Raw genomic sequence first — 72,089 nt, 5'->3', positions numbered from 1 at the left:
CCCGAAGTGACAATAATCGGGATATTTACCGGTGATGACTGTAGTTTGAGGAGTTCATGTATTCACTATGTGTTAATGCTTTGTTCCGGTTCTCTATTAAAAGGAGGCCTTAATATCCCTTAGTTTCCGTAAGGACCCCGCTGCCACGGGAGGGTAGGACAAAAGATGTCATGCAAGTTCTTTTCCATAAGCACGTATGACTATGTTCGGAATACATGCCTACATTATATCAATGAACTGGAGCTAGTTCCGTGTCACCCTAGGTTATGACTGTTACATGATGAACCGCATCCGGCATAATTTTCCATCACTGATCCATTGCCTACGAGCTTTCCATATATTGTTCTTCGCTTATTTACTTTTCCGTTGCTATTGCTATCATCACTACAAAATACCAAAAACATTGCGTTTACTACTATTACCTTTTGCTACCGTTATCACTACTATCATATTACTTTGCTACTAAACACTTTGCTGCAGATATTATGTTTCCAGGTGTGGTGGAATTGACAACTCAGCTGCTAATACTTGAGAATATTCTTTGGCTCCCCTTGTGTCGAATCAATAAATTTGGGTTGAATACTTTACCCTCGAAAACTGTTGCGATCCCCTATACTTGTGGGTTATCAAGACTATTTTCTGGCATCGTTGTCGGGGAGCATAGCTCTATTCTTTGAGTCACTTGGGATATATATCTGCTTATCATTATGAAGAACTTAAGAGATTCAAAAACCAAGATCTATCCCTCAACTACAAGGGGAGGTAAGGAACTGCCATCTAGCTCTGCACTGATTCACCTTCTGTTATGAGTAAATTTGCGACACCTACACCTGCTTCTGCTATTCGTTCTGATATGTCGCATGTTATTGATGATGCCACTTCTGCTATGCATGATACTTATGATGAAACTACCTCTATGCCTGATACTACTGTGCCACTTAGTGATTTCCTTGATGAACAAATTGCTAGGGCTAGAGAAATTGAAAATATGGAATCTAATGATACTGATGAAAGTGATGATGAAGAATCACTTGTTATTCCTAACGGTTATGTTTTTGATCAAGAAGCTTATTTCGCTATCTTAGCTTGCGAAAATAGAAATGAACTCAAAAGGTTATTAGCCAAATGGAGTAAGCAATCTCTAAGTGCTAGAATGAAACCTGACCCTGCTTTTGCTACTTCACCTATCTGTGTTACTGATAAGGATTATTAATTCTCTGTTGATCCTGATATAATTACTTTACTTGAATCTGATCCTTTTCATGGTTAAGAATCTGAAACTGTTCTGGCACATCTTACTAAATTAAATGATATAGCCACCCTATTCACTAAAGATGAGAGAACTCGTTACTTTTACATCCTTAAAATATTCCCATTCTCATTAAAGGGTGATGCTAAGATATGGTTTAATTCTCTTGATCCTGGTTGTGTGCGTAGTCCCAAGGATATGATTTATTACTTCTCTGCTAAATATTTCCCTGCTCATAAGAAACAAGCTGCTTTAAGGGATATATATAATTTTGTGCAAATTGAAGAAGAGAGTCTCCCACAAGCTTGGGGGAGGCTTCTCCAATTACTTAATGCTTTGCTTGATCATCCTCTTAAGAAAAATGAAATACTTGATATCTTTTATAATGGACTAACCGATGCCTCCAGAGATTACCTGGATTGTTGTGCTGGTTCTGTTTTTAGGGAAAGAACACCGGATGAAGCTGAAATTCTATTGAATAGTATGTTGACAAATGAAAATAATTGGACACCTCCGGAGCCAATTCCCAAGCCTATTCCTAAACCAACTATGAAGAAGAGGGGTATTCCATTTCTCAGTCCTGAAGATATGCAAGAGGCAAAGAAATCTATGAAAGAAAAAGGTATTAAAGCTGAAGATGTTAAGAATTTACCTCCTATTGAAGAAATACATGGTCTTAATTTACCGCCTGTTGAAGAAACATATAATCTTAATCCATTACCTATTGAAGAAACTCATGGTCTTGATAACCCGACACAGGTAGTAAAGGTAAATTCTCTCTATAGATATGATAAACCTGAAATCCCATTTACTAAATTTTCTAGCCCATGCTTAGATGAATTTGATAAATTTATGGTTAAGCAAGAAGACTTCAATGCTTATTTTGGGTAGACAATTGAAATACAATTCAAATATGCTTGAACACTTGGGTGATTATATGGCTAATGTTAAAGGTGAACTTAAACTTATTAGTAAACATACTTCTATTGTTACCACTCAATTAGAACAAGTACTTAAAGCTCAAAATGATTTGCTCTATGAATTGAGTAGTAAAGATAATGATTATGCTGTTAGAGTGGCTACTAGAACTGGTAGAATGACTCGGGAACCTTTGTATCCTGAAGGCCATCCTAAGAGAATTGAGCAAGATTCTCAGAGAAATAAAATAGATGCACCTAGTTCTTCTAAAAGGAAGAAAAAGAAAAATGATACGACTTTGCATGCTTCTAGTGATCCTATTGTTGAAACACCTGAGAATCCAATGATATTTCTATTTCTGATGCTGAAACCCAATCTGGTAATGAACCTGAAACTAGTGATAATGCTAATAATAATGTTCATGATGATGCTCAACCTAGTAATGATAATGATATAGAAATTGAACCTGCTGTTGATCTTGATAACCCACAATCAAAGAATCAACGTTATGATAAAAATACTTTGTTGCTAGGAAACATGGTAAAGAAAGAGAGCCTTGGGTTCAGAAACCCATGCCTTTTCCTCCCAAACCATCCAAGAAAAAGGATGATGAGGATTTTGAGCGCTTTGCTGAAATGATCAGGCCTATCCTTTTGTGTATGCGACTAACTGATATGCTCAAAACCAATCCTTATGCTAAGTATATGAAAGATATCATTACAAATAAAAGAAAGATACCGGAAGCTGAAATTTCCACTATGATTGCTAATTATACTTTTAAGGGTGGAATACCAAAGAAACTCGGAGATCCCGGTGTACCCACTATACCATGCTCTATTAAAAGAAATTATGTTAAAACTGCTTTATGTGATCTTGGAGCCGGTGTTAGTGTTATGCCTCTGTCTTTATATCGTAGAGTTGATTTGAATAAGTTGACACCTACTGAAATATCTTTGCAAATGGCTGATAAATCAACTGCTATACCTATCGGTATTTGTGAGGATGTGCCTGTTGTAGCTGCAAAGGTTACTATTTTAACAGACTTTGTTATCCTTGATATTCCCGAGGATGATAGTATGTCTATTATTCTTGGAAGACCCTTTTTGAATACTGCAGGGGCTGTTATTGATTGCACTAAAGGCAATGTCACTTTTCATGTTAATGATAATGAGCATACGGTACACTTTCCGAGGAAACAACCTCAAGTTCATAGTATCAACTCTATTGGAAAAATTACATCGATTATATTTGGAGGTTTTGAATTTCCTCTTCCTACTGTCGAGAAGAAATATGATATTCTTATTATTGGGGATGTGCATATCCCCGTTGAGGTAACATAGTGTTATTCGAAATTTCTCCGGTTCCATGTTATTCGGAATGAGTTCGTTAACAAGACTTGATCAACCTTGTTAGAGGATTCCTTTTGATGATCATGAGATGGATGAAACTAGAAGGCACAACCTTCTGTACCCCACTTTAATTTCTGTTACTTATATTAAATAAAATAAAAATAAATTTTTTTCTATTTGTTATCTGATTATCCGTGCAATATAAAAATACCTCGAAAATAAAAGTTCTCCAAATGCCCTGAAATTTAAATATGATTTTTTCTAGAATATTTGAGAATATTAGGCACTGAGAACACAACTGGGGGGCCAACCACCTGCCCACAAGGGTGGAGGGCGCGCCCTACCCTCTGGGCGCGCCCCCTGCCTCATGGGCCCACGGTGGCCCTCCTCCACTTATTCTTTCACCCATACACTTCTTCTTCCTTGCACAAACACGAATATCCAGCTCAAACCCGAGTCCAAGCTCTTTTTGCTGCCATTTTCAATCTCCTTGCTCAAAGCACCTCTCATGAAACTGCTTGGGGAGATTGTTCCTTGGTATGTGACTCCTCCATTGGTCCAATTAGTTTTTGTTCTAGTGCTTTATTCATTGCAAATTTTTGCTGCTTAGGTGACCCTGTTCTTGAGCTTGCATGTCAAATCTATATGGTCAAAAGTAGTTTTGATGCATGATATAGGCCCTAGGCACTTGTAGGAGTAGTTGCTATCAATATTATTGAGTTTGGTTTACTTTTACTTTGAAGTTAGTAAAAAATTTCAAAATTTTTCAGAGGAAGAAATATGCTTAGGAAAATGTTCCAAGGTGGTTCTTCAAGGAAGCAAGGACCCAGGCTTGCAATGCGTGATGCTGATGACGAGCTGCCAAGAAACGCTCCAGTGCGTCCTTGTGAATGGCCTTCTGAGAAGTTTATGGATTGAGCGGGAATTAAAGAAGAATTCAACGCATATTTGTGTAACACTGATCTCATGAGCTTCGAGGAAGAGAAGTGCAGCCAGTATCACAACCTCACCAGTACCTTTGTGAGGAGGTTTGAATTTTCAACTTCACGTAATTCTCCAACTATCCTGTTTGATCTTTATGATAAATCTTACACTATGGACTTAGAGGATTTCACCACTGCATGCAAACTTCCACAATGGGGTAGTATAAGGGATCCTCGCAAATCTGAATTTAGAGAATTTCTTGCTAGCATAACTGTGGGAGAATCTAGAGATATTACACAAGCTACCATAGGGAGCATTCAATTTCCTGCTATACATTATTTTGCTCTCTTCATAGGTAGATGCATCAATGGTAAGGATGAGGCATGTCACATGTGTGTCCCCGACCTCAATATTCTTAGGAGTGCTGTGTTAGGAGACCAATCTTATAATTTGGGAGCCATTGTTGCACGTAGGTTGCACCTTAACAGATATAATGGAGATTTCTTTGGAGGAATTTATGCAACCCGCATAGCTAATTTTCTTGGTATAGACATACACGAAGATGATATTGAATTACCACCTGCTTATCTAGATTTTAATGCCATGGTTCACCACCAGTTTGTTGAGAGGAATGAATCACCTCTCCAGTATGAACTAATCTTTGACAGACACCGTGTTGTCCGTATTACTCTCCCTGCTCCTGCCTTCTTTGATTATCAGGAAAGGGGAAGATATACTATTACTAGAGAGGAGGCAGATGAGTAAGAGATGAGAGAGGAGGCCGCTCATCGCCACGCTGCAGCTCAACAGGCGATAGCCTCTGCATCGCAGTACGACCCCAACTACTATTATGGATATCCGCCAGACCAGCCGTGGCCATAGACACCTCGGTCCCCGAAGGCAGGCAGTCAAGGAGGAGCTGCCATACAAAAATCTTAGTATTCAAGGGCAATGGTGCCTTTCACAATAGGGATAACCACTATAGAACTGGCATACGACATAATGCCTGATAGGCCGAACTAACGGAGAATTCTCCTGAAGGAGAAAGGCTGCAAGAAACGGTGTCAGGGTCCTGGGACAGATGAAGAGGGACTACTTCCCTCAGGTCTGTCCATTCCCATACCTCATCTGGTCTGAATGAGCGGCAGAACGCAATGTTCCATCCCTCCTCCAAAGCAGCCGCAGATACAAGAATGCCCGGGTCATCACAAATCGCAAAGAGCCTGGGGAACCGCAAGCGGAGAGGCTCACCCTCAAGCCATGGGTCCAACCAGAATTGGATCCCAGACCCATTGCCAACCGAGAAACGCAAACCGAGCCTAATCTCTTCCTTGATGGCCAGAATAGATTTTCAAAACTAGGACCCAGTCGAGTGTGAGCAAGCCATGAGGGGTTGGCCCTGCAAGTACTTGGACTCAACCAGCTGCAGCCACAACCCCTATCTCCCGCAAGATCCGCCAAACCCAACGTAGCATAAGCGCAACGTTCATCCGACCAGATGCAGGGATGTCCAACCCACCTCGGTCCTTCGGCAAGCAAATGTCAGCCCACTTCACCATATGGTACTTGGGCCGACCATCCCCTGCCTGCCATAAGAACCTAGCCAGCTCCTTGTCAAAGGAGCTATGCACACCTTTGGGTAAGATGTACGTCCCGATCATATACATGGGGAGGCTGGCAAGGTTAGAGCTAATGAGGACAGTTTTGCTACCTTTAGAAGTGAACCTACGGATACGTCTCCAATGTATCTATAAATTTTTATTGCTCCACGCTATTATATTATCTATTTTGGATGTTAATGGGCTTATTTTTACACTTTTATATTATTTTTGGGACTAACCTATTAACTGGAGGCCCAGCCCAAATTGCTGTTTTTTGCCTATTTTGGAGTTTCGCCGATAAGGAATATCTCCAAACGGAATGAAACCTTCAGGAACATTATTTTTGGAACAAACGTGATCCAGGAGACTTGGAGTGGACGTCAAGAATCAATCGAGGAGGCCACGAGGCAGGGGGCGCCCCCCCTCCACCGACCTACTTCTTCCTCCTATATATATATCCATGTACCCCGCAAACATCTAGGAGCACCACGAAAACCTAATTCCACCGCCGCAACCTTCTGTACCCAAGAGATCCCATCTTGGGGCCTTTTCCGGAGCTCCACCGGAGGGGGCATTGATCACTGAGGGCCTCTACATCAACTCCATGGCCTCTCCGATGATGTGTGAGTAGTTTACTTCAGACATTCGGGTCCATAGCTAGTAGCTAGATGGCTTCTTCTCTCTATTTGGATCTCAATACAAAGTTCTCCTCGATTCTCTTGGAGATCTATTCGATGTAATCTTGTTTTGCAGTGTGTTTGTCGAGATCCGATGAATTGTGGGTTTATGATCAAGTTTATCTATGAACAATATTTGAATCTTGTCTAAATTCTTTTATGTATGATTGGTTTATCTTTGCAAGTCTCTTCGAATTATCAGTTTGGTTTGGCCTACTAGATTGATCTTTCTTGCCATGGGAGAGGTGCTTAGCTTTGGGTTCAATCTTGCGGTGCTCGATCCCAGTGATAGAAAGGGAAATGACACGTATTGTATTGTTGCCATCGAGGATAAAAAGATGGGGTTTATATCATATTGCGTGAGTTTATCCGTCTACATCATGTCATCTTGCTTAAGGCGTTACTCTGTTTTTATGAACTTAATACTCTAGATGCATGCTGGATAGTGGTCGATGTGCGGAGTGATAGTAGTAGATGTAGGCAGGAGTCGGTCTATTTGTCGCGTACGTGATGCCTATGTACATGATCATGCCTAGATATTCTCATAATTATTCGCTTTTCTATCAATTGATCGACAGTAATTTGTTCACCCACCGTAATACTCATGCTATCTTGAGATAAGCCACTAGTGAAACCTATTGCCCCCGGTTCTATTTTCCATCATACAAGTTTCCAATCTACTTTATTTTGTTATCTTTTACTTTCAATCTATATCATAAAAATACCAAAAATATTTATCTTATTATTATCATCTCTATCAGATCTCACTCTTGCAAGTGGCCGTGTAGGGATTGACAACCCCTTTATCGCGTTGGTTGCGAGGTTCTTATTTGTTTGTGTAAGTACGAGGCGACTCGCGTGTGGTCTCCTACTGGATTGATACCTTGGTTCTCAAAAACCGAGGGAAATACTTACGCTGCTTTACTGCATCACCCTTTCCTCTTGAAGGGAAAACCAACACAGTGCTCAAGAGGTAGCAAGAAGGATTTCTTGCGCTGTTGCCGGGGAGATCTACGCCAAGTCAAGACATACCAAGTACCCATCACAACTCTTATCCTTCGCATTACATTATTTGCCATTTGCCTCTCGTTTTCCTCTCCCCCACTTCACGCTTGCCGTTTTATTCACCCTCTTTTCCTTTCGCCCTCTCTTTCCGTTCGCCTCTTTTTCTCCCCGCCTTCTGTGTGCACTACTAGGAAAAGGCATGCTAGTGGCGCACCGAATTTGCCTTCTAATGGCGCACTACCGGTGCGCCACTGGCATCACGCCATTAGAATTAAATTCTAATGGCGCACCACCGGTGCGCCATTAGTATAGCATGCAGTGCGCCATTAGAATGCCTCCCAGGGGGCCATATGTACCCATGTGCTTTGGCATTCTAATGGCGCACCAGCAGTTAATGCGCCATTAGTGTGATGATCACAGTGCACCATTAGTGTCTTGTGTGGTGCGCCATTAGTATGAATATTAGGTTTTATTTTTTTTGCTTTTCTGATTTTTGCACATGTTACAAAATATATTATTGGACAGAATATAGACAGCAGCACACAGCAACATCAGATTCATCGAATACAATAGAAGATTAGTCTCTGAATACAATTCATCATATTAGTCTCTGAATTCAAAAGATCGAACAAAGATAAAACATTACAAGTCTCAAGACCGCGAGTATAGAGTTTGCCTTCACATTACAAGTCGATATCGATCATCTAAACTACCATCACATAGAAGAGAGCTGTGGTCATCATGATGAGCATCATCGCGATCAAACTGGTCTTCATCCGGTTCCTCCAACGCTCCCTCCTCTCTCCCGCTAGATAGCAGGCGTATCTACATTCGGCCTCCGCCCTAGTGGTGTACCCTTTGTAACTGTTACCGCTGAAACGGTGAACCTGTCTCCGACACTCCTCCCAGTCGTCGTAGACTCCGGGAACCTTACCCTTGTACATGACATACGACGGCATCTCTATGCACAAGCCAAACAACAGACAATACATAAGCAATATGTAAGTATGCAACAAAAGGATCAGAAGAGAAAAGCAAGACATTAATAGCATGATTCATGGTCCTACTAATAAATAGCATCGATTACATCTAAGTTGAACGACTGTCCAAACCAAAGAGACATACGAATTCATTAAAGTATAATTACAACATGAGCCAATCAATGTTTCAGAACTACACATCACTACTTTCGACTCGACTCATCGGACAGGAACGTGGATGAAGCCGCCGTCTGTCGTGATGGTCATGAAATCGCAGTCATTGTCACCCTGCATTTGTAGCGTTTCATCTATCTCACTGTTGGATGGTTGATATCTGAGGAAGAACTGCCCCGAGGTATGAAGGACATCTTGATGGATGATGTCCGCAAAATCCGACTGGATGCGAAAGAATTCTTGTCTGAGGTCCGCGTCCTGGATTGCCGACAAGCTCGCGGCCCAATCTTTGAGATTATCTGGTAGCAGAAGTTGATGATGGTCCCTTACGATCGCCCGCATGTGATGGAGGGCGTAGTAGGCATCCTTCTGACCGCCAGGCGGCTGCTTGACGCACCAGAACTTCATATTGTGTGAGAACATGTGCTTGCCGTACTTACGAACTACCCTGGTGAAGGTGCCTCCAGATTTGGTGTAGCTGGGGAGAACATCATCACGAACTTTCTTGACATTTGTGTAGTCTATGTTGGAGTTACGGTTCGGGTCGAAATACGTGGCCATGGAATATTTCGGGCTTAAGAGGATGAGTGTGCAATGTGTGTCACTGCACAGAACACGGAATGTTAGAAAAAAAAGAACGATCGAAATCTAAGAAATCATATGTTACGGGGCGGTTAAGGGATGACTTACTTGGGAAAGTAAGCCACAAGGAAGTTATCCTTATTTGGGTTTGCCAGAATGACGCCTTCGAGGTGTGAACTCGCAACTTGGCGGTCCCCAGCGCTGCTCAAGTGCTTGGCACGCATGTAGAAGGGGTCGACTATCACGATGTCCGGGGTCTTGTCTCTAATGATCCGCATCTCCATACTCAGCGAAAACAACCGAACGAAGGTGTAGTGCCGCGGATGAAGGTTAAACTTAGCAAAGATGTCATCAAACCGCAGGACGATAGTACCCCCGATGTCGCCATCCACAAAGCCCTTGCCCTCTGGCACCTTGGCCACGAAAACCGGGTATGCCACATCCTTCTCTCTGAGACGACGCTTCTCCAAAGAAAGAACACTATCGTGCAGACTCCGCATAGCACCGATTGCAGCATTCAGCATATTTGGCGGTAGCATCGCCCTACCCGCCACATGCACCCTCCTCGAGATATCCTTAGGTGAAGGTGGCCCGTCCCGAGCACGGATCAAACTCGGTGCCGGCTGGCTCGCACCGGCGCCCTTGTTAGTCTTTCGTTTCCATCCCTTCTTCTTGATCTCCTATAATGGGACCGAGTTCTGCTCACAGATCGCCTTCTTGAGCGTGTTGGGGCTGATAATATTTCGCACCTCAGCTATCTGATGCTCGGTGAAGGCGGGTGCTAGAGGCGTGTCCTGAGAACTGAACGCCAGACGACGCCTGTTGCAATTGGATTTCTCCGCCGTACCAGCTAGATTGCGGTGGTCTTGGTTGGGTTCTTGAGAAAGAGGCCCGCAGAACTCGTCAGCGTACCCATGTTCGGCAAAGTACTTATCAACGTTGGTAAATGTACCGTCGTCGTTGTCGTCGCTGTCCGGATCCTGTGCCATAGGGCTGTCCGGATCCTGTGCCATAGGGCTGTCCGGATCCTGTGCCATAGGGATGTCCGGCAGGTCCGGTAGCGTTGCGGCGTTCTTGCCATGGCTTGGCGCCGGCACAACTGGCGGTCTTGTCTGTGAGGTGGTGTCCCCCGCCCCCAAACGAATCTGGCTCTTCGGCCAAAGCAGGGGCCAGTTTACGCAGGCGCCGAGGGTCATCTCATCTTCTTTGTCGGCCCCAGCGGGTCGAATTGGAGGTAACAGCTCGTCGCAGCCTGGCAGCACCCGAACCACTTCAACCCTATACATTGTGGGTGGCATCGGATTACCGTGGAACATGGGGTTGCCCGGTTGAACGATTCTGCCCTTGGCGACATCGACCAACTCGGCGCCCACGAAGTGCAGAAGAGTGCAAGGAACGTCGGCGGTGCCCTGCGAAAACATGTACAGGGAGTCAGGGATGCCCAGTCAAAGGCAAGGAGATGAAGTCATCGGCCGAGAGGCTTAGTTACCGTGATGCCGTCGAGCTTGGCTAATGTCGAGGCACCGCCAACGGCGGGCGTGCAACTGACGGAGGGGGCGCTTGTTGGCGAGGTGCCGGCCGGTGTACTCCCGGGTGCGTTAAGCTCCAATGCCCGTGCCGGTGCCAGAGACACGAATACCGCCTCCGCCGGAGACACTAATGGCGCCGCCGCCGGAGACACCAATGGCGCCGCCGGAGACACCAATGGCGCCGCCTGCGCGCTGTGCGAGTTACTGGCCCTGAAGCTAGGAACCGGGGGAGGCCCCTGTTGGCCGCCCGCAATCCATGTCGTCAGCCCATGAATCAACGTAGGCACCATGGCGTTGAGCGTCGTTCCAAGTTGTTGTTGCACTTGCTCTTGGACAAGCTCCGGAATCCGCGCCACTTGTGCCTTGAGTTCTTCAACCTCGCGCGTCTGGCTTTCCGAGCTGGTCTTTTTCTCCTTCCGCACACCAGCGGTATAGTATGACCCCCATTTTGTGGACAAGCCTTTGCCGGCCACACGACCAACTGACGTCGGCTTAGTGAGCTTATCCTTGTTTTTCATTACATTCAACGCCCTATTTAAAGGGGTGTCGAAAGGGAGCTCTTAGGCGACCCCGCGCTACTGCTTTCAATGTCCTGCGAAGGAACGTGAACCATTTAGAAATATTGGGGATTAATTAGAGTGCAACCATATGGAGCTAATTACGCGGGGGTGTATTCCTTACCAGAAGAAGCTCAAGCGCCTTGGTCTTCGGATCCGTGGTAAGCTCCTTTGTTATCGGGTCCTCCTTGTACCGGGCCCTGACATAGTTCCTGGTCTGCTTGTCACCGCTGTATTTCTCGAAGCGGGGTGGCAGGCCTTGCTCGGCACGCTCCGCATCCTCCTTGTCCCATATAGGCTCCGCCACTCTGTAACCGCCGGGACCGAGTTTGTGTTCCCCTAAGTTCAACTCCCGCATTTCTTTCCCCCACTGACTTGATTCGGAGGTTGCACTGCTCTCGCACTTGATCTTGAACTCCTTGTACTCATCTTCGCTCATCAAAGGATATTTCGCCTTGATCTTCTCATTACTATCACCTTTATCAATCATTCTCTTCACCGCGCTTCCCCAAGTAGACAGGGCCGTGCTCATCTTCGTGAGGGCGGCACTGTTCACTTTATTCCCTGAGAGGCGTGTGTTTTCAAATTCGGTGGGGAACTTGTATCGTTCGTGCAGCTTCATGAAGAGGAGGTTGCGCAAATTCCCTCGGTCCTTATGCCTAAGGTTCTCGGTGTTGATCGAGACGATGCTCCGGAGAATGCACCCGAGCTGAACCGAGTACCCCTTGACTATATGTTTGGGCTCCGTTGGATTCCCGTCAGGGTCCACTTGAGTGAATTCCTCCTTGAGGGTGCGGAGCGCATTCGGGCGCCGGTCCTTCCTTTGCTTCTTCGGTTGGCTGCCATCTGTGTGTGCGCCGCCATCATCAGTGGTGGCATCCTCGGCGGCACCATCAGTGGTGTCATCCCCGACGCCACTAGGGGTTGTGTAATCAGGATCGGTGTCTTCCGCGGCGTCCTCATAGCGGTGAGGTTGTTCCTCCATCTCCTGGGACAGCTCCCAGAATTGCTTGCCGCCCGAACCATCGGCCTCATCATTGTGGGCCATGTTTCGCTCTAAATAGGAAAAAAGTTTGGTCAAAAAGTTGGTTATTGTCAAGGAACAAGATCATGGTCTCATCATTTAGGGTTTGTTGACACCGAGGCACCCTAAAAGCCTAAGCTTTCATCATTTAGGGTTTGTGGACGCCGAGGCACCCTAAAAGCCTAAGCGTACATCATTTAGGTTCTCATCGACACCGAGGCATCCGGGGCAGCCAAGTTAAGTTTTCATCATTTAGGGTTTATCGATGCCGAGGCACCCTAGGTTGGGCGTAATCACTTGGCACTAATCACTTGTCTCTATTGCCACCTATGTTGGGTTTATCATCTAGGGTTTATCGATGCTAAGGAGAATTCTAAGTTGGGCCTAATAACTTGGCTCTATTGCCACCTATGGTTTAATGCAGCAAGAATGGCAGGGCAGTTGATCCTACTTAACTAAGTACTAAGATACCCCGGCCCATGCATTAGTCGCAAGTACCCCATATGTCCTATTTTTAGCAAAGTCATGCTAAAATTCACGGAAAATTTTAGCATGACCTTTGCTGAAAATAGGACATATGGAGTACCCGAATTTGCCGGAACAGAAGTTAATCGACATTCCGGCAAACTCAAGGGCAACTCGGGGTACCTGCAAATTCATCACGACACAATGGTCGGAGACAAAACCCAGCAAACTAGCAAGATGATCATCATCTTTGCAAGACAGTAGCTCAAGTTTTTGACAGTAGCCTCTGAAGAAAACAGCATTGCAACATTCAAGTTCACAGGATAAAAAAATCATCCACATTCACCAACCCACATGATGTTAAAACCCACATGAGCTATAAATAGACTTAAAAAACCCACATGATGTTATAACTATATACACTGAACATGATGATACCAAATGGGAAGGAAAATTGTATCACTCTAGATTAGTGTAGCAACTATCTAACAAAACCAGAATGTTAACAAAATTACACCATGATGATACCAAATTCTTGTAGCAGTACAATGAGTTCACAGGATAAAAATAATCATCCACATTCACCAACCCAAACTGGTGGAGATACAGCAAACCAGAACCTCCCAGGTTTCTGCCATTTTATTTTTCCCACCGTATATTTTTTTGATTCATGTCATGGTACTTGCTGTCAAACCAAGTATTTTCTTTCTACATAATCTGGGAAGTTTCCTTCTTACTGTCTCACTATCTTACTGTCTCACTACAAAAACTAGTATGCTTAGTTGAGACTAGTATGCTTAGTTGCATTATGACAGGCAAAAACTACAAATATTTGTGTTTTTAGTTGAGCAATGCAGCGACAGGTTTAACCACCGCAGGATAAAACAATGCATCCAAGACTGGGCTTAGACTAATATCCTCATAGCATAATCTGACATCAAGCAAATAATATAAGAATAGTGAAAATGTATGTTCACTGCAAATGAATATGGACCAAGTGTTCACATTCTTGGAGTAACAAATATTCATCTACTCATTTGTAGATACCTAGGAGTAACAAGACTGCACTTGCCAATAATGTCTTATTTATGCTTCCCAAGGACCAACTCCTAAACTGAACACAAAAAACTGTGTGCACATCTGCAAGTTGTAGAAGGAAAAGGTGCAACACTAAAAAAACTATCAAACTAATAGATCCATTAATCAATTATGGACTTCTTACATGTTACATCTATCATTATGGACTTCTTACATGTTTCATATTGTTGCATGAATCCAAATTCACTGGAATATTGTTGCATGAAGCAAAAGAGGCCCTGGGCATCCATCCAACACAGCTAAACAAAGAAAATGCAGTTCCATGCTTTCACAATACAATTCTCTTCAGATTTCTTATTAAGAGACAACAAGATACTTGTCATTGAAATTTTCTTCAGATTTCACAGTACTGAACTTTAATGGGAAAAATTCTTAGTACAGTTCAATCTCAGGGAATCAAATATGAGAATCAAATATGGGTCATGCAGTTCCACTATCTGTATAAAGAACCATCGGTGGCGCTCCACTAAGAACCATGCCGCCGGCTGGTGCCGAGGATATGGGGATTGCTGGTGGGAGGAGATGGGATTGGGGTAGGGTCACCTCACTCACCTGCTGGCTAGCGCGCCGGCATCGGGGAGAGGCGGGCGGGTTTGGGTGGCGTGAGCAAGGAGGTTGGTCGGTGCGGCGGTCCTCGATCTACGGTGGCGGTCCTCCTCGATCTGCGGCGGTGGTCCTCCCGGCCCGAGAGTCACTTGGCAGCAGCAGCTTCCCAGCCCGTCGGGGCACTCCTCCCTGGTCCGGACTGGCCACGCTGCTCGGGGACGGCGAAGGAGGCGAGGGGGGGTGGCGAGGGGGACGGCGAACACGGGGGGCAGCGGGTGAGATCGATGAGGCAGTGGAGAGATTAGAGAGATTGGGGATTTAGTGTGGGGGGAAGCTTTCTAATGGCGCACCACCCCCTCGTGCGCCATAAGTACGACTATTCTAATGGCGCACCACCCCTCGGTGCGCCATTAGAATTTTGTTTTAATCTAGCCCACTAGCCATATCTACAACCTAAACCTATCTACAACCGAACCCACCCACTAGCCCGACTGGTCAGCATGCAGCACACACACTAGGAGGTCCTGGGTTCGATTCCCAAGCTCCCCAATATTTTTTATGCATTTTAAATTCTGTTTTTATATTTATTTGTGTTTAAATATGTTCAAACTTGTTTAAATCATAACAGTAATATTTTTTTATAAAAACAGTAATAATTTTTAAAAAATATGTTCAAATTTGTTACTTGAAAATATCATCGGCGGCGGCGGTGGAGCGGGGGAGGGTGCGGGGGGTGCCCGTTGGCGGCGATGGAGCGGGGGAGGGTGCAGGGGGCCGGGTGCTCGTCGGCGGCGGTGGAGCGGGGGAGGGTTGCGGTGGGTCGTCGGTGACGGTGGAGCTAGCGGGGGAGGGTGCGGGTGGGATCGAGATGGAGGGGGAATCGAGATCGAGATGGAGGGGGATTGAGATCAAGTGTCCTCATGAATTCAAAAGGTGCCCATGAAATTTAAAAATATTCATGATATCAAAAAGTGCCCATGAAATACAATCGAGAAATGAAGACTACGATTTAAATACAATCGATCTTAGCTAGCTATCTGTTCACAATCTTCTTGCCCTTCTTTTTCGCAAATGGAGTTCTTCTGTGGAACGGACGTCCTTTAGGTAGGGTGGTCATGCTTCTTCTTGTGGTGTGTGCTGCTACTTCATCGTCGTCGTCATGTTTGATCTTCGGGTCGCCGTACTTGTCGAAGTCTTGCTCATTGGCTACTCCATCCATTCTGATGATCTTCCTTTTGCCTCTCCTCACGACAACACGACTGGGCTTTGACGGGTCGGTAATGAAGAAGCATTGGTCCACTTGGGAAGCCAGTACCCATGGCTCATTTTTCGCGGTGACATTTGCACCCGCGGTCTTGGATTTGGCTTCGGGTATAACCATGGTGGTGAAATACCGGCCTTCTTTTAGGACTCTCTTGGCCTATCTGACACGGAACATCGGGACCTTCTCTCCAGCGTAGCTCAGCTCCCAGATCTCCTCGATCCTTTCGTTGTACCTGTCCTTGTCGTTACCGGTGTAGGATTCCATCGTTACCCCGGAGTTCTGATAACCATCGCTCTTCATGTCCTTGTCCTCGGTGTAGAATGTGTAGCCGTTGATATCGTACGCCTCATAGGTCATCAGGTTGTGCTCGGCGCCCTGTGACAAGGCGAATATGAGTTGTTCTTCCACGGAAGAATCCTCATGTAAAGGGTACGACAGAAGCTTCTGCTTGAACCAACGCGTGAAACATGAGTTGTGCTCTTTGAGTATATCTCCGTCCGTCCTCTGTTGGCCTCGGTCATTGTACGTCTTCTCAATAAAGGTTTTGTGCTCTACCACCCAAGGATCGACCACGTCTATGTGTTGTAGCGTGACTAGGTTTGCTCTTTCAAAGTCGGCGAGTCGACCCTCGAAGTTGACATGCATTTCGCGGCGACCCTCACGGTGACCCCATCCAGCGAGCCTGCCGAGGTGCCTGTTGACGGGCAGACCAACGGGGTTCTCGATGCCTAGATAATTCGTGCAGTAGGAGATGCACTCTTCGGTTAGAAAGCCCCTGGCTATACTTCCCTCTGGACGTGACATGTTGTGAACGTATCCTTTGATGAGACCATTCATCCTTTCGAACGGCATCATGCTGTGCAGGAACGTCGGCCCGAGTTGGATGATATCCTCCAAGATATGGACCAGCAGATGCACCATAACGTCGAAGAATGCGGGCGGGAAGTACATCTCAAGCTCGCATAGTATCACCATGATCTCTTCCTGTAGCCTTCTGAGTTGCCTCGCGCCAATCGACTTCCGAGATATGACGTCGAAAAAGTTGCATAGGCCAAATAGCGTTTCACGGATGTGCGCGTCCATGATCCCACGGATTGCAACTGGAAGTATCTGCGTCATCAGCACGTGACAGTCGTGAGACTTCATCCCGCTGAACTTCTGCTTCACTGGGTCTAGGTATCTGCTTATCTTCCCCGCGTAACCGTAAGGAAGTTTTACTCCTAGGAGGCAGGTGAAAAACTGCTCGATCTCCTCCTGATTTAGAGTGAAGCACGCGGGAGGGTAGTCATTTCCGGTCTTCTTGGCCTTTTTGCCTTTGCGACGACTTTCTGTGTCCTGCTTCGCCTCATCATCATCATCATCATCATCATCATCATCATCATCATCATTAGCGTGAAGCTCCTGCCTGATGCCCATTGATTTCAAGTCTGCCCTTGCTTTCAGCCCATCTTTGGTCCTCTCTGGCATGTTGAGCAGGGTACCAAGCAGACTCTCGCACACGTTCTTCGTGATATGCATGACATCAAGGCTATGAGGCACACGGTGGATCTTCCAGTACGGCAAGTCCTAGAAAACAGATCTCGTTTTCCATACCTTCAGCAGCGGCTCTGGCGCCTTTCGCTTCTTTCCCGGCTCTGGCGCCTTTTGCTTCTTTCCCGGCAGTGGGCAGTCTTTCCAATTTTTCAACAGCTCGTCTATTTCCTCGCCACTCCTCGTACACGGGCGTTTTCGGGGTTCGGTTTCACCATCGAACAGATCCTTGCGTTTCCTCCACGGGTCATCATCGCGAAGCCACCTTTGATGTCCCATGAACACGGTTTTTGAAGACCCGGGATCTCTATCTAGCTAGCGATACATTGTGTCATCCATGCACCTTACGCATCCAGAAAATCCGTGGACTACCTGCCCCGCGAGATATCCGTAACCGAGATAGTTGTGCACCATCGTGAGCAGTGTGGCTCTCATAGGGAAATATTCTTTCTCTGCGGCGTCCCACGTATTGGCTGGCGTTTTCCACAGCGTGTCTAGGTCCTCCTTCAGCAGCCCCAGATACAGATTGATGTCGTTCCCTGGTTGTTTCGGCCCTTCAATTAGCATACTCATGTGAATGTACTTCCTCTTCATGCACAACCAGGGGGGAAGGTTGCACATCCACACAAACATAGGCCAGGTGCTATGTGTGCTTCTCTGGCTGCCAAACGGATTGACTCCATCGGTGCTCGCGCCCAGCACGATGTTCCTTGGATCCTTCCCAAATTCTGGGTATTCGAAGTTCAACGCTTGCCACTGGCTCGCATCCTTAGGGTGACTCAGCATCTTGTATTTTTTATTTATCTCCGGATCATTTCCGTCATCTTCCCGCTTCTTCTCCTCCCTATCCACGTGCCAACGCAGGAGCTTTGCTACCTTAGGGTCCACGAAATACCACTGCAGACGAGGAGTGATCGGAAAGTACCACACCGATTTTCGAGGATCTTTCTTCCTCTTCTTGTATCGAGTGACGCTACACACTGGACATATGGTAGACTCCGCGTGCTCGTCCCGATAAATGATACAATTGGTCATGCACACATGGTATTTCACGTGCGGTAAATCCAGAGGACACATGATTTTCTTTGCCTCCTCGAAACTGGTCGGGCACTTGTTCCCCTTGGGAAGACGTTCGTGCCAGAATGACATGTTCTCGTCGAAGCATGCGTCGGTCATTTTGTGTTTTACCTTCATCTCCAGAGCCATGAGCGTTACTTTCAGGCGGGTATCCTCGGGCCTGCATCCTTCGTACAATGGAGTAACCGCGTCTATCTCCAGTTGATCCAGCTTGGCTTTCTGTCGGGCGGCAGCTCTTGCGTTATCCGTCTGCTTGAGAAGCAGCTCTTGAATATGAGGGTCCTGCACCCAGCCTCCATCGTCGTCTGCTCCGACATCTTCATCTTCATGATCATGCCCTTCGTCTTGATCTTCCTCATCATCATTTACGACATCTTCTACATGATGACTGTGTACAGCATCACCGTCGTGATCATGTCCTGGAGATTCTTCGTCTTCTCGCCCGCCCTCGCCACGGTGGTACTTGTCTTGTTGCCCTTCCTCATTTCTTGCCCGGCCCCCATGGACGACTTCATAGTCATGTTCATCACCTTGCCACCGATAGCCATCCATGAAACCACGCAAGAGCAGGTGGTCCCGCACCTGCCCGGAATCTAGGTCCGCAATAAGGCTCTTCAGCTTGCATCTTCGACACGGACATCTTATCTCTGTCTCGTTCTTTTGAAGCATCTCGGCCTTCGCAGAGCTCAAAAACCTATTCACGATGCCTTCAGTCATCGTGCGGACCATGGTCGCCTGCGGGTAGAGCAAAACGATATTTTAGAACCAAGAAATTTTTTGGCATGACCTTCCCTAAAAATAGGACAAAAAAGAATGCATAGTGCCAAAATTCTCGCTGAAACGGAAATGAATCAAAACATTCCGGAAAAATATTGGCAACTATCGCAGTTCAAATACCGGTACCTTCAAACACAAACATATATGCAACACCACAAACACATGCAACACCACAAACATACATAGATCTAGCTAGGCCACAAAAAGTGCATGTGCATGTTGTTGGAGCGAGCTAGGGAGAAAAATAGTAGATCTACATCATGAAGATAGCTTTCCCCTTACTTACCTATCAAAAAAAAGGTAATTTCACCACTTAATTTTGATGAATCTATGGTGGAAATGAGGTGAGGAGGAGGAGGCAGCCGAAAGCTTGGAGAAGGAGGTGGAGGGAATGAAGTGGGGAAAGTGAGTGGGTAGGTGTGGGGCTGTCCAAAATATCTTGTTGGGGTCCCAGGTTACTAATGGCGCACCACCAGCAAATGCGCCATTAGTAACCCTGGTTACTAATGGCGCACCTGCAGGTGGTGCGCCATTAGTAATTTTGCAAAAAAGTAAAAAAATAAATATATATACTAATGGCGCACTGGGTAATAGTGCGCCATTACTAGTTTAAACTAGTAATGGCGCACTGTGAAACGGTGCGCCATTAGTAGTTTTGCAAAAAAAAGAATAATTTTTTTACAGTAATGGCGCACTGTCTTCCTGGTGCGCAATTACTAGTTAGAACTAGTAATGGCGCACTTCGACCTGATGCGCCATTAGTTTTATGGAAAAATGGAATTTTTTAATACTAGTGGCGCACCCTGTTTCTGGTGCGCCATTAGTGTCTTCCACACTAATGGCGCATCACCAACCGGTGCGCCATTAGTATATAGTAATGCCGCACTGCTTCCATGGTGCGCCATTAGTATCAATCCTATCTATAGCCCTTTTCCTAGTAGTGGTGCTCGTTCTTTTTGCAATTTGTTGCCATCATGTCTGAAACTGGGGAGGTTATCAGTGATAAGGATAATAATATGGAAAAGTTTGATGCTATTGATGATCCTCTTGAAAATCCGATTATTTTGTACACTAAAAAGTTTCGCATTGGTAGCGGTAATATTATTGGGAAGGGAGTTATTCAAGATTTCTTTACTTGTGCCGGTGCTTTGCCCACTATGAGTGGATCTATCCTTCATAAAACTAGAAGTCTCGCAGATGCTATATCCTTGCTCATAGTTGAACTCGAGAGACAATTTTTACATATGCATCCTTCCATACAAAGGATTTTTCTAGATTTTTCTAATATTGAGCATTCTGCTGTTAAGCGAGCAGCGACTATCTTTTTAGCTCATGAGTTCAGATTTATAATAAAAGAGGCCAATGAAATTTTTGCGCAGTATAGGGTGGATGCCGGACATCCTCCCATAGAAGCAATTCTTTTCTATCAAGGAGATATAATGCATTTACGATCTTTAGATCATGTTGCTTTTAAAGAAAACCTTAGAAAAAAGGTTCCTACCGATGCTCTTGTTAATAGGATCTCTGAACTTAATGATAATTTTGCCATCCAGAACAATGGGCTAAGTTTTTCCCTTGAACAAAGGCTCATGAATTTTTGCCAAAAGAATGATTATAATGATGAATTTATTGTGTAATATCAGGGGCCAAAGGAGGAACCAATACCTCCCGAGCTTGATCTTGGGGACTTTTGTCCCATTAAATTTAGCCCTTTTGATTACTTTTTCTTGCCACAAAGGAAGCTTGCTGCTGAACGTAGGGAGTATGAGATGAGCTTTCGCGATTTATCTTATCATTATCATGGCAATACCTAGATCTATCCTTGCTTTTATGCCTAGCTAAGGGCGGTAAACGATAGCGCTTGTTGGTAGGCAACCCAATTTTATTTTTATTCCTTGACTTTTGCTCCTGTTTAGTAATGAAAAATTTATCTAGCCTCTGTTTTGGTTGTGTTTTTTTGTGTTTAATTAGTGTTTGTGCCAAGTAGAACCGTCGGAAAGACTTGGGGAAAGTGTTTTTGATCTTGGTGTAAAAAACAGAAACTTTAGCGCTCACGAGAATTGCTGCCATTTTTTTATTGGAGAGTGATATTTAGTTAATTACTAGCAAAAGAGCCCGTGCGTTGCAATGGGAGAGAAAACATAACACCCGCTCTTAACTCAACAACCATCACTCAAGACCACAATAGGTCCATCTCCTTTATTTTTGCGAGGCATCATATTTGTGTTGCCGCTTATCCTCCTTCTCATCCTCGTCGGCGATGGTCTCGGTGTTCACACAAAACAACAAAAATGTGTGTTGAATATGGTTAATCCTAAGGCGTCTCTCTCTCCCTCTCTCCTCCCTCTCCCTCTCTGTCTCTCTCGCTCGCTTTCTCTCACTCTCGCGATGAGAAATCTGTTGTTTTCCCTTGTGACATTTTTTAGAGGTATGCATGTGTAGTTATCGATGTTTTCTTTTCCGTATATCGTTATAGTGGGGTGTTTATTTGTAATCCGGATCGCCGCCGGTATGAAAAAAAAACCGAATCTTGCGCTATAAATTATAAGTTTGCTTCCATAACAATATTTTAAAAATATTTAACGGGTAAAATTAACATCATATTTAGATTCCACACATTTTTCTAATAAAATTTCATATATAATATGTTAAAATCAAAGTTATGGTTTAAAAGATACAGATAATTTAGAAAATCATTTGGTTTGACTCAAATATATTCCAAAATAATATTTAAAAATACTTAAGAGGTAAAACTAGTCTCATATTCATATTCTACATATTTTTATAATCAAATTTCATATATAACATGTTCAAATCGGAGTTATGGTTTGAAAGATATGGATGATTTTAAAAAACATTTGTTTGACTTAAACATGATCCGCGGATGAATTATTTAAAACATCAGGGGGGTTTTCAAAAAATGTAAAATAACGGTTCGGGTGTGACTTAAATCCGGACGGTGGGTTGATTTCAAGAAAAGACAAGGACTTTTGTGTAAAATACGAACATAACAATTTGTTTTAACTTAAAACATGACTCCAGGTTGAATTCTCTGAAATAGAGGGACTTTTCTGAAAAATGCCATGATGGATAAAGAAACCCAATTTTCTTTATTATTATGTAAAGATTTTTTTGCAGATGATTAATAGATAAATTCCTCACGTCCAGCATTTTATTTTAGAATTTTTGGGGTTCCAAATGTTTGCGTTAGCTACAGATTACTACACACTGTTCTGTTTTTGACAGATTCTGTTTTTCGTGTGTTGTTTGCTTATTTTGATGAATCTATGGCTAGTAAAAGAGTTTATAAACCATAGAGAAGTTGGAATACAGTAGGTTTAACACCAATATAAAGAAAGAATGAGTTCATTACAGTACCTTGAAGTGGTGTTTTCTTTTCTTTCGCTAACGGAGCTCACAGGATTCTCTTGTTAAGTTTTGTGTTGTGAAGTTTTCAAGTTTTGGGTAAAGATTCGATGGATTATGGAACAAGGAGTGGCAAGAGCCTAAGCTTGGGGATGCCCATGGCACCCCAAGGTAAAATAAAAGGACACAAAAAGCCTAAGCTTGGGGATGCCCCGGAAGGCATCCCCTCTTTTGTCTTCGTTCATCGGTAACTTTACTTGGAGCTATATTTTTATTCACCACATGATGTGTGTTTTGCTTGGAGCGTCTTGTATGATTTGAGTCTTTGGTTTTTAGTTTACCACAATCATCCTTGTTGTACACACATTTTTGAGAGACACACACATGAATTAGAATTTATTAGAATACTCTATGTGCTTCACTTATATCTTTTGAGCTATATAGTTTTTGCTCTAGTACTTCACTTATATCTTTTAGAGCACGGCGGTGGTTCTATTTCATAGAAATAATTGATCTCTCATGCTTCACTTATATTATTTTGAGAGTCCTTTAGAACAACATGGCAATTTTCTTTTAGGCATAATAAAAACTTTCATATAAGTGCATTGAATACTAAGAGAAGTTTGATACTTGATGATTGTTTTGAGATATGGAGATGGTGATATTAGAGTCATGCTAGTTGAGTAGTTGTGAATTTGAGAAATACTTGTGTTGAGGTTTGTGATTCCCGTAGCATGCACGTATGGTGAACCGTTATGTGATGAAGTCAGAGCATGCTTTATTTATCGATTTCCTTCCTTATGAGTGTCGGTCGGGGATGAGCGATGGTCTTTTCCTACCAATCTATCCCCCTAGGAGCATGCGCGTAGTACTTTGTTTCGATAACTAATATATTTTTGCAATAAGTATGTGAGTTCTTTATGACTAATGTTGAGTCCATGGATTGTACGCACCCTCACCCTTCCACAATTGCTAGCCTCTCTAGTATCGCGCAACCATATACCTTCCTCAAAACAGCCACCATACCTACCTATTATGGCATTTCCATAGCCATTCCGGGATATATTGCCATGTAACTTTCCACCGTTCCATTTGCAATGACACGCTTCATCATTGTCATATTGCTTTGCATGATCATGTAGTTGACATCGTATTTGTGGCAAAGCCACCGTTCATAATTTTTTCATACATGTCACTCTTGATTCATTCCCGGTACACCGCCGGAGGCATTCACATAGTGTCATATTTTGTTGAGTTGTAATTCTTGAGTTGTAAGTAAAAAGAAGTGTTATGATCATCATTATTAGAGCATTGTCCCAGCGAGGAAAGGATGATGGAGACCATGATTCCCCCACATGTCGGGATGAGACTCCGGACGAAAAATAAAAAAAAGAAAAGAAAAAAGAGGCCAAAAAAGAAGGCCCAAATAAAAAAAGAAAAAAATGAAATGAGAGAAAAAGAGAGAAGGGACAATGTTACTATCCTTTTTCCACACTTGTGCTTCAAAGTAGCACCATGATCTTCATGATAGAGAGTCTCTTATGTTGTCACTTTCATAAACTAGTGGGAATTTTACATTACAGAACTTGGCTTGTATATTCCAATGATGGGCTTCCTCAAATTGCCCTAGGTCTTCGTGCGCAAGCAAGTTGGGTGCACACCCACTTAGTTTCTTTTGTTGAGATTTCATACACTTATAGCTCTAGTGCATCCGTTGCATGGCAATTCCTACTCACTCACATTGATATCTATTAATGGGCATCTCCATAGCCCGTTGATACGCCTAGTTGATGTGAGACTATCTTCTCTTTTTTTGTCTTCTCCACAACCACCATTCTATTCCACCATAGTGCTATATCCTTGGCTCACACTCATATATTGCGTGAAGATTGAAAAAGTTTGAGAACATCAAAAGTAAGAAACAATTGCTTGGCTTGTCATCGGGGTTGTGCATGATTTAATATTTTGTGTGATGAAGATAGAGCATAGCCAGACTATATGATTTTGTAGGGATAACTTTCTTTGGCCATGTTATTTTGAGAAGACATGATTTCTTAGTTAGTACGCTCGAAGTATTATTATTATTATTATTATTATTATTATTATTATTATTTCTATGTCAATATTAAACCTTTATCTTGAATCTTTCGGATTTGAACATTCATGCCACATTAAAAAAATTACATTGAGAAATATGTTAGGAAGCATTCCACATCAAAAATTCTGTTTTTATCATTTACCTACTCGAGGACGAGCAGGAATTAAGCTTGGGGATGCTGATACGTCTCCAACGTATCTATAATCTTTGATTGCTCCATGCTATTATATTATCTATTTTGGATGTTAATGAGCTTATTTTTACACTTTTATATTATTTTTGGGACTAACCTATTAACCGGAGGCCCAGCCCAAATTGCTGTTTTTTTGCCTATTTTAGAGTTTCGCCGAAAAGGAATATCAAACGGAGTCTAAACGGAATGAAACCTTCAGGAGCGTTATTTTTGGAACAAACGTGATCCAGGAGACTTGGAGTGGACGTCAAGAATCAATCGAGGATGCCATGAGGCAGGGGGCGCGCCCTCCACCCTCGTGGGCCCCTCATTGCTCTACCGACCTACTTCTTCCTCCTATATATATCCACGTACCCTGCAAACATCCAGGAGCACCACAAAAACCTAATTCCACAGCTGCAACCTTCTGTACCCAAGAGATCCCATCTTGGGGCCTTTTCTGGAGCTCTGCCGGAGGGGGCATTGATCACGGTGGGCCTCTACATCAACTCCATGGCCTCTCCGATGATGTGTGAGTAGTTTACTTCAGACCTTCGGGTCCATAGCTAGTAGCTAGATGGCTTCTTCTCTCTCTTTGGATCTCAATACAAAGTTCTCCTCGATTCTCTTGGAGATCTATTCGATGTAATCTTCTTTTGCGGTGTGTTTGTCGAGATCCGATGAATTGTGGGTTTATGATCAAGTTTATCTATGAACAATATTTGAATCTTCTCTGAATTATTTTATGTATGATTGGTTTATCTTTGCAAGTCTCTTCGAATTATCAGTTTGGTTTGGCCTACTAGATTGATCTTTCTTGCAATGGGATAAGTGCTTAGCTTTGGGTTCAATCTTGCGGTGCTCGATCCCAGTGACAGAAAGGGAAATGGCACATATTGTATTGTTTCCATCGAGGATAAAAAGATGGGGTTTATATCATATTGAATGAGTTTATCCCTCTACATCATGTCATCTTGCTTAAGTTGTTACTCTGTTCTTATGAACTTAATACTCTACATGCATGCTGGATAGCGGTCGATGTGTGGAGTAATAGTAGTAGATGTAGGCAGGAGTCGGTCTACTTGTCGCGGACGTGATGCCTATATACATGATCATGCCTAGATATTATCATAATTATTCTCTTTTCTATCAATTGCTCGACAGTAATTTGTTCACCCACCGTAATACTTATGCTATCTTGAGAGAAGCCACTAGTGAAACCTATGGCCCCGGGTCTATTTTCCATCATACAAGTTTCCCATATACTTTATTTTGCTATCTTTTACTTTCAATCTATATCGTAAAAATACCAAAAATATTTATCTTATTATTATCATCTCTATCAGATCTCACTCTTGCAAGTGGCTGTGAAGGGATTGACAACCCCTTTATCGTGTTGGTTGCGAGGTTCTTATTTGTTTGTGTAGGTATGAGGTGACTCGCGCATGGTCTACTACTGGATTGATACCTTGGTTCTCAAAAACTGAGGGAAATACTTACGCTTCTTTAGTGCATCACCCTTTCCTCTTCAAGGGAAAACCAACGCAGTGGTCAAGAGGTAGCACCTATCGCACCAGGGCTCCGCACGGGACGCTACTCGCCCCACAAGAGATCATACCCACTCACCAAAATCCTAGACTCAGCCAGGGGCATCCCTAAGTAAGATATGGGGAATCACGTCAACCTATAGTTGAGGTTATCCGCGATCCGAAGCTGCTCATCCTCCCAATAGCCAAGGACCACTACCCCGCTCTTATCAAAGTTAATCTTTAGTCCAGACATTTCCTCAAAGCAGAGCAAAAGAAACTTAAGATTAACAATGTCCGAGTCCGAGCCTTCCACCATAATCATGGTGTCATCCGCATACTGCAAGTGAGTAACCCCCAATCCGGGATGAGGTGACTAACTACACCCTTATGATGGCCGGCCAACTTGGCCTTATCTAAGATGCTCGCAAGGGCATCAACTGCGAGGTTGAAAAGCAAGGGGGAGATAGGGTCCCCTACTTTACCCCTCTGGAAGCCTGGAAAAAGGGTCCCACCTCGCCATTGATGTTGATCGATGTGTTCCCAAATCTAACCAGTTGCATGATTCAGGAACACCAACTCTCGTCAAATCCTCGACGCTCTATCACCAACCTCAAAAAGGACCAGTCCAGACGGTCATACGCCTTCTGGAAGTCCAATTTGAGGAAGACCCCCTTAAGCCCCTTTGACGCCACATCATGGATGATCTCGTGAAGGGCAAGAATCCCATCATGGATCCGTCGGCCCTTCAGGAACACGGACTGAAGGGGGTGAGCAACCTTTCCGCCATGGGGGATAAGCGAGTTGTGCAAAGATTCGCTCCAACACGTTGATCACCGTGATGGGGCGGAAGTGCCGAATATCTGTCGCCCCGATTACTTTGGGGATCAGAGATATGACACCATAGTTAATCCCAGCCATGTCCAGGGTTCCAATATAGAACTCATGAAACATGGGCATAATGACCGGGCGTAAGATCTCCTAGAATTTCTGGAAAAAGACTACCGGGAGGCCATCCGGCCCCGGGGCCGAGCAAGCTTTCATAGACGCAATCGCTCGACCCACCTCCTCAGGGGAGAATGGGAGAGTAAGTTCCGCATTCTCCATATCGAAGACCTGGTCAACAAGCGGCCAGGAGTCAGCGCAGAGAGAGACGCCTCCGCGCGGCTCAGCCGAGAACAAATCCTTATAAAAGGAGTAAATATGGGTGGAGATGTCCTCTGGGCTTTCCAGAAGAACATCTCCATCCCAGAGGAAAGGGATGGCACACTTCCTCCACCGGCCATTAGCAATCACCTAAAAATAGGCAGTGTTCACATCCCCCTTAAGGAGCCAGTTCTGACCCCCTCAACACTGCAAGAACAGCTCCTCGCTCTTGTAAATGTCCATGAGCGAGGCCTTGAGGGCGTATCTCCTAAGCCAGTCGTCAGGAGACAAGCCCTTCCCGTCAGCAAGGTCATCCAACACCTTAATCTGATCTAGCAGGGCCCCTTTACGGGCCCGGAGGTCAGCACCAAGGTTTTCCCCCAGCCATTCCTGGCCTGACGAGACAATTTAGCACATTGATGCCAGACATGCACAATAGAAAACACACGAGGTGGGGACACGACCGCCTCTAGCCAGCGGTCACGAACCATCTCAAAGAAACCCAGTTGCCCCAGCCAGAATGTCTCAATGCGGAAGTGACGGGTCTTAGGGGGGGCATCATCCCCCGACGAGAAAAGTAGGGGAGTATGATCAGAGCCAATCCGAGTGACCGCCTTGAGAGAGCACAATGGGAACATCACTTTCCACTAAGCCGACACAAAGACCCAAGCTAACACACTCCGGATGGGGTCCACCTGCTTATTCGTCGACATAAACCTAGCCCCTACGCGGGCTATCTCATGGAGCGCAAGGTCCGCAATGGAGTCGTCAAATAGACGCATGCGGACCCGATCAACATTAGGCGAGCTTTTATCAGAAGCCCGCCTTGTTATGGTCTAGGTCGACCCCGCTATCTTTATCGTGTTACTAGTCTCATCAATATGAGTCCTTTATAGATTTTATAGTTGAAGTGCAATAAAAGTTCAGTCTAGATTGGAAAGAGGAGGAAGAAGTCTCCAACCACACACCCACTCGGTAAGCTGCCCGAAGAACCATCACCTCAATTGTTATCTTCTATAGCCGCGTGCCATTTTCTTCACTTCGGCACAAAGCATTTTGTGATGAATATGGCCACATCTTGCATCCCCATTTTCATCCTCTGCTTCTTGACCTCATTTTGCAAATCTGATGATACTCTTACACATGCAAAGCCACTCTTTTCCAATGTTTTAAATAGCAGGCTATGGCATTTAGCGGCAGCCCTTAAAAACAACTATAGCGGCAAATTGTACATGAATCATTTAGCGGCAACACCCTCAAACAAGTATAGCGGAGTTATAGCGGGGCTATAGACAGCTATTTAAAACTATGCTCTTTTCTGGCAACAAGCTCGTCTCCAGCAAGGCAGTCATTGCTCTCGGCTTCTTCGCTCCAGCAAGCTCCAACACAAGCCTATACCTTGGTATATGGCACAACCAGATCCCCGATCGACGCTTTTTGTGGGTCGCCAACCATGATAACCCAATCACCACACCTTCTTCTGCCACGCTCGCCATCACAAACAGTTCTGAGTTGGTGTTGTCGGACTCCCAAGGCATCACTTCCTGGGTGACGAAGAACAACACCTTTGGGGGAACCGGAGTTGCTGTGGTGCTGCTCGACACGGGTAACTTTGTTCTCTGCTTTGCAAACGACACATATATTTTTCAAAGCTTCGATCATCCAACCGATACCATTCTACCAACCATGAAGTTTCTTGTGAGCCACAAGGGACAAGTAGGTGGTCGCCTCATTGCATGGAAGGGCCGAAATGACCCATCGTCCGGGGACTTCTCGTGCAGCGGTACCCCAGTATCCCTGGATCTTCAAATGCTCATTCGTAATGGGACCAGACCGTATTACCGAGGTGTGTGGAATGGTCAAACAGTGTCCGATGGCATGTACTTGATCAATAGCAGTTCCATCGTCGTCCAAACGACCATCAACCTACAAGATGAACTCTAATTTATGTTCAGTGTCTTTGATGGATCACCATTCACCTTCTTCATGCTTGAGCACACTGGCAAGTTGACATATCTAAGCTGGAACAATCAGTCATCCGCATGGGTACCCACCCTGTTGCTGCATGTGACATCTACTCTTCATGTGGACCATTTGGATACCGTGACCTCGCCGTGGGAGGGGCAACTTGTCGGTGCCTCGATGGTTCGAGCCTAATGATATTGACACTTCAAGGGGATGTCGGAGAAAGGAAACACTAACATGCAGAAAGCAATCTCATTTCGCGCCCTTGTCTCTGATGAAGGTCCCTGGCAAGTTCTTGCATATACCGAATAGAAGCCTGGAAGAGTGTGAGGCTGAGTGCAGCAACAATTGCTTGTGTATGGCATATGCTTACACAACCTTCAAACGTGGTGTTGCTAAGGCCAATCTGTCAAGGTGTTTGGTTTGGACAGGAGAGCTTATCAACACTGAGAAGTATTCTGGCGACTCTTTGTTTACTCCAGGGAAATCTGTTAACTCTGGCGAAAATTTGTACCTCTAGCTTACTGACTAACATGGTATGCACCATCGCATCCTAGCTTCTTTTCTTTACCTTCTTTCAGATTCATTTTACCTTGTTTCTTGTGTTCATAGTGGGGGTTGTCTGGACGCTTTTCATGGACACTTTTCCCTTATACCAGTCTGTGGCAACAAACTAAATAAACCCAATGTTTAAACACTTATACAGTAACGTTTAGGCATATAGGAATGAAAGATAAAAAAAATTGGTGTGAACTTACTCAAGTGCATATGTGATGCTAGCTTTCCTGCATGCGCAATGGGTGTTTTTCACTGCAAATAATGCACGCCTGAATCAGCCACTGACTGAATGAATAGAAGAACGACACAATATTAACAAAAAAAAGAGTTCCTCCAAAACCAACTTGTTGATGATTATTAATGTTCTTAATTGTATTACTAAACATGCACACACTGAGTCACAGTTAGTCTCCGCCTGTTTTTTGTGTAACGTAGTTTTATCTCTTATGCTTCATGATTTACATATGTAGAGTGAGTTCCTTGGTTTGTCACTATACCGTACGCGGAAAGCTAAGAGCATCTCCAGCCGTTGGAGGCCCCCAGGACAATCGTCGGGCCAAAAATATCACGTCCGGGGGGGGGGGGGGGATGAAACGCGAGTGCGTTTTCCCAGCCGTTGGTGCCCCCAGGACAATCAACAGATGTGATTGAGTGGACCAAGAAAAAGGATGCGTGGGGGAATATTATTGATTGTTGCTTTCGCCGGCGCCCCCAACAGCCCCCAGCGTGCCGGGTTTCTCCTGGGTTTGCCGACGCTATTTTGAGGTCTTGGGGGTGCTCGGGGGGCATGACTGGGCCGTTTTTGCCCTTTTTACATTGCCGGCACACAAAAAGTGGCCCTGCAGGGACTCTTGGGGGCGCGGCTGGAGATGCTCTAACAATTGAGACGCAATCCATATATTTTTGTTGGTGTCTTTATCTTTGGTTGCTCAGATGCGCAAATGAAGAAGAAAACTACTGTTTAATTAATTAGATTGTTTTGATACGCTGCATGGATTACCTCTATATGTATTACTCCCTCCATCTCTAAAAAGAAGGCCTATAAGTTTTGTTAAGTATGCTTAGATTATTCTTGGTTAGCATACCTTCCTACATTATTCTCCAAGGCTTACTTGTGTGCTAGTATTGCCATGAGATCAATTACGTCGTGAGGTTTAATGCCGCACCCTGCCACAGCAAGCAAACCCACAATACCGTCGTGAGGTTTCCTATGTTGGCCTATCAACTCCAAACTCTAATATGCAGCTATAGTGACGAATTTTCTTCGCGCGTGCAACACACTCGATGGAGAACTTTTAATGATATGGAAGTGTGTTTGAAGATCTTCAAATTGTTGCGTGTGCTTTATTTAATGATATGAAATTTTCTTAATTGTTTGGTATTAAACTCAGTAAATTTTTAATGATATGGAATTATTTTTCCAGAAAAATATAACCATATCATTTTTAAGTACCAAATCTAAATACTTCTAATAGCATCAATAATTAAAGTGTTAGAAGTCTCGTCTCCAAAACATCACGATTTGGTGAACTAGAGTGAGTAACATGGAAGATCCTTTGTATTAGATAAAGAATAATATTCCTTTTAACTCCATTTTCGAAATGGCAGGATTCCTTCATTCATTAAGAAAAGAGTTGCTTGGTTAATTAGAAAAAACCGAGGGAAAACCAGATTTCTTCTAGCCTTCACTTTTGAATGTGTTGACAATTCCTATTTATTTTTCATGTCTAAGATCTGAAATTGACAATAACCAATTAATTATTTCACTTGGAGTGGTAGTTTCTATACATGCATATTTGCAAGATCAATACCTTAAAAGAGGTAAAATATCACAAGCCTCGATAATTTGGGTTCTTAAATTATGTTATAATAAGAGCTTAAGTAGCTTCATGGATCTCTATCATGGTATTTATGCAAGTGAATTCTAGATTTCTGAGTAGTTGCTTTCTACAGTTGACAAGAAGACCAGTCTACTAAAGATTGTACTCCCAATTATGGCATGTATGCTATCGACATGCATAGCCGTCATCTGGATCTGCAAATGCAAAGGTAGAGTAACAAGTTCCCTCTTGTTTTGACATATGACATTAGTATAGGAAGAGTTAAGAACAACAATGGATTTCCTAAACAACAGACAAATGGAAAAAGAACAAAAATCAGAAGAAAATAATGCGAGGATACTTTAGCACGTCCAACAGATTTGAAGGTGAAAATACATAAATTCCACTTGTTAGCTATGAATACATCCTTTTAGCAACAAATTCTTTTGCCGATTCCAACTTGCTTGGATGTGGAGGTTTTGGCAAAGTTTACAAGGTAGCTGAAAGTGGTACTTACAATAGGACATGTTTATGATAGAATAGGGAAGAAACATATTTACCTTTCAACTATTATCTGACTCAAGAAATCCCCCTTGACTCTCAATATGCTTTGTTTATCCAAATCTAAAAGTGCTCCAAAAATCAATGTGGCATCTATTTGTATAAGTAGATGACTTAGGATCATCAGGAAAAAGATGATGACTTAGGCACTTGTCATTGGCATCATTATCATTCTTGTTATTTCCTAACAATAAACACATCTTCTAGTCGATGCCAAATTAATGAAACATGTCCATGTTGATACCACATTGTCCAAAATCCACGTGGCTTAGGACAAGTTGGATATTTGCACTTGTTTTGATATCTGAGCTTACAAGGGTTTTAGTTTTAGAGTTTAAAAAATTATCGCTAGGCTAGAGTTAAAAGGGGCTAAATGCACTTCTTCATGTGAAAGGGTAATTAACTACGTAAGTCAAAAAAGTTGGTTTCGAATTCTTGCTCAATTCATTAATATGCACTCATGTAGGGCACACTGGAAAGTGGAAATGAGGTTGATGTAAAAAGGCTTAGTAAGAGTTCCGGACAAGGTATAGTGGAGTTCAAAAATGAAGTGATTCTAATTGCCAAATTACAACACAAGAACCTAGTCACACTTCTTGGGTGTTGCATACACGAAGATGAGAAGCTATTGATCTACGAATACTTACCTAACAAAAAGTTTGGATGCCTTTCCTTTTGGTATGTGCTTGTTCATTGATCACATACTATAAAATTCTTGCATTAACCAAATTGATACTCATGATGAATAGCCTTGTTTCATATTGGCTGTGAATGATTCTACAAGAAAACATGTGCTCGATTGGTTGACACGATTCAAGATAATTAAAGGAGTAGCAAGAGGCCTTATTTATCTTCATCGAGATTCAAGATTAACAATAATTCACAGAGATCTTAAAGCAAGAAACATTTATTGGACATATATAGAAATGACTCCCAAAATTTCAGATTTTAGTATGGCAAGAATTTTTGGTGCAAACCAGAATCATGCAAACACTACACGGGTCGTTGAGACATAGTAAGTAACCAGTGAACTAACAAACCCATAGAACTTTAGTTTTTATGATTATGTGCACATACTAAATACATTATTTACTGACTTGTTGCATGTTTTAAATAGTGGTTACATGTCACCTGAATATGCAATGGGAGGTGCCTTTTCTATGAAATCGGACATTTATGCCTACGGTGTTCTTATCTTGGAGATTGTTAGTGGCATGAAGATCAGCTCGCCTCAGCTTAGATCAAACTTTTCTAGCCTTATATCCTATATAATTATTATGGAACATGTGAAATTATCAATAACATGTTAGGCCCCTAAAAATAGTAACATGATTTTGTTTTATTTGCCAGGCATGGAGATTATGGGAAGAGGGGAAAGCAACTGAACTAGTGGACTCTTCAGTTGTTGCGAGTTGCCCACTTCATGAAGCTTTACGGTGCATTCACATAGGACTCTTGTGTGTTCAAGACCATTCTAGTGATAGGACACTAATGTCATCGGTTTTGTCTATGATAGAAAATGAAAGTGGACTACTTCCAACTCCAAAGCAACCTGCATATTTCACTACAAGTAATTGTGAAGGTGAAGAAGCAAGGGAGAACATTGAGAATTCATTGAATGCAATTAGTATCACAACACTTGAGGGTCGTTAGATGTTGTCAAATTTACTGTGCATGAATTCTATCATAGCTGGTTGTATGGTTTATGAGTTTACTCTCTATGAACTGAATTTTGAATAAAAGGGTGTATTGGTGAATTTAGTGTGTAAGTTATGAACAACCAAGGCAGAAGTAATGATGCTCATCATGGTCCTCATATAGAAAGCAAATCCTGGGATAACCAGATAATAGAAATTGCATAAAAACGCCAAAAGGCAGAAAACAAGATGACTAAGCCACCGAGCATGAGCACGGGAAAGCTTGAAGACAACGTCCCCCATGACCCAAGGCATCCGAGCTGCAAAGCGTTCTCACTCACGAGTCCGAAACAGACATCAATTTTCAACTGGAGCCCTCGCATGGGGAGGAGAACCGCGACGACGTCCTCAAGAGGAAAGTGGCACTAGAAGTTGCCACTGTTGTCGGTACCAAAGTGTAGAGCAGTAGCTCTCCCGTGTCACAATGAGGTACCAAGGACACCAGCGACAAATGCAGACTTCTGGATGATTGTAGCGAAATCCTTTTTGCTAGGTTAGCATTCAGATGATTCAATAATTCCAAGTAGTTCAACCTTAGATAAAATGCACACAATGTTTGATCTTTTCCAGCACAACTGAATTACTAGGTGTGTCTACTTTCTGAACTAACCAACAGAGTGACACTCGCTTTGATCATCCTCGCCATGGCTAAATTCCTATGCAATTTCTGAATTTCTTCTAGTGTTATGAAAATTTATTATAATGGAGAAATTTTATAGATTTGCGCAACTATTAATAATGTGTGATTTGTTCATGCTTCTTTGTAATTATAGATTTTTTGGTTTTACAAGTGGAATGTCCCAATTAATGCACTCAAATGATCGTTCAGTAGTAGCACTTCTTGTAGTAGAAATTTTTAAGTGCTTATGAATTTCAATGAGAAGTGGTACAACATTCAGTTAAGTGGTTCTGAATTTCTTGTGATGAATGGGTTGTCTAAATTTAAGTATTTCCTAACAAAAGTGCCCGTAAGTTGCAATGTATGAAAAAAATATCACACGCCCCTAACCCAATAACCATGACTCGAGACCCATATAGGTGAACATCCTTTATTTCAACACATGGCATCCCATTGACCTATTGGGGTGCCAATGATGGGTATGAAATGGCGGCGAAGGACGTCCTATCTGAATTTGTGTCATCGCAAGAGTGAGTCTGCAAGTGCTCACCATGAACATTGATGATGTAGTTCTTCCCCTTTCCGGCCGTGCATGTGAAAGAAAAATGTGTATGCATCGCAATCAGGTGTGTTTGGTTGGGTTCATGAGGGAAAATGTTCTCTACTCAACCAACTTTTGGATGTTTAGTAGCCTTCACAATGGTCATTGAGGGAGTCCTGGATTAAGGGGTCCTCGGGCATCCAGACTATGTAACATGGGTCGGACTAATGGGCTGTGAAGATACAAGACAGAAGATTTACTCCCGTGTCCGGATGGGACTCTCCTTCGCGTGGAAGGCAAGCTAGGCGTCCGGATGTATTATTTCGTTTCTCTTTAACCGACTTTGTATAACCCTAGGCCCCTCCGGTGTCTATATAAACCGGAGGGTTTAGTCCATAGGGACAATCATAATCATACATGCTAGACTTCTAGGGTTTAGCTACAACGATCTCGTGGTAGATCAACTCTTGTAATCCCGATATTCATCAAGATCAATCAAGCAGGATGTAGGGTATTACCTCCATCAGGAGGGCCCGAACCTGGGTAAACACGGTGTCCCTTGTCTCCTGTTACCATCGACCCTAGACGCACAGTTCGGGACCCCCTACCCGAGATCCGCCGGTTTTGACACTGACATTGGTGCTTTCATTGAGAATTCTGCTGCGTCATCACCAGAAGGTTCGATGGCTCCATCAATCATCTGCAACAATGCTGCCCTGGGGGAGGTTTTCCTCCCCGGTCAGATCTTTGTGTTTGGCGGTTTGATACGTCTCTGTTGTATCTATAATTTTTGATTGTTCCATGCCCATATTCTACAACTTCCATATACTTTTTGGCAACTTTTTATACTATTTTTGGGACTAACATATTGATCCAGTGCCCAGTGCCAGTTCCTGTCTGTTGCATGTTTTTGGTTTCACAGAATATCCATATCAAATGGAGTCCAAACAGGATAAAAACGGACGGAGATACTTTTCAGAATATTTGGAAAATCTGGAGGAAAAATCAACGCGAACCAGTGTCCGAGATGGGCACGAGGTAGGGGGGAGTGCCCCCCCTAGGGCGCGCCCCTAACCCTCGTGACCCACATGTAAGGCGGTTGACGCCCTTCTTGGACCGCAATAAAGCTAATTTTCAGAAAAAATCATGGCGAAGGTTTCGTTCCAATCGGAGTTACAGATCTCCGGATATAAAAGAAATGATGAAAGGGCGGCAGAACAGAACGCAGAAACAGAGAGAGACAGAGAGACATATCCAATCTCAGAGGGGCTCTCGCCTCTCCCACGCCATGGAGGCCAAGGACCAGAGGGGAAACCCTTCTCCCATCTAGGGAGGAGGTCAAGGAAGAAGAAGAAGGAGGGGGGCGCTCTCCCCCTTGCTTCCGGTGGCACCGGAGTGCCACCGGGGGCCATCATCATCACCACAATCTACACCAACAACTTCACCGCCTTCACCACCAACTCTTCCCCCCTCTATGCAGCGGTGTAACCTCTCTCTTACCTAATGTAATCTCTACTTAAACATGGTGCTCAATGCTATATATTATTTCTCTATGATGTATGGCTATCCTATGATGTTTGAGTAGATCCGTTTTGTCCTAATGGCTATTTGATGATCAAGATTGGTTTGAGTTGCATGTTTTATTATTGGTGCTGTCCTATGGTGCTCTCCGTGTCGCGCAAGCGTGAGGGATTCCCGCTGTAGGGTTTGCAATATGTTCATGATTTGCTTATGGTGGGTGGCCTGAGTGACAGAAGCACAGACCCGAGTAAGTAGGTTGTTTGCGTATGGGATAAAGGGGACTTGATGCTTTAATGCTATGGTTGGCTTTTACCTTAATGAATCTTTAGTAGTTGCGGATGCTTGCTAGAGTTCCAATCATAAGTGCATATGATCCAAGTAGAGAAAGTATGTTAGCTTATGCATCTCCCTCAAATAAATTGTAATAATGATTACCGGTCTAGTTATCGATTGCCTAGGGACAAATAACTTTCTCGTAACAACAAACTCTCTACTAAACCTAACATAGTTGTGTCTTTATCTAAACAGCCCCTACTTTTTATTTACTTGCTCTTTATTATCTTGCATACCTATCCAACAACACCTACAAAGTACTTCTAGTTTCATACTTGTTCTAGGTAAAGCAAACATCAAGCGTGCGTAGAGTTGTATCGGTGATTGATAGAACTTGAGGGAATATTTGTTCTGCCTTTAGCTCCTCGTTGGGTTCGACACTCTTACTTATCAAAAGAGGCTACAATTTATCCCATATACTTGTGGGTTATCAAGACCTTTTTCTGGCGCCGTTGCCGGGGAGCAATAGCGTGGGGTGAATATTCTCGTGTGTGCTTGTTTTGTTTATCACTAAGTAATTTTTATTTGCTGTTCTTAGCTGTTCTCTATCTTTGTTATGGATATGGAACACAAAATACCAAAAGAATTAGGTGTACTTTCTGCTCACGGAGATGGGGAACCTCCTAAAACCCTCGATGCTAGTTATGTGAAAGATATTATTTACTACTTTAATAATCCTGAGAAAACCCCATTTAATTATGTAATGGGAGTAACGTTGGATCAACGTGAATACTTTAGGGATTATCGCTTGACACAAAAAGGGAAACTATTATGGGATCAAATTCATATATTGAAGTGGTATGCTTGGCAATTATGAGTGAGTTATGATTATACTTGTTGCTCTAGGATGAAGGCTCCGCACCTTCCCTTTTCATGCAAATTCAATGATAATAAAACCTTAGCTTCTTATGCTAATGGTATATATGATTACTATGATGTGGAACAAATAGAAGAATTTGTTGCTTTTATGGGTGCTTATGAAATTGAATCTATGTGTAAAGAGTTTGAAGATTTTGATGATGCTGTTTATAGATATGAAAATTTAGCTATCCTCAAATATTGCTATGAGAATTATGGATACAATTCCAAAATTAATCCACTTATTGAGAAAGTCTCCGTTATCCAAGAAGAGACTAATATTTTGCATTAATCTATGGAAGAAGAAATTGATGAAACTGTGAGCTCATTGGATGAAAAAGATGAGGAAGAGAGCGAAGAACAAAAGGAGGAAGCGCGGATTGATCACCCATTCCCACCTTCTAATGAGAGTAACTCTCCAACTCATACATTGTTTAATTTCCCTTCGTGCTTACCGAAGGATGAATTCTATGATAATTGCTATGATCCCATCGATTCTTTTGAAATATCCCTTTTTGATGATGCTTGCTATGCTTGTGGCCAAGATGCCAATATGAATTATGCTTATGGAGATGAACTTGCTATAGTTCCTTATGTTAAACATGAAATTGTTGCTATTGCACCCACGCATGATAGTCCTATTATCTTTTTGAATTCTCCCGACTACACTATATCGGAGAAGTTTGCACTTATTAAGGATTATATTGATGGGTTTCCTTTTAGCTTTGAACATGATGATTTTGATGAATATAATATGCATGTGCTTGCTGCTCCTAATTGCAATTATTATGAGAGAGGAACTATATCTCCACCTCTCTATGTTTCCAATATGATAAAATTGCAAGAAACTATTTATACTATGCATTGGCCTTTACTATGTGTGCATGAATTGTTCTTTCATGACATGCCGATGAATAGGAAGAGAGTTAGACTTTGTTGTTACATGATATATGTTACTTTGTGCTCACTAATAAATACTAAATCATTGTTAATTAAAATTGGCTTTGATATACCTTGGGATCCGGGTGGATTCATTACTTGAGCACTATATGCCTAGCTTAATGGCTTTAAAGAAAGCGCTGCCAGGGAGACAACCCGGAAGTTTTAGAGAGTCATTTATTTCTGTTGTGCACTTTTATAAAGTTTAGAAATAAAAATAATGTGCCAAGGCTTGCCTTTAGGATGTTTACATTTGCTTGATGGTTTGTACGGTGCAGGACATAAACTTTGGCTGTAGTGCGCGATTTTACATTTTTAGCTAGAACGTCAAATGGTTATGATTATTTTTGCACTGTCTTCCTAGAATTTTTTTTATTTTTCCTAATTTTGGTAGAATTTGTCAAGTATCAGAAGTATGGTGAATGTTCAAATTATTACAGACTGTTCTGTTTTAGACAGATTCTGTTTTTGATGCATAGTTTGCTTGTTTTGATGAAACTATCAATTTATATTAGTGGATTAAGCCATGAAAAATTTATACTACAGTAGACACAATGCAAAAAAATATGAATTGGTTTGCAACAGTACTTAGAGTAGTGATTTGCTTTATTATACTAACATATCTTACCGAGTTTTCTGTTGAAGTTTTGTGTGGATGAAGTGTTCGATGATGGAGAAGGTTCCGATGTGAGAAGAAGGAAGAGAGGCAAGAGCTCAAGCTTGGGGATGCCCGAGGAACCCCAAGTAAATATTCAAGGAGACTCAAGCGTCTAAGCTTGGGGATGCTGGGAAGGCATCCCCTCTTTCTTCAACAAGTATCGGTATGTTTTCGGATTCGTTTCGTTCATGCGATATGTGCAATCTTGGAGCGTCTTTTGCATTTAGTTTTCATCTTTCTTTTATGCACCATGCTGGTATGAGATATTCCTTGGTTGATTTATATAATTCTCATTGCATTTCACTTATATCTTTTGAGTATGGCTTTATAGAATGCTTCATGTGCTTCGCTTATATCATTTGAAGTTTGGATTGCCTGTTTCTCTTTACATAGAAAACCGCCATTTGTAGAATGCTCTTTTGCTTCACGTATATTTGTTAGAGCATGGGCATATCTTTTGTAGAAAGAATTAAACTCTCTTGCTTCACTTATATCTATTTAGAGAGATGACAAGAATTGGTCATTCACATGGTTAGTCATAAAATCCTACATAAAACTTGTAGATCACTGAATATGATATGTTTGATTCCTTGCAATAGTTTTGCAATATAAAGATGGTGATATTAGAGTCATGCTAGTAGGTAGTTGTGAATTGTAGAAATACTTGTGTTGAGGTTTGTGATTCCCGTAGCATGCACGTATGGTGAACCGTCATGTAACGAAGTTGGAGCATGAGGTATTTATTGATTGTCTTCCTTATGAGTGGCGGTCGGGGACGAGCGATGGTCTTTTCCTACCAATCTATCCCCCTAGGAGCATGCTTAGTAGTACTTTGCTCCGAGGGCTAATAAACTTTTGCAATAAGTATGTGAGTTCTTTATGACTAACATTGAGTCCATGGATTATACGCACTCTCACCCTTCCACCATTGCTAGCCTCTCTAGTATCGCGCAACTTTCGCCGGTACCATAAACCCACCATATACCTTCCTCAAAACAGCCACCATACCTACCTATTATGGCATTTCCATAGCCATTCTGAGTATATTGCCATGCAACTTTCATCATCATCCTATTATGGCTTGAGCATTCATTGTCAAATTGCTTTGCATGATCGTAAGATAGCTAGCATGATGTTTTCATGGCTTATCCGTTTTTTGATGTCATTGCTATGCTAGATCATTGCACATCCCGGTACACCACCGAAGGCATTCATATAGAGTCATATCTTTGTTCTAGATATCGAGTTGTAATATTGAGTTGTAAGTAAATAAAAGTGTGATGATCATCATTATTGGAACATTGTCCCATGTGAGGTTATCAAAATAAAAGTGGCCAAAGAAGCCCCCCCAAAGAGAGAGGCCAAAGAAGCCTACAAAAAAAGAAAAAAAGAAAAAAAGAAAAAAAGAGAGAAGGGGCAATGTTACTACCCTTTTACCACACTTGTGCTTCAAAGTAGCACCATGTTCTTCATATAGAGAGTCTCTTGAGTTATCACTTCCATATACTAGTGGGAATTTTCATTATAGAACTTGGCTTGTATATTCCAACGATGGGCTTCCTCAAATGCCCTAGGTCTTCATGAGCAAGCAAGTTGGATGCACACCCACTTAGTTTCAGTTTGAGCTTTCATATACTTATAGCTCTAGTCCATCCGTTGCATGGCAATCCCTACTCACTCACATTGATATCTATTGATGGGCATCTCCATAGCCCGTTGATACGCCTAGTTGATGTGAGACTATCTTCTCCTTTTTGTCTTATCCACAACCACCATTCTATTCCACCTATAGTGCTATATCCATGGCTCACGCTCATGTATTGCGTGAGGGTTGAAAATGCTGCAGCGCGTTAAGAAGTATGAACCAATTGCTCGGCTTGTCATCGGGGTTGTGCATGATGTGAGTATGTTGTGTGAAGAAGACGGAGCATAGCAAGACTATATGATTTTGTAGGGATAACTTTCTTTGGCCTTGTTATTTTGAAAAGACATGATTGCTTTATTAGTAGGCTTGAAGTATTATTGTTTTTATGTCAAATGATAGACTATTGCTTTGAATCACTCGTATCTTAATATTCATGCCATGATTAGATATGTGATCAAGATTATGCTAGGTAGCATTCCACATCAAAAATTATCTTTTTATCATTTACCTACTCGAGGACGAGCAGGAATTAAGCTTGGGGATGCTGATACGTCTCCATCGTATCTATAATTTTTGATTGTTCCATGCCAATATTCTACAACTTCCATATACTTTTTGGCAACTTTTTATACTATTTTTGGGACTAACATATTGATCCACTGCCCAGTGCTAGTTCCTGTCTGTTGCATGGTTTTGGTTTCGCAGAATATCCATATCAAACGGAGTCCAAACGGGATAAAAACGGACGGAGATACTTTTCGGAATATTTGGAAAATCTAGAGGAAAAATCAACGTGAACCAGTGTCCGAGGTGGGCACGAGGTAGGCCCCCCCTAGGGCGCGCCCCTGACCCTCGTGACCCACCTGTAAGGCGGTTGACGCCCTTCTTCGGCCGCAAGAAAGCTAATTTTCGGAAAAAAATCATGGCGAAGGTTTCGTTCCAATTGGAGTTACGGATCTCCGGATATAAAAGAAACGGTGAAAGGGCAGCAGAACAGAACGTAGAAACAGAGAGAGACAGAGAGACAGATCCAATCTCGGAGGGGCTCTCACCCCTCCCACACCATGGAGGCCAAGGACCAGAGGGGAAACCCTTCTCCCATCTAGGGAGGAGGTCAAGGAAGAAGAAGAAGTGGGGCGCTCTCCCCCTTGCTTCCCGTCCTGGTTTTGTCACGGCAGATGTCCTAGAGAAAGGACTTAGTCATGGAGCCATCGCGACGGGTTAGCTTGAAGGGGTTAAAGCGGACATAGGGACGCAAGAGAGTTTATACTAGTTCGGCCCCTTCGATGAAGGTAAAAGCCTACGTCTAGTTGTGATGGGATTGATTGGGTTTTGATGACTAGGGAGCAAACAAGCTTCGCCTATGTCTCGAGTTGTTGTCTGTTTTCTGAACCGCCGCCGGGTCGTCCCCTTATATACACGAGTGACGCCCGTCGGTTCACAGATTCCCAATACCGGCTCATAGATGTGTCCGGTTTGGTCTCTACTTATTCCTAACTTACAATACAGGTTACATACCAACGCCGGTTTATGGCTACAGGCCTTGAACCGACTATGGGCCTTGAGCCCTCATCTGCCTTCTTGGGTTTCAACATAGTTAACTACTGAAGAAGTTAACCCAGCCCAGATAGGCCGGTTTACGCCCAGTAGTGATATCCTCAACATTAGGCCCCAGATTGATTTGAACAGGTTCATGTCAATCCTTAGCAAAAATCTTCATCTTCAACACCTTCTTGTAGTTTGTTGAATCGCCGTGATGTCATCTTCTCTGGTCGTTGTAAACCGGCGTGATGTCACGTGTTATAAAGAAACTTATCCATGATACCTTTTTTGTTTAATAGGTCTGCGACAATCGAGGCGACATCTCCGTTTCCAGACCCACGGTTCCTTGATTTTCGCGCCTGACACATGCCCCTTGCCTTATAAATAAGACCGAAGGGTCATTTCTTTTTCCCCTTCCAACCCTTCTGCTTCGTCTTCCCCGCGTCGTCCAGCTTCGGAGCTCCGCCGCCGTAGACAACTTCTGCTCCAACCTCGGCCGCTGCATCACCCTGATTGTACCAGAGCATCGCGGCGACCTTCTGTTTCTTCCTCGGCTCCGGTGACTTCTTCACCTTTTCCTCCGTAGATCCGTTCTAGGGTTTCCAAGTTCTTCAGTGTTCATCGTCTGCTTCGTACTCATATGATAGATCCTAGATAGACCTGTGAACCTTTGCTCTGTGTAGCGGTAGTTCTTAGTATCCGCCTTTACTTATATGCCTCAAGACCATAGATCTACCTGTATCTCTGCCCATTGATTCTGTACTGTTCTTTTTTGACCCTTAAATATTTTCCTTCTTTTCTGAACTTGCTTCAGATCCGTCGCTGTAGAGAAATCTTGTGAAATCTATTTCTGTACACTTATCTATCCGCAATCTCTACTGTTTCAATGCTTAGATCCGGCGGTTTAACTTTGTAGAAAAATTGCCAAACCGGTATATACCATTAGTCCCCTTGTTGAACCGCCAAATGCTGTTGCTTCATAAAACTCCGGTTTAGATAGAGCTGTCTCCGGTTTAACATTGTACATACCAGTGCACTTTAATAAATGCCTTCTTGAACCGGAATTACCTATCTTGTAGATTTCATCATGGCCAAGCAAGTATATGAGTGCAACTGGGTTCCTTCTCGCGTCACAGAGACTCAACTGAATAATTTAGTCCTGATCGGCGCTTTAGGCAGCAAAAACACCATCCATTGGAGAGCTCCTGGCAAAGAATGCCCTCCCACACCTCAAGTAGGAGAGGTCATCGTTTTCGTAAATCACTTAGCCTGGGGCTTTAAGCCGCCCAGTTCTAAATTTTACCGGCATGTTTTAGCCGATTTTCAACTCCACCCACAAGACACTGGTCCCAACTCTGTTACAAACATGTGTCACTTCCAAGTGCTCTGTGAGGTGTTTTTTCAAGAGGAGCCCACAGTGGAGTTGTTCAGAGACTGTTTCCATCTAAACCGCCATACTGAGTTTTCTGACGGTTCCTGTCGGTGTCAAAACCGGTGGATCTCGGTAGGGGGTCCCGAACTGTGCGTTAAGGCCGGATGGTAACAGGAGACAAGGGACACGATGTTTTTACCCAGGTTCGGGCCCTCTTGATGGAGGTAATACCCTACTCCTGCTTGATTAATATTGATGATATGGTAGTACAAGAGTAGATCTACCACGAGATAAAGGAGGCTAAACCCTAGAAGCTAGCCTATGGTATGATTCTTGTATATGGAGTTGATGTCCTACGGACTACAACCCTCCGGTTTATATAGACACCGGATAGGGTTAGGGTTACACAGAGTCGGTTATAATGGTAGGAGATCTTGAATATCCGCATCGCCAAGCTTGCCTTCCACGCCAAGGAAAGTCCCATCCGGACACGGGACGAAGTCTTCAATCTTGTATCTTCATAGTCCAAGAGTCCGGCTGAAGGTATAGTCCGGCCATCTGGACACCCCCTAATCCAGGACTCCCTTAGTAGCCCCTGAACCAGGCTTCAATGATGACGAGTCCGGCGCGCATATTGTCTTCGGCATTGCAAGGCGGGTTCCTCCTCCAAGTCCTTCATAGAAGATTGTAAACACCAAGAGTAGTGTCCAGCTCTGCAAAATAAGTTTCCACATATTGCCATAGAGAGAATAATATAAACACAAATCAAATCTGCTGACATATTCCGCAGTGCGTCATCACACTACGGCCAAGTCCCTTACTCGAATCGTTTTTACTTTTCCACCTTAGCACGTTTTGCGAGGCAGTTTCTTTGGCACGTCTTGTCAAAGCAGAGATCATGTACCCCGTTTACGGGATTCTCATCAATACAGACGTGGGTAACCCAACCGTGCCCGTTAGCACGTTTCCTCGATTAAAGACTTGTCCCGAACGGTTACGGGGAGGGATCTCGGTATTCAACCTCTTATAAAGAGACCAAGGCCTTACTCCTTTTTTCGATCTCAAGCGAGTTCGCCCGTCGCCTCGAGTTCCAACACCCTAGGCTCCAGATTCCAGGCGCTTCGGACCTTCGACGATGTCCGTTTCTGACCTTCAAGGCCGATGGACGCCCTCTTCCGTCATGGAGGAGGACGTACTAAAGTTAAGGGAGGCTAAGTTTCTGACCGGCGAAATTTCGCATAGGTTGCCTGCTCAAGGGCAGGTCATTCCCAGTCCCCAGCCCGGTGAGAGCGTGGTGTTCATGTCTCACTTCCTTCGGGGGTTGGGCTTCCCAATGGATCCCTTTGTGAGGGGACTGCTGTTTTATTACGGGCTGGAATTCCTTGACTTAGCTCCGGAGTCCATCCTCCATATCTCCTCATTTATTGTCGTGTGTGAAGCGTTCCTCCGTGTTACCCTTCACTTCGGATTATGGCTCAAGACCTTCAAAGTGGAGCCGAAGATGATCAAGGGACGGCACGCAAAGTGCGGAGGCGCTGTTATAAGAAAAAATGCTGATGCTCCATGGCCCGAGGGCTCTTTTCAAGAGGAGCTAGGCTTGTGGCAACGAGAGTGGTTTTATATCACCGCTCCCCAGAGCACCAAGTGGGTGGCGCCTCCCGCCTTTCGCTCGGGTCCCCCACCACGGCTAGTGTCATGGGTCAACAGAGGGTTAGATTGGGGTTTTCCCAAAGATGTGCCTTTGTTACAGGGCCGCATTAAGGATCTCTTGGAAGGAGACCTCAGCCTAGTCAAGGTGATGCAGGTCATGCTGATTCGCCGAATATAGCCCGGCAAACATCGCTCCCTTTGCATGTGGGAGTTTAATCCAGAGGGACCGCGAGCTCTCAAGAATTTCATGGGCGTAACGCCTGCGGAGATGTATAAACTGTTCTTTGGATCACAAGAGATGTGTCCGGATTTAACCGAGGACGCAGGCCTAAGCTGCAATCGCCCGGATACCCAAGTAAGCAACCTTGTGCCCGGACCTTCTATCCGTATAATTGTCATAAACTTGCCCCTAAAAGAGCCGTCCTTTTAAACAGGAGTGGATAGCGAAGGCAAAGCTGATCAGGTGTCCGGCTCCCCTTCCCAAAACCAGGACGGATCCCGTGCTGGTCAGGATGCTGGAGATAATGCCTTTGGAGGGAAGCAAGGGGGAGGACAAGGAAACTATGGCCTCCTCAAAGGAGGCTGCTCCGAAGGGAGGAACCGACAATTCCTCTCCTAAGGGGAAGAAGAGAGCCGCCTCTGACGACCCGGAGACCATGGCCTCGAAGCGGGGGAAAAAATCCTCATCAGAGGGTCCGACACCGGGGAGTTCCTCGGCCTGACTACGCCCTCAAGTGGATCAGCCCTCCAGCGAGCCGTAAGTAGAGAAAGATTTTCCTTTTGAGGGATGAGGGAAATCCTTGATTTATATCTGAGAAGATTAACCGAATTTTTACCTTGTAGCTCGAACCTTAGCCCTTCTCAGCAGCGCTCGTCTTCGGGGGATCTCCTTCCGGAGATGATGGAGAGCGGATGCCTCCTCCTGCCGTGCCGCCCAGCGAGGCAGGCGACCCTGTGGTGTCGTCACGGAGGGTTTCTCCGAATCCGGCAGGGGCGGAAGATAGCCATGTGCCCCCCCGAGGTTCTCCGCGTCTGGCCTTCGAAAGAGGTCGTGGGACAAGTCCGGCACCGTCTGGTGCTCGGCCGGAGGATCTAAAGATTCTGCTGGGGTGAGCTTCTATCTCGGAGGAGCACCGTGCATTGATGGGCACGGTGATTGAAAGGGTCTCATCCACAGAGAGCGGATTGCATGAGGCCATCAAAAGTTTAATGACGGGTTTTGAGGTACATTAGATAATGTACACTTTTGTCAGTTGCGCGTGAATAAGATGCGCCCTGTGTAGATAGTAGCCCCTGAGACTCTGTGCGTCGTCAAGAAATGACGGCACGCGGAGGATCATAATCCAGGTCTAAGATGTCGCCTTTGAATGTAGGCGGCAGGGTGTCCGGAATCGAGCCGAACTGATGATTTTGCCAAACTAAAGCGGCAACTGGACGTGGCAGATGCCGACATCGCGCTTGTCAACAAGCGGCTTGATGAGGCTCAAGGTATGTAATTCCTCGGGCGGCATCAGGTAAGAAGAGTTTTATGCCAGTGTCTTACGATGTGTGTGCTTGACGCAGATGGTGCGGCCGCCGTGGAGAGTCTTAGGGCAGAACTTGCCCGAGCTAAAGAACAAGCCAGAGAAAGTGATGCGGCTTCCAAGAAAGCCCTTGAAGAGCTGAGAGCCGAACAGGCTGCTCATTGTCGAAGCAAGGAAGAGATGGCCGAGATGGCCGGAAAGTTAAAGAGTGCTACAGACCGTTGCAGACTTCTTGAGAAAGAAGACCAGGCAAAACAGACGGATTTAGAGAAGGCCGTTGCCAATGCCAAGGACGCGCGCTTTGTTGGAAATATGCCCTAGAGGCAATAATAAATTGATTATTATTATATTTCCTTGTTCATGATAATCGTTTATTATCCATGCGAGAATTGTATTGATAGGAAACTCAGATACATGTGTGGATACATAGACAACACCATGTCCCTAGTAAGCCTCTAGTTGACTAGCTCGTTGATCAATAGATGGTTACGGTTTCCTGACCATGGACATTGGATGTCGTTGATAACGGGATCACATCATTAGGAGAATGATGTGATGGACAAGACCCAATCCTAAGCATAGCACTAGATCATGTAGTTCGTATGCTAAAGCTTTTCTAATGTCAAGTATCATTTCCTTAGACCATGGGATTGTGCAACTCCCGGATACCGTAGGAGTGCTTTGGGTGTGCCAAACGTCACAACGTAACTGGGTGACTATAAATGTGCACTACGGGTATCTTCGAAAGTGTCTGTTGGGTTGGCACGAATCGAGACTGGGATTTGTCACTCCGTGTAAACGGAGAGGTATCTCTGGGCCCACTCGGTAGGACATCATCATAATGTGCACAATGTGATCAAGGAGTTGATCACGGGATGATGTGTTACGGAACGAGTAAAGAGACTTGCCGGTAACGAGATTGAACAAGGTATCGGGATACCGACGATCGAATCTCGGGCAAGTATCGTACCGCTAGACAAGGGAATTGTATACGGGATTGATTAAGTCCTTGACATCGTGGTTCATCCGATGATATCATCGTGGAACATGTGGGAGCCAACATGGGTATCCAGATCCCGCTATTGGTTATTGACCAGAGAGTCATCTCGGTCATGTCTGCATGTCTCCCGAACCCGTAGGGTCTACACACTTAAGTTTCGGTGACGCTAGGGTTATAGAGATATTAGTATGCGGTAACCCGAAAGTTGTTCGGAGTCCCGGGTGAGATCCCAGAAGTCACGAGGAGTCCCGGAATGGTCCGGAGGTAAAGATTTATATATAGGAAGTGCTATTTCGGCCATCAGGACAAGTTTCGGGGTCACCGATACTGTACCGGGACCACCAGAAGGGTCCCGGGGGTCCACCGGGTGGGGCCACCTACCCGGGGGGCCACATGGGCTGTAGGGGGTGCGCCTTAGCCTATATGCGCCAAGGGAACCAGCCCCAAGAGGCCCATGCGCCAAGAGAAGAGAAAAAGGGGAGAGTCCTAAAAGGGGAAGGCACCTCCGAGGTGCCTTGGGGAGGATGGACTCCTCCCCCCCTTGGCCGCACCCTTCCTTGGAGGAAGTGGCAAGGCTGCGCCCTCCCCCTCTCCCTTGGCCCTATATATAGTGGGGGGAAGGGAGGGAAACCATACATAAGCCCTGGCGCCTCCCTCTCCCTCCCATGACACATCTCCCTCCTCCCGCAGCGCTTGGCGAAGCCCTGTTGGAATCCCGCTACTTCCACCACCACGCCGTCGTGCTGCTGGATCTCCATCAACCTCTCCTCCCCCCTTGCTGGATCAAGAAGGAGGAGACGTCGCTGCTCCGTACGTGTGTTGAACGCGGAGGTGCCGTCCGTTCGGCGCTAGGATCATCGGTGATTTGGATCACGACGAGTACGACTCCATCAACCCCGTTCTATTGAACACTTCCACGTGCGATCTACAAGGGTATGTAGATCCACTCCTCCCTCGTTGCTAGATGACTCCATAGATAGATCTTGGTGACACGTAGGAAAAGTTTGAATTTATGCTACGTTCTCCAACAGTGGCATCATGAGCTAGGTCTATGCGTAGTTTCTATGCACGAGTAGAACACAAAGTAGTTGTGGGCGTTGATTTTGTTCAATATGCTTACCGTTACTAGTCCAATCTTGATTCGGTGGCATTGTGGGATGAAGCGGCCCGAACCAACCTTACACGTACGCTTACGTGAGACCGGTTCCACGACAAAGATGCACTAGTTGCATAAGGTGGCTGGCGGGTGTCTGTCTCTCCCACTTTAGTCGGATCAGATTCGATGAAAAGGGTCCTTATGAAGGGTAAATAGCAATTGGCATATCACGTTGTGGTTTTGCGTAGGTAAGAAACATTCTTGCTAGAAACCCATAGCAGCCACGTAAAACATGCAAACAACAATTAGAGGACGTCTAACTTGTTTTTGCAGGGTATGCTATGTGATGTGATATGGCCGAAGGATGTGATGAATGATATATGTGATGTATGAGATGATCATGTTCTTGTAATAGGAATCACGACTTGCATGTCGATGAGTATGACAACCGGCAGGAGCCATAGGAGTTGTCTTAATTTATTTATGACCTGCGTGTCAACATAAACGTCATGTAATTACTTTACTTTATTGCTAACCATTAGCTGTAGAAGTAGAAGTAATAGTTGGCGAGACAACTTCATGAAGACACGATGATGGAGATCATGATGATGGAGATCATGGTGTCATGCCGGTGACGATGATGATCATGGAGCCCCGAAGATGGAGATCAAGAGGAGCAAAGTGATGATGGCCATATCATGTCACTATTTGATTGCATGTGATGTTTATCATGTTTATACATCTTATTTTCTTAGAACAACGGTAGTAAATAAGATGATCCCTCTTTAAAACTTCAAGAAAGTGTTCCCCCTAACTGTGCACCGTTGCGACAGTTCGTTCGTTTCTAAGCACCACGTGATGATCGGGTGTGATAGATTCCAACGTTCACATACAACGGGTGTAAGACAGATTTACACATGCAAACACTTAGGTTGACTTGACGAGCCTAGCATGTACAGACATGGCCTCGGAACACAAAAGACCGAAAGTTCGAGCATGAGTCGTATGGTAGATACGATCAACATGAAGATGTTCACCGATGTTGACTAGTCCGTCTCACGTGATGATCGGACACGGCCTAGTTGACTCGGATCATGTAATCACTTAGATGACTAGAGGGATGTCTATCTGAGTGGGAGTTCATAAGATGAACTTAATTATCCTGAACATAGTCAAAAGATCTTTGCAAATTATGTCGTAGCTCGCGCTTTAGTTCTACTGTTTAGATATGTTCCTAGAGAAAATTTAGTTGAAAGTTGATAGTAGCAATTATGCGGACTAGGTCCGTAAACTGAGGATTGTCCTCATTGCTTCATAGAAGGCTTATGTCCTTAATGCACCGCTCAGTGTGCTGAACCTCGAACGTCGTCTGTGGATGTTGCGAACATCTGACATACACGTTTTGATGACTATATGATAGTTCAGTGAGTAATGCTAAATGGTTTAGAATTGAGGCACCGAAGACGTTTTTGAAACATCGCAGAACATATGAGATGTTCCAAGGACTGAAATTGGGATTTCAGGCTCGTGCCCACGTCAAGAGGTATTAGACCTCCGACGATTTTCTTAGCCTGCAAACTAAGGGAGAAAAGCTCAATTGTTGAGCTTGTGCTCAGACTGTCTGAATACAACAATCATTTGAATCAAGTGGGAGTTGATCTTCCAGATGAGATAGTGATGTTTCTCCGAAGTCATTACCACCAAGCTGCTAGAGCTTCGTGATGAACTATAACATATCAGGGATAGATATGATGATCTTTGAAATACTCGCGATGTTTGACACCGCGAAAGTAGAAATCAAGAAGGAGCATCAATTATTGATGGTTGGTGAAACCACTAGTTTCAAGAAGGGCAAGGGCAAGAAGGGATACTTCATGAAACGGCAATTTAGCTGCTGCTCTAGTGAAGAAACCCAAGGTTGAACCCAAACCCGAGACTAAGTGCTTCTGTAATAAGGGGAACAGCCACTGGAGCAGAATTACCCTAGATACTTGGTAGATTAGAAGGCTGGCAAGGTCGATAGAAGTATATTGGATATACATTGTGTTGATGTGTACTTTACTAGTACTCCTAGTAGCACCAGGGTATTAGATACCGGTTCGGTTGCTAAGTGTTAGTAATTCGAAATAAAAGCTACGGAATAAACGGAGACTAGCTAAAGGAGAGATGACGATATGTGTTGGAAGTATTTCCAAGGTTGATCAAATATCGTACGCTCCCTCTACCATCGAGTTTGGTGTTTGCATTGAGCATAGACATGATTGGATTATGCCTATCGCAATACGGTTATTCATTTAAGGAGAATAATCGTTACTCTGTTTATTTGAATAATACCTTCAATGGTCTTACGCCTAAAATGAATGGTTTATTGAATCTCGATCATAGTGATACACATGTTCATGCCAAAAGATATAAGATAGTAATGATAGTACCACCTACTTGTGGCACTGCCACGTAAGTCATATCGGTATAAAACGCATGAAGAAGCTCCATGTTGATGGATCTTTGGGCTCACTCGAAAAGTTTGAGACATGCGAACCATGTCTATTGGTGTATATGCATGAAGAAACTCCATGCAAATGGACCGTTTGAACTCACTTGATCTTGAATCACTTGAGACATGCAAATCATACCACATGGGCAAGATGACTGAAATCCTTGGTTTCAGTAAAATGGAACTAGAAAGCAACTTGTTGGAAGAAATACATTTTGATGTGTGCAGTCCAATGAGTGCTGAGGCGTGTAGTGGATATCGTTATGTTCTTACTTCACAGATGATTTGAGTAGATGTTGAGTACATTTACTTGATAAATCATGAGTCTGAATTATTGAAAGGTTCAAGTAATTTCAGGGTGAAGTTGAAAGATCGTCGTGACAAGAGGATAAAATATCTATGATATGATCATAGAGATGAATATCTGAATTACGTGTTTGGCACAGAATTAAGACATTGTGGAAATTGTTTCACAACTAATACAGCCTGGAACACCATAGTGTGATGGTGTGTCCGAACATCATAACTGCACCCTATTGGATAGGATGCATACCATGATGTCTCTTATCGAATTACCACGATAGTTTATGGGTTAGGCATTAGAGACAACCACATTCACTTTAAATAGGGCACCACGTAATTTCGATGATATGACACCGTATGAACTATGGTTTAGAGAAACCTAAGATGTCATTTCTTAAAAGTTTGGGGCTGCGACGCTTATGTGGAAAAGTTTCAGGCTGATAAACTCGAACCCAAAGCGGATAAATGCATCTTCATAGGACACCCAAAACAGTTGGGTATACCTCCTGTCTCAGATCCGAAAGCAATAAGGGATTGTTTCTAGAATCGGGTCCTTTCTCGAGGAAAAGTTTCTCTCGAAAGAATTGAGTGGGAGGATGGTGGAGACTTGATGAGGTTATTAAACCGTCTCTTCAACTAGTGTGTGGCAGGGCACTGGAAGTTGTTCCTGTGGCACCTACACCAATTGAAGTGGAAGCTTATGATAGTGATCATGAAACTTCGGATCAAGTCACTACCAAACCTCGTGGGATGACAAGGATGCGTACTACTTCAGAGTGGTACGTAATCCTGTCTTGGAAGTCATGTTGCTAGACAACAATGAACCTACGAGCCATGGAGAAGCGATGGTGGGCCCGGATTCCGATAAATGGCTCGAGGCCATAAAATCCGAGAGAGGATCCATGTATGAAAACAAAGTGTAGACTTTGGAAGAACTACTTGATGGTCATGAGGCTGTTGAGTACAGATGGATTTAAAAGGAAGACGGACAATGATGGTAAATGTCACCATTAAGAAATCTCGACTTGTCGTTAAGAAGTTTCCCGACAAGTTCAAGGAGTTGACTACGGTGAGACTTTCTCACTCGTAGCGATGCTAAGAGTCTGTTGGAATTATATTAGCAATTACTGCATCATTTATGAAATCTTGCAGATAGGATATCAAAACATTGTTTCCTCGATGATTTTTGAGGAAAGGTTGTATGTGATACAACCGGAAGGTTTTGTCAATCCTGAAATATGCTAATAAGTATGCAAAGCTCCAGCAATCCTTCTGAGGACTGGAGTAAGCATCTCGGAGTTGGAATGTATGCTTTGATGAGATGATCAAAGATTTTGGGTGTATACAAAGTTTATGAGAAACTTCTATTTCCAAAGAAGTGAGTGGGAGCACTATAGAATTTCTGATGAGTATATGTTGTTGACATATTGTTGATCAGAAATGACGTAGAATTTCTGGAAAGCATATAGGGTTATTTGGAAAATGTTTTTCAATGGAAAGCCTGGATTAAGCTACTTGAACATTGAGCATCAAGATCTATAAGGATAGATCAAAACGCTTAATAGTACTTTCAAATGAGCACATACCTTGACATGATCTTGAAGGTGTTCAAGATGGATCAGTCAAAGAAGGAGTTCTTGCCAGAGTTGTAAGGTATGAAGTTAAGACTTAAAGCTCGACCACGGAAAAATAGAGAGAAAGGACGAAGGTCGTCCCCTATGCTTAAGACGTAGGCTCTACAGTATGCTATGCTGTGTACCGCACCTGAAGTGTGCCTTGCCATGAGTCAGTCAAGGGGTACAAGAGTGATCAAAGAATGGATCACAGGACAGCGGTCAAATTTATCCTTAGTAACTAGTGGACTAAGGAATTTTTCTCGATTATGGAGGTGGTAAAAGAGTTCGTCGTAAAGGGTTACGTCGATGCAAGCTTAACACCTATCCGGATAGCTCTGAGTAGAGATACCGGATACGTATAATGGAGCAACAATTTAGAATAGCTCCAAGTAGAACAGTTATTTGGAAATTGAGTGTGGGGTAGTAGTTGCATCTACAAGATGACATAGAAATTTGCGAAGTACATACGGATCTGAATGTTGCAGACCCGTTTACTAAAACCTCTCTCACAAGCAACATGATCAAACCTAGAACTCATTGAGTGTTAATCACATAGTGATGTGAACTAGACTACTGACTCTAGTAAACTCTTGGGTGTTAGTCACATGGCGATGTGACCTGTGAGTGTTAATCACATGGCGATGTGAACTGGATTATTGACTCTAGTGCAAGTGGGAGACTGTTGGAAATATGCCCTAGAGGCAATAATAAATTGATTATTATTATATTTCCTTGTTCATGATAATCGTTTATTATCCATGCTAGAATTGTATTGATAGGAAACTCAGATACATGTGTGGATACATAGACAACACCATGTCCCTAGTAAGCCTCTAGTTGACTAGCTCGTTGATCAATAGATGGTTACGGTTTCCTGACCATGGACATTGGATGTCGTTGATAACGGGATCACATCATTAGGAGAATGATGTGATGGACAAGACCCAATCCTAAGCATAGCACTAGATTGTGTAGTTCGTATGCTAAAGCTTTTCTAATGTCAAGTATCATTTCCTTAGACCATGGGATTGTGCAACTCCCGGATACCGTAGGAGTGCTTTGGGTGTGCCAAACGTCACAACGTAACTGGGTGACTATAAAGGTGCACTATGGGTATCTCTGAAAGTGTCTGTTGGGTTGGCACGAATCGAGACTGGGATTTGTCACTCCGTGTAAACGGAGAGGTATCTCTGGGCCCACTCGGTAGGACATCATCATAATGTGCACAATGTGATCAAGGAGTTGATCACGGGATGATGTGTTACGGAATGAGTAAAGAGACTTGCCAGTAACGAGATTGAACAAGGTATCGGGATACCGACGATCGAATCTCGGGCAAGTATCGTACCGCTAGACAAGGAAATTGTATACGGGATTGATTAAGTCCTTGACATCGTGGTTCATCCGATGATATCATCGTGGAACATGTGGGAGCCAACATGGGTATCCAGATCCCGCTGTTGGTGATTGACCGGAGAGTCATCTCGGTCATGTCTGCATGTCTCCCGAACCCGTAGGGTCTACACACGTAAGTTTCGGTGACGCTAGGGTTATAGAGATATTAGTATGCGGTAACCCGAAAGTTGTTCGGAGTCCCGGATGAGATCCCGGACGTCACGAGGAGTTCCGGAATGGTCCGGAGGTAAAGATTTATATATAGGAAGTGCTATTTCGGCCATCGGGACAAGTTTCGGGGTCACCGGTATTGTACCGGGACCACCGGAAGGGTCCCGGGGGTCCACCGGGTGGGGCCACCTACCCCGGCTGTAGGGGGTGCGCCTTGGCCTATATGGGCCAAGGGCACCAGCCCCAAGAGGCCCATGCGCCAAGAGAAGAGAAAAAGGGGAGAGTCCTAAAAGGGGAAGGCACCTCCGAGGTGCCTTGGGGAGGATGGACTCCACCCCCCCTTGGCCGCACCCTTCCTTGGAGGAAGGGGCAAGGCTGTGCCCTCCCCCTCTCCCTTGGCCCTATATATAGTGGGGGGAAGGGAGGGCAACCATACATAAGCCCTGGCGCCTCCCTCTCCCTCCCATGACACATCTCCCTCCTCCCGCAGCGCTTGGCGAAGCCCTGTTGGAATCCCGCTACTTCCACCACCACGCCGTCGTGCTGTTGGATCTCCATCAACCTCTCCTCCCCCTTGCTGGATCAAGAAGGAGGAGACGTCACTGCTCCGTACGTGTGTTGAACGCGGAGGTGCCGTCCGTTCGGCGCTAGGATCATCGGTGATTTGGATCACGACGAGTATGACTCCATCAACCCCGTTCTATTGAATGCTTCCACGCGCGATCTACAAGGGTATGTAGATCCAATCCTCCCTCGTTGCTAGATGACTCCATAGATAGATCTTGGTGACACGTAGGAAAATTTTGAATTTATGCTACGTTCTCCAACACGCTTTGCGATGAGAGCTGCAAAGGAGGAGCTGGGTCAGGACGAACAGATTGCGGCTGGAAAGCCCTTTATGCTGCGAAGGAAATTTTGCGATCCGAAGTTTGCTCCGTTGGACCAGATGTGGAGTGTGGAGGATACCTATCTGGATTTGGCAGCGAGTGCTGCTGATGCGACCGAACACTTTCGGGATCAGAAAGATCGTGAAGTGGAAAAGCTTTTCTGGTCGCAGTTTCACAATCCAGAGCGTCCACTGGCAGTGGACGATCGTTTGGCGCAATGGGCCGAACTGAATAGGTTGTCCGGACTCGCCATGAAGTACGTCATGGGTCATCTGTGGCTGGGGAGATCAGAGCCGAAGAGTTATTTCAGCTTGGTGCAACAATTCCTTGACGAGGTGCCGCGTATTAATGCAATGAGGAGGTCAGCATGCATAGAGGCTGCAAGGATGGCTCTTTCCTGTGTTAAGACATAATGGGCAGAGATGGAGACCACCGTTGTTGCGTCCCGAGATTCGGACAAAAGCCGAGTATCCTCCAAGCACTATTTTCAGGAAGTCCTTGAAGGCGCCCATGCAATAGAGACGCAGTGCTCGAAAGATGCTATGTTATGATAGCATATGTAATTATAAAGTAATATTTTGATAAACAGTAGTGGACTTTTTATACTTGTGCCTTCAAGTATTGGGAACACCTCCTGTGCGGCCGTTTTAAGATATATATATACAAAATCTGAAAGATGGCAGTCGTTGGCTTTAGCCCCCACGCACATAGTGCGGGGGTGCTCGCAGAAGACGCGTTTTCACACTTAACCCAACGTCTTGGTCCTACAAAGGAGGTGATAGCGCAGCGGGCCTGGCAACCGGACTATAATGCTTTAACACTTGCACTTAGCCATAGGAGCTTGACAGTGAGACTATTTAGGTAGCCCCTTGGTGGCGACTGCGCTCGCCCGAGTTCGGGGCGCGTATGTGCCTGACCGGGAAGCGGCCCTTCGTTAAAGCGGAGGAATCCGATAGATTCCGATAGGTCATCGAGTGGCTGACCAGTCTCACGCTACATCATGACAGTCAGTTTTCGGCTTTCTCTACTGAGGTGCTCGCCCGACCAAACCGGGGCACAATCGCAGTAGTTCTCCTGGTGCTACCTTAGCCGATAGAGCGGAACGTAAGGTAGCCGAACTCAGGAGCCGGGCAACCAACCATTTGACCAAAGACATGATTCGGAGCTGATGCATATAATGCCAAAACTCGCGAGGCCGAACACTCCCTAAGGTGTTCGGTCTTTATGAGTGCGGGCGAAACAACACTCTTTATTATTAAAAAAGCCCCTAGTGTCCAGGTACGTGCAAAAATTCTAACGTGGCCACATGCCAAGACGCCAGCCTCCTCCTTGGTTATGTCAGAAAGAACCAGGGGATGTGTAGCAACAAGAGACAATAAAAAAGGTTTACGCAGGGTCTTAATCTAAAAAGAATCCTTTAGGACGGGTCCCTACTGCACGTCTGCGCCTGTGTCTCCGTTGTGCCGTATCCTGGACGGGCGCCACACGACGTTCATCTGTAAAAGAGAGGAACTGAGTTGAAAACGGGTCGTGCCGAACAAAAGTTTAAAATAAACAAAGTATAAAGTAAAATATATAAAATTGAGCTTTATTTTCTCTTATTTATATGCATGGAGACCCTAGTGGGGGTATATGGCCACTAAGCCTACATCAATGATGATTTTGTCCCGAACTCGTCTATCCGCGTTCGTGGTCTTTAATGACCTATTTCGAAGTTTTTTTGGCTGGTGAGGCCAATTTACCGTGGGGCTGTCAAAGCAGCCGCACAGTCCTTCGCTTGGGGAGGCGCACTTTAGTGCTTCCCCTTCAAAGAGATGATGCCTCGTGGACCGGGCATCTTAAGCGTGAGAGATGCATAATGCGGTATTGCGTTAAAGTGGGCGAAAGCATCGCGTCCCAGTAGTGCTTGATAGCGACTTGAGAACGGGACGATATGGAAGGTCAGCTTTTCGCGGCGGAAGTTATCGGCAGAGCCGAATATAACTTCGAGCCGGAGAAAACCCATACAATGGGTGTCCGGACCAGGTGTTACCCCTTGAAAGGAGGTTTTGCTGCGGCGGATTCTTGCTGGGTTTATCCCCATGTGATGGATTGTATCCTGATATATCAGGTTTAGTCCACTGCCGCCGTCCATAAGGACATTTGAAAACCGGAGTCCGCCAATTATTGGATCGAGTATCAATGCAGTCCAGCTTGCATTCTTGATATTTCTAGAATAATCTAGCTGATCAAAGATGATTGGTTTTGACAACCATTTGAAAACCCAACAATCTCTATGGGTATGGTTAGCAGGCTTCCCGGGAGTACTGTGTATCTGACATATCCTGTCCAGGATTTTACTTAAGTTGGATGGATCGTCCCTGTTATCCTGGAGGGGTGGTTTTGTCTGATTTTGTCGTGAACCTTTGAATCCGGCATTGACTGCCGTGCTCTTCAGAATTTTTTCCTTAGTCCGGCGACGGTCCTTGTTGCGTCGCGGTTTTCCGTTTCCATACCTAGTTTCGGATGTACTTGGGTCGCTAGGGCTGCACCTTGCCAACCAGCTGTCCTCTCCTGCACAAAAGCGGGTCATAAGGCTTGTTAGTGCGGCCATTGTTCTTGGCTTTTCTTGGCCGAGGTGTCTGGCGAGCCATTCGTCTCGAATGTTATGCCTGAAAGCTGCTAAGGCTTCGGCGTCCGGACAGTCGACTATCTGATTCTTTTTAGTGAGGAATCTATTCCAGAACTGCCGAGCTGATTCTCCGGACTGTTGAGTTATGTGACTAAGATCGTCTACATCCGGAGGGCGGACATAGGTCCCTTGAAAATTTGCTCGGAAAGCATCCTCGGGCTCTTCCCAACGTCCAATTTGTGTTTTCAGGAAGGCTTTTAAGCAAATGTCGGGCTGGCCCTTTAAGCTTAAGGGGTAAATATTTTATGGCATGGAGATCGTCTCCTCTAGCCATGTGTATGTGGAGGGTATAATCCTCGATCCAGACTCCAGGTTCTGTTGTTCCATCATATGCCTCTATGTTTACGGGTTTGAATCCCTCTGGAAATTCATAGTCCAGGACCTCATCGGTGAAACAAATGGGGTGTGCGGCGCGCCTGTATTTGGGTGTGCCGGATTCTGATGATGGCTTTATTGCACTGCTTACGAGAGCTTGCTTTCTTGGCCCATAAATGGACCTAACTGGGCCATGATGCGAATCCTTAGGTGGGTCACATGCCGATTTAAGTGCGGCGCCGCTTGCCGCTTTATGGGGTCGTCTATCCGACCGTGTGGCTTTCTTATTATTTTTTGAATACGAGGGCTCTAGGGCCTCTTCATCGAATTTAGGCAGTAGCTTTCTTTTCGGATAGCTTTTAGTGCGGCTATCGTCGCCGTATTTATCTGCGGTATTGATTACATTGCTCCATCTAATCCGGAGTGCATCTTCCGCTGTTTTTAGCTTCCGTCTCTGCTTTTTCAGGCTGCATGCAGTTGCAATGAGCCTCTCGTGGAGATTCTTCTGCTCCATGGGTTTATTCGGCGTGATGTCATCCGGAATGCCGTTTCCCCCGAGGAGGGATGTTCAGTTTCTCTATCCATGTTGCCCTGTTCGGACGGTTGCTCTAAGGCCTGCTCGTCGTTTACCGGCTCGTCCTGCTCTATGGCTGGGTTTTTATCGAGGCGGGGCTTGGGTCGGCGTTTACGCCGACGCTTTGATTGCTTTTCGGGGGGTCGATCTCCCGTTCCATCCACTTTTTCCTCGTTGTCGCTTCCTTTAGGGGTATCCACCATGTACACATCGTGAGATGAGGTGGCTGTCCAATGCCCTATGGGTGTTGGTTCATCGGTATCTCCTGCATCGTCATCCATGCTGTCGATGTCTCCGGAGTCGAAGTTGAGCACGTCGTTTAAATTGTCGACAGTGGCTACCAAGTGGGTGGTGGGTGGGCTTTGAATTTCTTCATCGTCCGTATCCCATCCTCGCTGACCGCAGTTCGGCCAGGGCTCTCCTGATAAAGAGAGAGACTTGAGAGAATTCAGGATATCGCCAAAAGGCGAGTGCTAAAAGATGTCCACGGCGGTGAACTCCATTATTGGCGCCCAATCGGATTCGATCGGCAGGGGCGCGGGGGGTTCGGAGTCCGGAGAGGAGTCCGGATCCTCGGAGTCGTGAGTCATGCGGAGAGTGGGGCCGGCGTTCGGCTCGATCGCCTTTGAGATTGCAGCCCCCGAGGTGACGTTCAACCGCTCATCCTCGATTGACGCAACTGGCTCCGAATTAAGGGTCGGAGCTGGTGCGTTTGCGGCCTCCGGGATACTGTTCGGTGAAAGAGCTAGATCATGCCCCGCGAGGCAGTGCGGCGCGCTTGGTTGTGGCTCGAATCCGTCGAAGATCAAATCTCCACGGATGTCCGCCATCTAATTTAGGCTTCCAAACCTGACTTGATGGCCAGGGGCGTAGCTTTCGATCTGCTCCAGGTGGCCAAGCGAATTGGCCCGCAGTGCGAAGCGCCGAAGACAAAGATCTGTCCGGGGAGAAAAGTCTCACCCTGGACCGCATTGTTGTTGATGATCAAAGGAGCCATCAGGCCTAAAGGCGACGACACAGAGGAACTCTCAATGAAAGCACCAATGTCGGTGTCAAAACCGGCGAACCTGGGTAAAAACATCGTGTCCCTTGTCTCCTGTTACGATCCGGCCTTGACGCACAGTTCGGGACCCCCTACCCGAGATCCGCCAGTTTTGACACCGACAGTTCCAATACGGAATTGGGCGGTGTGGCGATTCAGAAAAGGAAAGAGGTCACATACCCTCACGCCAAGCTGCACAGCCACCCCAAAGAATGGAATCAAACATGGTTCTATTGTAGAGACACCTCCCCTGCTGGTGAAAATCCTTTGCCTGGCTTTCGTCTGGAGCGGCTTAGCAATACACACCCCTTTCTGCAAAGGTTGACTGCCAAGGAGAAAAGCAAATATGCTCCTCAACTGTCCAAGCTCAGAGCCTTCATGGCCAATGGATTAACAGGAGTTGATCTCGCTCGCTGTTGGATATCGTGGAGCATACTGCACCTTAGTCAGCGCTCCGGTTTGATGTGCGAGTATACTGGCAGTGTTGATGACCCATTGCGACATGCTAACATCCAGCTTACCGACGAAGAAATCACAGAGGCTGTGAATAAAATGCTGAATGAACCGGAACACGACTGTGCTCGAACCGGCCTGCTTCCCTTTTGTGCCACCAACAAACCGCCAGCTGTAAGAGTTTGATTGTTCTTTTTTCTGAACCTGTTATTGATATATCTAGTCATTGTTTAATATCAATGCCTATTTAAACAGGGCACTGATCCGTTCTGGAGCAAGAAACTGCCGCAGGAGAAACCAGAAAAACCAGACAAACCGGAAAGATCAATCCGGCAAAAGACTAAAGCTGTGAAGAAGACTACCCACAGGAAAAGAACCACTGCATCCTCTGATCCGGCCGCTGATGACGATGTGGGTAACCCGGACCTTGAAGTAGAACTTGATTCACTTGGCTTATTTTTCACGCGCCTTATTGATGATGGTATTTGTCAAGATGATGCCGAAGCCAGTCATGCTGATGTTGCAGAGGTAATTATTCTTTCCTCCGATTCAGATCCTTTGCCCTCAGCTCAGATCAAACTTTTCTAGCCTTATATCCTATATAATTATTATGGAACATGTGAAATTATCAATAACATGTTAGGCCCCTAAAAATAGTAACATGATTTTGTTTTATTTGCCAGGCATGGAGATTATGGGAAGAGGGGAAAGCAACTGAACTAGTGGACTCTTCAGTTGTTGCGAGTTGCCCACTTCATGAAGCTTTACGGTGCATTCACATAGGACTCTTGTGTGTTCAAGACCATTCTAGTGATAGGACACTAATATCATCGGTTCTGTCTATGATAGAAAATGAAAGTGGACTACTTCCAACTCCAAAGCAACCTGCATATTTCACTACAAGTAATTGTGAAGGTGAAGAAGCAAGGGAGAACATTGAGAATTCATTGAATGCAATTAGTATCACAACACTTGAGGGTCGTTAGATGTTGTCAAATTTACTGTGCATGAATTCTATTATAGCTGGTTGTATGGTTTATGAGTTTACTCTCTATGAACTGAATTTTGAATAAAAGGGTGTATTGGTGAATTTAGTGTGTAAGTTATGAACAACCAAGGCAGAAGTAATGATGCTCATCATGGTCCTCATATAGAAAGCAAATCCTGGGATAACCAGATAATAGAAATTGCATAAAAACGCCAAAAAGCAGAAAACAAGATGACTAAGCCACCGAGCATGAGCACGGGAAGGCTTGAAGACAACGTCCCCCATGACCCAAGGCATCCGAGCTGCAAAGCGTTCTCACTCACGAGTCTGAAACAGACATCAATTTTCAACTGGAGCCCTCGCATGGGGAGGAGAACCGTGACGACGTCCTCAAGAGGAAAGTGGCACCAGCAGTTGCCACTGTTGTCGGTACCAAAGTGTAGAGCAGTAGCTCTCCCGTGTCACAATGAGGTACCAAGGACACCAGCGACAAATGCAGACTTCCGGATGATTGTAGCGAAATCCTTTTTGCTAGGTTAGCATTCAGATGATTCAATAATTCCAAGTAGTTCAACCTTAGATAAAATGCACACACATGTTTGATCTTTTCCAGCACAACTGAATTACTAGGTGTGTCTACTTTCTGAACTAACCAACAGAGTGACACTCGCTTTGATACTCCTCGCCATGGCTAAATTCCTATGCAATTTTCGAATTTCTTCTAGTGTTATGAAAATTTATTATAATGGAGAAATTTGATAGATTTGCGCAACTGTTAATAATGTGTGATTTGTTCATGCTTCTTTGTAATTATAGATTTTTTGGTTTTACAAGTGGAATGTCCCAATTAATGCACTCAAATGATCGTTCAGTAGTAGCACTTCTTGTAGTAGAAATTTTTAAGTGCTTATGAATTTCAATGAGAAGTGGTACAACATTCAGTTAAGTGGTTCTGAATTTCTTGTGATGAATGGGTTGTCTAAATTTAAGTATTTCCTAACAAAAGTGCCCGTAAGTTGCAATGTATGAAAAAAATATCACACACCCCTAACCCAATAACCATGACTCGAGACCCATATAGGTGAACATCCTTTATTTCAACACATGGCATCCCATTGACCTATTGGGGTGCCAATGATGGGTATGAAATGGCGGCGAAGGACGTCCTATCTGAATTTGTGTCATCGCAAGAGTGAGTCTGCAAGTGCTCACCATGAACATTGATGATGTAGTTCTTCCCCTTTCCGGTCGTGCATGTGAAAGAAAAATATGTATGCATCACAATCAGGTGTGTTTGGTTGGGTTCATGAGGGAAAATGTTCTCTACTCAACCAACTTTTGGATGTTTGGTAGCCTTCACAATGGTCATTGAGGGAGTCCTGGATTAAGGGGTCCTCGGGCATCCAGACTATGTAACATGGGTCGGACTAATGGGCTGTGAAGATACAAGACAGAAGACTTTCTCCCGTGTCCGGATGGGACTCTCCTTCGCGTGGAAGGCAAGCTAGGCGTCCGGATGTATTATTTCGTTTCTCTTTAACCGACTTTGTATAACCCTAGGACCCTCCGGTGTCTATATAAACCGGAGGGTTTAGTCCATAGGGACAATCATAATCATACATGCTAGACTTCTAGGGTTTAGCTACAACGATCTCGTGGTAGATCAACTCTTGTAATCCCCATATTCATCAAGATCAATCAAGCAGGATGTAGGGTATTACCTCCATCAGGAGGGCCCGAACCTGGGTAAACACCATGTCCCTTGTCTCTGTTACCATCGACCCTAGACGCACAGTTCGGGACCCCCTATCCGAGATCCGCCGGTTTTGACACTGACATTGGTGCTTTCATTGAGAATTCTGCTGCGTCGTCACTAGAAGGTTCGATGGCTCCATCAATCATGTACAACAATGCTGCCCTAGGGGAGGTTTTCCTCCCCGGTCAGATCTTTGTGTTTGGCGGTTTGATACGTCTCCGTCGTATCTATAATTTTTGATTGTTCCATGCCCATATTCTACAACTTCCATATACTTTTTGGCAACTTTTTATACTATTTTTGGGACTAACATATTGATCCAGTGCCCAGTGCCAGTTCCTGTCTGTTGCATGTTTTTGGTTTCACAGAATATCCATATCAAATGGAGTCCAAACGGGATAAAAATGGACGGAGATACTTTTCGGAATATTTGGAAAATCTGGAGGAAAAATCAACGCGAACCAGTGTCCGAGATGGGCATGAGGTAGGGGGGAGCGCCCCCCCTCGGGCGTGCCCCTGACCCTCGTGACCCACATGTAAGGCGGTTGACGCCCTTCTTGGACCACAATAACGCTAATTTTCGGAAAAAATCATGGCGAAGGTTTCGTTCCAATCGGAGTTACAGATCTTCGGATATAAAAGAAACGATGCAAGGGCGGCAGAACAGAACGCAAAAACAGAGAGAGACAGAGAGATAGATCCAATCTCAGAGGGGCTCTCGCCTCTCCCACGCCATGGAGGCCAAGGACCAGAGGGGAAACCCTTCTCCCATCTAGGGAGGAGGTCAAGGAAGAAGAAGAAGAAGGGGGGCGCTCTCCCCCTTGCTTCCGGTGGCGCCGGAGTGCCACCGGGGGCCATCATCATCACCACACTCTACACCAACAACTTCACCGCCTTCACCACCAACTCTTCCCCCCTCTATGCAGCGTGGTAACCTCTCTCTTACCTAATGTAATCTCTACTTAAACATGGTGCTCAACGCTATATATTATTTCTCTATGATGTATGGCTATCCTATGATGTTTGAGTAGATCCGTTTTGTCCTAATGGCTATTTGATGATCAAGATTGGTTTGAGTTGCATATTTTATTATTGGTGCTGTCCTATGGTGCTCTCCGTGTCGCGCAAGCGTGAGGGATTCCCGCTGTAGGGTTTGCAATATGTTCATGATTTGCTTATGGTGGGTGGCCTGAGTGATAGAAGCACAGGCCCGAGTAAGTAGGTTGTTTGCGTATGGGATAAAGGGGACTTGATGCTTTAATGCTATGGTTGGGTTTTACCTTAATGAATCTTTAGTAGTTGCGGATGCTTGCTAGAGTTCCAATCATAAGTGCATCTGATCCAAGTAGAGAAAGTATGTTAGCTTATGCATCTCCCTCAAATAAATTGTAATAATGATTACCGGTCTAGTTATCGATTGCCTAGGGACAAATAACTTTCTCGTAACAACAAACTCTCTACTAAACCTAACATAGTTGTGTCTTTATCTAAACAGCCCCTACTTTTTATTTACTTGCTCTTTATTATCTTGCATACCTATCCAACAACACCTACAAAGTACTTCTAGTTTCATACTTGTTCTAGGTAAAGCAAACATCAAGCGTGCGTAGAGTTGTATCGGTGATCGATAGAACTTGAGGGAATATTTGTTCTGCCTTTAGCTCCTCGTTGGGTTCGACACTCTTACTTATCGAAAGAGGCTACAATTTATCCCATATACTTGTGGGTTATCAAGACCTTTTTCTGGCGCCGTTGCCTGGGAGCAATAGCGTGGGGTGAATATTCTCGTGTGTGCTTGTTTTCTTTATCACTAAGTAATTTTTATTTGCTGTTCTTAGCTGTTCTCTATCTTTAGTTATGGATATGGAACACAAAATACCAAAAGAATTAGGTGTACTTTCTGCTCACGGAGATGGGGAACCTCCTAAAACCCTCGATGCTGGTTATGTGAAAGATATTATTTACTACTTTAATAATCCTGAGAAAACCCCATTTAATTATGTAATGGGAGTAACGTTGGATCAACATGAATACTTTAGGGATTATCGCTTGACACAAAAGGGAAACTATTATGGGATCAAATTCATATATTCAAGTGGTATGCTTGGCAATTATGCGTGAGTTATGATTATACTTGTTGCTCTAGGATGAAGGCTCCACACCTTCCCTTTTCATGCAAATTCAATGATAATAAAACCTTAGCTTCTTATGCTAATGGTATATATGATTACTATGATGTGGAACATATAGAAGAATTTGTTGCTTTTATGGGTGCTTATGAAATTGAATCTATGTGTAAAGAGTTTGAAGATTTTGATGATGCTGTTTATAGATATGAAAATTTAGCTATCCTCAAATATTGCTATGAGAATTATGGATACAATTCCGAAATTAATCCACTTATTGAGAAAGTCTCCGTTGTCCAAGAAGAGACTAATATTTTGCATGAATCTATGGAAGAAGAAATTGATGAAACTGTGAGCTCATTGGATGAAAAAGATGAGGAATAGAGCGAAGAACAAAAGGAGGAAGAGCGGATTGATCACCCATTCCCACCTTCTAATGAGAGTAACTCTCCAACTCATACATTGTTTAATTTCCCTTCGTGCTTACCGAAGGATGAATTCTATGATAATTGCTATGATCCCATCGATTCTTTTGAAATATCCCTTTTTGATGATGCTTGCTATGCTTGTGGCCAAGATGCCAATATGAATTATGCTTATGGAGATGAACTTGCTATAGTTCCTTATGTTAAACATGAAATTGTTGCTATTGCACCCACGCATGATAGTCCTATTATCTTTTTGAATTCTCCCGACTACACTATATCGGAGAAGTTTGCACTTATTAAGGATTATATTGATGGGTTGCCTTTTACCTTTGAACATGATGATTTTGATGAATATAATATGCATGTGATTGCTGCTCCTAATTGCAATTATTATGAGAGAGGAACTATATCTCCACCTCTCTATGTTTCCAATATGATAAAATTGCAAGAAACTATTTATACTATGCATTGGCCTTTACTATGTGTGCATGAATTGTTCTTTCATGACATGCCGATGCATAGAAATGGAGTTAGACTTTGTTGTTACATGATATATGTTACTTTGTGCTCACTAATAAATACTAAATCATTGTTAATTAAAATTGGCTTTGATATACCTTGGGATCCGGGTGGATTCATTACTTGAGCACTATATGCCTAGCTTAATGGCTTTAAAGAAAGCGCTGCCAGGGAGACAACCCAGAAGTTTTAGAGAGTCATTTATTTCTGTTGTGCACTTATATAAAGTTTAGAAATAAAAATAATGTGCCAAGTCTTGCCTTTAGGATGTTTACATTTGCTTGATGGTTTGTAAGGTGCAGGACATAAACTTTGGCTGTAGTGCATGATTTTACATTTTTAGCTAGAACGTCAAATGGTTATGATTATTTTTGCACTGTCTTCCTAGACAAATTTTTTATTTTTCCTAATTTTGGTAGAATTTGTCAAGTATCAGAAGTATGGTGAATGTTCAAATTATTACAGACTGTTCTGTTTTAGACAGATTCTGTTTTTGATGCATAGTTTGCTTGTTTTGATGAAACTATCAATTTATATTAGTGGATTAAGCCATGAAAAATTTATACTACAGTAGACACAATGCAAAAAAATATGAATTGGTTTGCAACAGTACTTAGAGTAGTGATTTGCTTTATTATACTAACATATCTTACCGAGTTTTCTGTTGAAGTTTTGTGTGGATGAAGTGTTCGATGATGGAGAAGGTTCCGATGTGAGAAGAAGGAAGAGAGGCAAGAGCTCAAGCTTGGGGATGCCCGAGGAACCCCAAGTAAATATTCAAGGAGACTCAAGCGTCTAAGCTTGGGGATGCTGGGAAGGCATCCCCTCTTTCTTCAACAAGTATCGGTATGTTTTCGGATTCGTTTCGTTCATGCGATATGTGCAATCTTGGAGCGTCTTTTGCATTTAGTTTTCATCTTTCTTTTATGCACCATGCTGGTATGAGATATTCCTTGGTTGATTTATATAATTCTCATTGCATTTCACTTATATCTTTTGAGTATGGCTTTATAGAATGCTTCATGTGCTTCGCTTATATCATTTGAAGTTTGGATTGCCTGTTTCTCTTTACATAGAAAACCGCCATTTGTAGAATGCTCTTTTGCTTCACGTATATTTGTTAGAGCATGGGCATATCTTTTGTAGAAAGAATTAAACTCTCTTGCTTCACTTATATCTATTTAGAGAGATGACAAGAATTGGTCATTCACATGGTTAGTCATAAAATCCTACATAAAACTTGTAGATCACTGAATATGATATGTTTGATTCCTTGCAATAGTTTTGCGATATAAAGATGGTGATATTAGAGTCATGCTAGTGGGTAGTTGTGAATTGTAGAAATACTTGTGTTGAGGTTTGTGATTCCGGTAGCATGCACGTATGGTGAACCGTCATGTAACGAAGTTGGAGCATGAGGTATTTATTGATTGTCTTCCTTATGAGTGGCGGTCGGGGACGAGCGATGGTATTTTCCTACCAATCTACCCCCCTAGGAGCATGCGTAGTAGTACTTTGCTCCGAGGGCTAATAAACTTTTGCAATAAGTATGTGAGTTCTTTATGACTAACATTGAGTCCATGGATTATACGCACTCTCACCCTTCCACCATTGCTAGCCTCTCTAGTATCGCGCAACTTTCGCCGGTACCATAAACCCACCATATACCTTCCTCAAAACAGCCACCATACCTACCTATTATGGCATTTCCATAGCCATTCTGAGTATATTGCCATGCAACTTTCATCATCATCATATACATGACTTGAGCATTCATTGTCAAATTGCTTTGCATGATCGTAAGATAGCTAGCATGATGTTTTCATGGCTTATCCGTTTTTTGATGTCATTGCTATGCTAGATCATTGCACATCCCGGTACACCACCGGAGGCATTCATATAGAGTCATATCTTTGTTCTAGATATCGAGTTGTAATATTGAGTTGTAAGTAAATAAAAGTGTGATGATCATCATTATTGGAACATTGTCCCATGTGAGGTTATCAAAATAAAAGTGGCCAAAGAAGCCCCCCCCCAAAGAGAGAGGCCAAAGAAGCCTACAAAAAAGAAAAAAAGAAAAAAAAGAAAAAAAGAGAGAAGGGGCAATGTTACTACCCTTTTACCACACTTGTGCTTCAAAGTAGCACCATGTTCTTCATATAGAGAGTCTCTTGAGTTATCACTTCCATATACTAGTGGGAATTTTCATTATAGAACTTGGCTTGTATATTCCAACGATGGGCTTCCTCAAATGCCCTAGGTCTTCATGAGCAAGCAAGTTGGATGCACACCCACTTAGTTTCAGTTTGAGCTTTCATATACTTATAGCTCTAGTCCATCCGTTGCATGGCAATCCCTACTCACTCACATTGATATCTATTGATGGGCATCTCCATAGCCCGTTGATACGCCTAGTTGATGTGAGACTATCTTCTCCTTTTTGTCTTATCCACAACCACCATTCTATTCCACCTATAGTGCTATATCCATGGCTCATGCTCATGTATTGCGTGAGGGTTGAAAATGCTGAAGCGCGTTAAAAAGTATGAACCAATTGCTCGGCTTGTCATTGGGGTTGTGCATGATGTGAGTATGTTGTGTGAAGAAGACGGAGCATAGCCAGACTATATGATTTTGTAGGGATAACTTTCTTTGGCCTTGTTATTTTGAAAAGACATGATTGCTTTATTAGTAGGCTTGAAGTATTATTGTTTTTATGTCAAATGATAGACTATTGCTTTGAATCACTCATATCTTAATATTCATGCCATGATTAGATATGTGATCAAGATTATGCTAGGTAGCATTCCACATCAAAAATTATCTTTTTATCATTTACCTACTCGAGGACGAGCAGGAATTAAGCTTGGGGATGCTGATACGTCTCCGTCGTATCTATAATTTTTGATCGTTCCATGCCAATATTCTACAACTTCCATATACTTTTTGGCAACTTTTTATACTATTTTTGGGACTAACATATTGATCCACTGCCCAGTGCTAGTTCCTGTCTGTTGCATGTTTTTGGTTTCGCAGAATATCCATATCAAACGGAGTCCAAACGGGATAAAAACGGACGGAGATACTTTTCGGAATATTTGGAAAATCTAGAGGAAAAATCAACGTGAACCAGTGTCCGAGGTGGGCACGAGGTAGGCCCCCCCTAGGGCGTCCCTTTGACCCTTGTGACCCACCTGTAAGGCGGTTGACGCCCTTCTTCGGCCGCAAGAAAGCTAATTTTCGGAAAAAAATCATGGCGAAGGTTTCGTTCCAATTGGAGTTACGGATCTCCGGATATAAAAGAAACGGTGAAAGGGCAGCAGAACAGAACGCAGAAACAGAGAGAGACAGAGAGACAGATCCAATCTCGGAGGGGCTCTCACCCCTCCCACACCATGGAGGCCAAGGACCAGAGGGGAAAGCCTTCTCCCATCTAGGGAGGAGGTCAAGGAAGAAGAAGAAGGGGGGAGCTCTCCCCCTTGCTTCCTGTCGTGGTTTTGTCACGGCAGATGTCCTAGAGAAAGGACTTAGTCGTGGAGCCATCGCGACGGGTTAGCTTGAAGGGGTTAAAGCGGACACAGGGAGGCAAGAGAGTTTATACTAGTTCGGCCCCTTCGATGAAGGTAAAAGCCTACGTGTATTTGTGATGGGATTGATTGGGTTTTGATGACTAGGGAGCAAACAAGCTTCGCCTATGTCTCGAGTTGTTGTCTGTTTTCTGAATCGCCGCCGGGTCGTCCCCTTATATACACGGGTGACGCCCGTCGGTTCACAGATTCCCAATACCGGCTCATAGATGTGTCCGGTTTGGTCTCTACTTATTCCTAACTTACAATATAGGTTACATACCAACGCCGGTTTACGGCAACAGGCCTTGAACCGACTATGGGCCTTGAGCCCTCATCTGCCTTCTTGGGTTTCAACATAGTTAACTACTGAAGAAGTTAACCCGGCCCAGATAGAACGGTTTACGCCCAGTAGTGATATCCTCAACATTAGGCCCCAGATTGATTTGAACAGGTTCATGTCAATCCTTAGCAAAAATCTTCATCTTCAACACCTTCTTGTAGTTTGTTGAATCGCCGTGATGTCATCTTCTCTGGTCGTTGTAAACTGGCGTGACGTCACCTGTTATAAAGAAACTTATCCATGATACCTTTTTTGTTTAATAGGTCTGCGACAATCGAGGCGACATCTTCGTTTCCAGACCCACGGTTCCTTGATTTTCGCGCCTGACACATGCCCCTTGCCTTATAAATAAGACCGAAGGGTCATTTCTTTTTCCCCTTCCAACCCTTCTGCTTCGTCTTCCCCGCGTCGTCCAGCTTCGGAGCTCCGCCGCCGTCGACGACTTCTGCTCCAACCTCGGCCGCTGCATCACCCTGATTGTACCAGAGCATCACGGCGACCTTCTGTTTCTTCCTCGGCTCCGGTGACTTCTTCACCTTTTCCTCCGTAGATCCATTCTAGGGTTTCCAAGTTCTTCAGTGTTCATCGTCTGCTTCGTACTCATATGATAGATCCTAGATGAACCTGTGAACCTTTGCTCTGTGTAGTGGTAGTTCTTAGCATCCGCCTTTACCTATATGCCTCAAGACCATAGATCTACCTGTATCTCTGCCCATTGATTCTGTACTGTTCTTTTTTGACCCTTAAATATTTTCCTTCTTTTCTGAACTTGCTTCAGATCCGTCGCTGTAGAGAAATCTTGTGAAATCTGTTTCTGTACACTTATCTATCCGCAATCTCAACTGTTTCAATGCTTAGATCCGGCGGTTTAACTTTGTAGAAAAATTGCCAAGCCGATATATACCATTCG

At 44.1% G+C, this 72,089-nt stretch overlaps 1 pseudogene; it reads left to right on the top strand.

Annotated features, from left to right (window-relative positions):
• The first annotated feature begins 28,695 nt into the window (after positions 1 to 28,695).
• LOC125537990 (G-type lectin S-receptor-like serine/threonine-protein kinase B120) lies at positions 28,696 to 34,191 on the top strand (annotated as a pseudogene).
• The last annotated feature ends 37,898 nt before the right edge of the window (positions 34,192 to 72,089 follow it).

Source organism: Triticum urartu, chromosome 2A (assembly GCF_056163025.1).
Source record: "Triticum urartu cultivar PI428250 chromosome 2A, HENAU_Tu73, whole genome shotgun sequence".
NCBI classification, from domain to species: domain Eukaryota; kingdom Viridiplantae; phylum Streptophyta; class Magnoliopsida; order Poales; family Poaceae; genus Triticum; species Triticum urartu.
Note: the sequence above shows the minus strand (reverse complement) of the source record. Positions and strands in the feature narration are given on the sequence as shown.